This window comes from Helianthus annuus, chromosome 11, assembly GCF_002127325.2.
Source record: "Helianthus annuus cultivar XRQ/B chromosome 11, HanXRQr2.0-SUNRISE, whole genome shotgun sequence".
Taxonomy (NCBI): domain Eukaryota; kingdom Viridiplantae; phylum Streptophyta; class Magnoliopsida; order Asterales; family Asteraceae; genus Helianthus; species Helianthus annuus.
This window is the reverse complement of record NC_035443.2, coordinates 162924067-162996155: the sequence shown is the minus strand read 5'-3', so window position 1 is coordinate 162996155 and position 72089 is coordinate 162924067. Positions and strand designations below refer to the sequence as shown.

The following is a 72089-nucleotide window of genomic DNA, read 5'->3' as shown; positions in this document are numbered from 1 at the left end:
AGCACAATAGATATCATTTACAAACAGTGTTTCAATCAATTCGACCACGAGACTAGGTGCGCCTCGAACCGGTAGCTTACCCTCTGACTGGTTTATGCAATGAGGTCATCTTCCCGCTGGGTCAAATATCTTTTCCTGTCACGCTCACGAATGGGAAACATTTAAGGACAGAAGACGTTGCCTTCATGGTGGTTCCCACTAACTCACGCCATTATGTTCTATTGGGTTGTGAATCTCAAGGGGATTTTAGTATGATTACGTCCACTCCCCACTCGGTAATTGGTTTCCCAACCGAGACAGGGGTGGCGATAATGTACGCAAGGAAGGAGGTCATGATTGTCAAAGATGTATGACTAGCAAATGCAAAGAAGGTCACCCCAGAACTCAGCCATAGAACTGGGTTCTAAATTGCAAGTACCCAGAACAAACAATCACGTTGGGGCTGACCATGTCTGAAAATGTTCGCGCTTTCATGAAGCACCTACTGTTAAAAAACATGAACATTTTCACGTGGTTACCCGCAGACATGACAGGGGTTCCAAGTGACATCACAGAACACTGTTTGAATACCTTCACATTGGTTGAGCCAGTGGTGCAAAGAAAGCGTAGCCTCAGGTTAGAAAAAACAAAGGAAATGGATGAGCAGGTGACTGAACTGCTTAAAGCTGGTATGTTGCGTGAAGTGCGCTATCAGACATGTATAGCCAACCCAGTGATGGTTGGAAAGTCCAATAGAGGGTGGCACATGTGCGTCGACTATAAGGACCTCAACAAGGCTTGCCCGCTAGAATGTTATTCCCTGTCGGAGAAAGACAAAAAGATTGATTCCTTTGCACCATTCAGATGGAAATGCTTTTTAGATTGTTATAAAGTCTATCACCAAGTACAAAGGGCCATGAAGGATGAGGATAAGACGACGTTTAGAACATAGATGGGTATCTTCTGCTACACCAAGATGCCTTTTGTTTTGCGCAATGCTAGCGCAACCTATCAAAGGCCGATGGATAAAACGTTTGGGGATGACATCAGAAAGCATGTTGAGGTATACATAGATGACATGGTCATTATTAATAGAGAAGAGGATCTGATGCTAAAGGACATCGAGAAGACGTTCAATTCATCGTAGTATGAACATGAAGCCCAATCCAAGCAAATGTTCTTTCGGTATGGAGGAGGGTAAATTCCTTGGTTTCATCGTCACCAAGGGTAGTTTCAAGGTTAACACAGAAAAGGTTCAAGCAATCGAGAGTATGTCTTTGCCAACTACCACCAAAGAAATGCAACGATTAGCTGGCAGACTTGCTACGCTCAGTCGATTCTTGTCCAATCATGCTGCTAAGTCTTTTACTTTCATCAGTACGTTGCGCAAATTTGTGAAGAAGAACGAATTCTGTTGGACACCTGAAGCGGAAAGAACGTTCAACGAAATGAAAGAGTGTTTGATTCAACTCCCAACCTTCACTAGTCCACGTGAAAAAGAGCCACTGGTATGATACTTGTCAACTTCAGACAAAGTTGTAGGCGCAGTGCTCCTTGCTGATAGGGAGATGGTACAAACACCAATCTATTATGTTAGTCGAATGCTAACGGATCCTCAAACAAGGTATTTAATTGATATGCCAAAATGTAACAAATAAATTGTATTAAATACGGTATAAAAACAACCCTTTTCAGTACTAATATTGGAAAAAGTGTGTTTCTTTGTTTACTTTTGATTTTCAGGATAAAATAAGCTCAAATGAAAAAAAGGAACAAATTAACAACAAAAACCAACATAAATACGAAGAAAGGAAGTTGACACACTATATCGACCCTCCAAGCTTCACCCCAAGAATAAAAGCAATAAACCAGAAGCCCAACATGGGGTCGTGCCCAACAGGCATGGGTCATGCCCTCATTCAAGATTCCCAGAGAATAAAGATAAAAAAAACGACAAGGGACACGGGGCCGTTTCCCCTAAGCACGGGTCGTGGTCAACTCTGAGATTTGCAAATCTGGGTTCGTACAGCAAGTACAGAAGACACTGGGCCGTGCCGTTGACACACGGGACCGTGTGTGCAGAAGAGCTGACACCAGCATTAAACGAAGACAGAGAAGGGAAGGACATGGGGCCGTGTAAAGCTGTTGTTTTCAAGTATAAAAGGAGGTGCTTGGCTCATTTGCAAACCATCACTTGGCAAACCATTTCTCACTTCTCCCACCATAATACCACCATCTTCCACCACTTTATATAGCGTTAGAGTAGTCTCGGGATCCAAGATCGATAGTAAGAGCTTTTGTCAAACTATTGCCATGCTTGGCTAATCTCTTACATCACTTGGTGAAAACGAAATCTTTTGTGTATTACTTTTGATTTTCAACCTTTGGTCACTTTTTAAAGTCATTATTACATACCCAATTAAAAAGTGACCAAAGGTTGGAAATCAAAAGTAATACACAAAAGATTTCGTCTTCACCAAGTGATGTAAGAGATTAGACAAGCATGACCATAGTTTGACAAAAGCTCTTACTATCGATCTTGGATCCCAAGACTACTCTTTTGTGTATTACTAATGATTGAATAACATAAAATAAACTAAACAACCCACGACTCTCCTATTTACTCAGTCAAGCCACCATCACAAGATCACATGTTCACTTCCTTTAAATCATATACTAATTAATGTTCACATCCCATAAACGATCAACAGAAGACCATTTCCATACCCGTGACCCGTTCATTGTTCGGTGACCATTTACTTACTGGCCCGTACTCAACCCGAACCATCAAGGTTAACCCTAGAAAAATTCCATATGCATTCAGGGAAGCTTACCTACATAAAGTCTCGGTCTATCATGCCCACTGCATGCAGATTCATCATCTATATAAGTCGCGGTTTACTCCTTAATTTTCTCAGCACTTTTTTAAACAAAGAATCTTTCATCGTCCAGATTCCAAATTAAAATGGCTGAAGTCATTGTTAACATCTTAGTGGAAGTGCTGTCTCAGAATTGAGCCTTTGTTGACTTCTCGAATTTGGGTCGACCTAATGCAATCGATCCTTAGATGAAGAAATGGAAGACAGATTTGCAGGTGATCCAAGTCGTGCTTGATGATGCATGCCAGATGAAGAAATGGAAGACAGATTTACGGTACCAATACCATATACCAATGAGTGGTTCCCACACAAAAGTGCATCAACAAAGGTGCATAAACAAGATGTTGTCTAGCTTGCCTGCCAGGTTTGTTAAGTTGACAAATTTTGATATCAGTGGTACTCCACTATTGAACAAGACGCCACTAGGGATTGGCGGGTCGATAAGTCTACAAACTCTACCTAAGGTTTATATCGAAGGAGGTAATGGGTTTAAAGTATGCAAGCTTAAGTACCTATCAGATCTTCAGGGTCGACTTTACAATAAAGATCTGGACAAGGTGATGAATCCAACACAAGCAAAAGAGGGCGTTGATGATTTGGAGATAGAATGGAATGAAGATGTCTTGGATAATTCTCAAAATCCAGCGATTGAATATGAAGTTTTTGAAGGGCTAAGGCTTAACTGCAAGTTGAAAACACTTAAGATTTTGTTCTGGGGGAATCAAATTTCCAAGTTGGGTTGGTGATCCCTCATTCCACTTATCTGAGTTTACTCTAGAAGGTTGTGGAAGTTTTACACATCTTCCAACAGTTGGGCATCTACGTTCACTTAAGAAGTTAGCTATGAGAAGCCTGCATATGGTGAAGACTTTGAACTTTGAGGGCATTCTCTTGTTTCCATCACTTGAAGTTTTGGAAGTTTATGATATGCAAGGTTTGGAGATATGGTCAACGGGTGATGGTAACGAAGATAACGAAACTGGTAGATCATTTCCTTGTCTTCGTCAGATCTGTATAAAACAATGTCCGAAACGTGTTGTTGTGTCAATCAGTTTGATACCGTCGCTTGAGGTTTTACGTTTAGAAGAATGTTTAGAAGCAGTGTTAAGAGGTATTGTTGGGGCATCCACATCAATTCCTAGATTGACAATGTGGGATACTAGAGGACTTACTCAACTGCTTGGAGAAGGTTTAAAACATCTTCAGGCAGTTGAACACCTATGCATTAAAAGTCGCCCTGAATTGGAATACTTGCGGGGATCAGAATCGGAGGCATGCAAGTTACTTGTGAATTTAAATTTTGTAGAGTAATATGGTTGTAGAATGTTGGTGACATTGGGACAGAAAAAGTTCCCATCGAAAGCAAGAATATTAAGTCGTTTCCGCCTCGTGACCTTTTGGAAAGTCTAACATCTTTGGAACAGCTAGGGATATCTCATTGTCCAAGACTGGGCTATTCAATATCTTTCGGATTATGGCCTCCTCATTTAAGTAACCTTTAACCAATTCGTACGCGTCTGATAGCTACCATCTTCAACTTCTTTGCCGAGATCATTTTACAAACGCTTGGAATAATTCATGCGCTAGAGACAACTTCATCTTTGAGAGTGAGAGAAAAGACTTGTTTTCGGAGTTATTTACTTTGTGAACACCAAAGGAGAGGCATTTTAAAGGCTCCAGAGTTGTGATGAAGAGTGTATGCAATTAGTTATATTTATGGTTGTTAGAGCAAATATTAGTTGAGGGAAGCATAGCCCTTTTGTTATTGTTTTTTAAAATTCGCCTATGTATATGAGGTTTGTATTATTGTTTCAATTGAGCTAGTAAAATACATTTTTACTTTTACCTTTTGTTATAATGGTGATCTATGTTATTGTAATTTTCTTCCAAGTTGTACAATTTAGTTGATGCATGGCACATAAGAAAGATTGCAATAAAAACTAACTCTTTATATATAAATGATTAACATCATGCAGATAAAGATATATTTAAATATGATAAAATCATGAAAATAATCATTTTACATGATGTGTGTTATGTTGGGGAATTGGATCATTTGCAGCGGAAGATTTGGATATCTTCGAGTTAATAGACATGATTTCTAATGTGGGAATGTGCAGAAAATATTGAATGAAACAAAGTATGCAGAATGTGAACGGTTGAGTGGACAATTTCGGTTGAAAGAAAATGTCTTGATACCGGAACATGTTGCCGGTAAACAAACATATATTTGAATAATTCACCCATGATGTGCGTTAGGTGTAATAGTTTTTTAATGTATATTTTAAACTCTTTTACACTTTTTAGCCAAGTTTTAAATTTATAAAACACGATATTTACTAACACTAAACACACATATGGGCAAGTGCACCCATCGTGAGCGTAGTATAGTGTTGGTAAGATATCGAGGTCGTCCAAGGAAACAAGAGCTTTTAATAACGGTTTATCCTCAACGTCTAATCAAATCAAAAGTTAGAAAAAGGTTTTTAAACTAGAAAAATAAAACTAACTAAAATGTTGAAAAATAAAATAAAAGTAAAAACAGATAGACAACATGAATCACTTGGATCCGACTCGTGTGTAGTGTAACATTTGATTATTTCCGCACTTTTGCACTTTTTAAGAGATTATCTTAGTTATTGTAGTAGGCCCCTCTTTTGAAGGTGACGTTACCCTCAACCCAGTAGTTTGAGTCAGCAAGGATACAATCCTAAAGGGTCGGATTATTGAAAGATCATTAATTAAGTTATTAATGCATAATGTGGTAGGCCCCTCTTTTGAAGGTGACGTTACCCTCGGCTAAGTAGTCTGAGTCAGCAGGGATACAGTCCTAAGTAGCCGGGTTAAAGTTTTAATAGTAGCTTACATATGAGGGGATCAAAGAGTTTGGACCCCCGCCATCCAATACTAGTGGGTATTGAAGGAGGTCCTACTTAATTTGACCCAGGTCCTTGCAGGATCTATACACTGAACAAGGCAAGACTCTTACCAATCCGTTCCCTTAACCCCCGACTAGGTAGCCAACATATCTCCATATAGACCGTGGAGATATGAATGGTGAAAATCTTTTATTTTATATAGACAGTAAAATAATGCCAAGACACCACGGACAAACGATAAGGAAGAATCACCTTCAACATAAGAAACTAGTTATTAAAGTCATTAATACATAACCAAATAAAAAGTGCGAAAAGATTAAAAATAAAAAATATTACACTAGACACTTGTCTTCACCAAGTGATGTAAGAGACCTAGGCAAACATGGCCTTTGATTGTCAAGAACTCTTACGATCAATCTTGGATCCCGAGACGACTCACACACTCTATGATGGATGATGGATGATGGTGGTGGATGATGGTGTTGTGATGGTGGTGGGTGGTGGGTGAAGTGTGAGAGATGTGGTGTGCCAAGGGATGGTTTGCAAATGAGCCAAGCACCCCTATTTATAGCCTGAACAACAGCTCAGGCACGACCCCGTGTCCATCCTCCTTCTCTTTCTTCATTAATTGCAGTTTGTCTGCATTAGTTGACCACGCCCCCGTGTGCAGAAGTGTATCTGTACTATTAAGATTCTTCCAGATTTTGCGAATCTTAGAGTTGACCACGGTCCCGTGTCTGCTGGGCACGCCCCGTGGTGGGTGATAGAAACTTCTACAACTTTGTCTTTTCTGCTGACACTTGGGCACGCCCCCATGCTCATTGAGCACGGGGCGTGTTCAACCTTCTGTTCACTTGTTTTTGCTTGGGAAGATGCTGTTGGGGGGTCGGGCATACCACGTTTGTTCCTTTTTTTGTATTTATGCTAGATTTAGCTGCCTTTTTGCTTCTTTTGTTCATTTGAGCTCACTTAATCCTGAAAATACAAAAGGAAGACAAAAAACACACTTTTTCCAACATTAGTACTAAAAAGGGTTAGTTTTATGCCACATTTGATGTAATTTATATGTTGCATTTTGCACACATCAACCCGCTTATCAATCGAGTTACATAAGCTATCTACATAATTCAAGTACATATCATATAATACTAATACATAAAACATAATTAAGTTTAACATTGTTCTAACATAATCCCCCTTAAACTAGATTATGTTTTGTTGCATTCATCAGGACGCTGTAATTGGCTTCATCCACGGCTTTACGGGCTTCGTTGAAGTTGAAACGACGGCGTTTCTTGTGCAGGTTCCATGATCCTTCCCAACTGTTTCAAGCATAAAGAGCATAATGCTCTGTTGCAGCATCCTCCGGTACCGATTTTGCACTCTTTCTTCTTCCTTGTTCATCGCCGGCGATTGAGCTTTCACCTCCATTTATCCTTTCTTTATCATACACCTTTTCTTGGATAAATTTGAACCTGTAATAGTATATCAAGACATCCAAATACATGGCATAAACAATTCTTATAAAGTCTCCGTCTTGATATTCGAAACCTAAATCTTTTGCTATTGCCGGCCATAAGTTGTCGACTGTGACACTTCGGTAGCCTCCGTCTCTTTCCACCATTACATACAAGCCAAGCAGATCAATCTTCCTATCATCAGTCAGCAATGGGGGAATGGGTCTTCAAGATATTCCCATCTTCTCGTTTAAGAACCAACCCACCATTTCTTCGAATTTCTTTCAAGGTCATACTTATACTTGAACACGAAATCTCGGTCATCAATCATATCTAGTAATGCTTTGCAATCCGCAAAGTCATGAAATTCTAATGCCCTTATGATCATCCGACTCCAATCATTTTCATCATCATTTGAAACATTTAATGTTTCAAAATATGAATTCAAATAATTATCTTTGAATTCGTCATTCACCGAACACAGATCCATTAATCTCTGTTTCTAACTTAAACCCAATTCTTCTTCTTTAGTTAGCCCACTCACATCATTCACCGTGTTTACTACCGGAGATGAAAACACTGGGAAAATCTTACACGTGTCACCGGATTTCCTGACCGTAAAGCCTTGAAACGTTAATTGATCAAGGCTCAGAACATTCCGATCAAGTTCCGGTGAATAGAAAACGCTTTGTATTCTTAGTGTATCATTCCCTGTTTTCATTTCAACAGACCCTACCCCTCGTATGAACAGGAAATTGTTCATTCCTGATCTTGTTTCAACTCACATCATGTGTTTTACCCGTGTGAAAACATTAAGATTACCCACGAAATGATGATTGAATGTCAGATTTACGTACCAGATGTCTCTCCATTGTCCACCCTCAGTCCCGATGACAATCATTTCATTCTGGCAGTGAACATCATCTTCCTGTCTTCTGATACCGGCGTTGATTGCCTGCTTCACTACGTCAAAAACTAGATACAGCCACACTAAAAAACTGTGACCATAGCCTATGGCCACATATTTTTTTTCCAACTCAAGTGTGACCAAACGTCGAGTCATCATAGGTATCATACAGCCACATTCACATATGTGTGGTCGTAGCTCATAAACGTGTGGCTAAAGGGTCTCGCTAGGATCAAGCATTTTGTCCAATTTTATCCAATAGTTGTGGCTAAAGGGTTGTAACGGCCACATGAATTTACTATAAGTGTGGCCACTATATAGTCACTAAAAAGTTTGTTTTGGCCACATCAACTTAAAAAAAATGTGACAAAAAGTTTGTTGTAATCAAGCAAATGGTCTATTAAGTGTGGCTAAATGGTATTAACGGCCACACGAATTTACTGTAAGTGTGGCTGTTTCTATTATGTAGCCACATGAATTTACGGTAAATGTGTTTGTTTCTATTGTATAGTCACTAAAAAGATTGATTTAGCCACATTAATTTAAAAGAATTGTGGCAAAAAAAGGTTGTTGTAATCAAGCAAATGGTCTATTAAATGTGGCTAAATGGTTTCAATGGTCACATGCATTTACCGTAAGTGTAATCATTTTTGTTATGTAGTCACATAAATTTACTGTAAGTGTGTCTATTTATATTGTATAGTCACTAAAAAGTTTGTTTTAACCACAACAATTTAAAAAAATTGTGGCAAAAAGGTTACTATAATCAAGCAAATGGTTCACTAAGTGTGGCTAAATGGTATTTAACAGCCACATGAATTTAATTTACTGTAAGTGTTGTCGTTTCTATTATATAGTCATATGAATTTAATATAAATGTAACCATTTCTATTATATAGTCACATGGATTTATACTTTAAGAGTGGCTATTTTATAACATTTGGTCACACATTGATTTTGGTTCTATGGCAACTTTTACGCAATTAACCATTTTGATTTATTTTTTATTTTGTAAAATAAAAACAACATTAAATATCAGAAACCTAAAAACTATACGATATTAATAATAAAACCAAATCCATAAAATCATACGTAAGTTTTTAACAATAAGCCAAATTCATACATAAGTAACTTCTAATCCAAAGCTATCAACAAAAGTTGCAAAGGGATATAAAGTGATGAAATCATTGTGACATAATGAAGCTCCATCTGATGAGCAAGCAGCTGCAAGTAATGAAATCATTGTGACATAATGAAGCAAGTCCATTACTTTGGCTAATCTTTTCTTCTTCAACTTTATCTTGTGTTTTAGCCTCTGATGGTTTCTTCACGACGCTAAAACATGGTCGATTAAGACGTATATAATCTACTATTGTCCATTATGATCCAATAAGGCCCAATATGGTCTACTAAAACATATTTGCCATTGTGATCCATTTAGGCCCAATATGGTCAATTAAGACATATATGATCTACCATTGTTTATTGTGATCCATTAAGGCCCAATATGGTCCATTAAGATATGTATGATCTACCACTCTCTATTGTGATCCATTAAGGCCTAGTGTGGTCTATTAAGACATGTATGATCCACTGTTAGACATTGTGATCCATCTAGGCCCACTATGGCCTGTTAACACATATTATCTAATATCACCCATTATAACCGATTAAAGCCTAATATGGTCTATAAGACATAAGATCTCTTATTGTCCATCGTGACACATTAAGGCTCAATATGATTCATTAACACATTTATGGTCCACTATTTGTCATTGTGATCCATTAAGATCCAATATGTTCCATTAGCACACATATGATATACTCCCTCCGTCCCATTAAAAATGTCCTATTTTGAATTTTCAAAGTCTTTATTTATAAACTTTGACCTTAAATAATTTTGTTTGTGTTAGATAATACTTGATAAAAGTTATATGATTTGAGTGTGTTTTACAAGTGTTTTTATCGGGTTAATTTTCATCAAGTTTTATATAACACAAAAATATAAAATTAAAGTCAAAGTTTATAAATAAAGACTTTGAAAATTCAAAATAGGACATTTTTAATGGGACGGAGGGAGTACTATTGTTCATCTTGATCCATTAAGGCCCTATATGGTCAGTTAAGAAATGTATGATCTACTATTGTTCATTGTGGTCAATTAAAGCCCAATATGGTTCATTAAAACATATATGATTCACTATTGGCCACTGTGATCTATTAAGGCTCAATATGGTCCATTAAAACGTATATAATTATAGATCGAGATACGCTTGGTACCGAACATACCGACACCGAAAATCGCAAAATATTGGTACCGGTACCGAAAATGTTCGTTATAGTACTGCACAGTACTGGTATTTGAAAGTAAAATACTGTAAAATACCGGTACCGTACTGAACTGAAAGTACAAGTACCAAGAACTTTAAAAAGTTGGTACTGAATCGGTGCCGAAAACATTTCGATACGAGAAATTCGGTACTGGTACTAATATGCATACATTAACATATTTTAAAATGAAAACGAGTAGTAACAAATACGGTTTAGAATATATAATATTAATTAATAGTTTGAATTTTTAAATATGTAGTAAGATTTGTTTTTGTTTTTTTAATATTAATTAATGTAAATTTTTAAATGAAATTATTTTGGGGGAAATTTAAATTTAGGATGAAATATTTTTGGGAGGAATTTTAGGATGAAATATTTTCGAGAGAAGTTTAAATTTTAGGATGAAATGTTTTGGAGGGAACTTTTAAAGATGTAGTTAGTTTAACATTTGGTTACACATTTTTTGCATTACATTTGATATCATTTCGTCGCATAAAATAAACAAATGTTTGTAAAGTCACATGAAATTTTGTAATTTTAAATGTGATCATTGTCTAACTTTTGGTCATACAAAATAATATATGTGGCCACATCTATTAGCTTTTAGTCACATTATCAGACATATATTGTGGTCATAAATCCCATTTGGCTACACTATTCTAATGTGGCTGTTTTTTCTTAACGTGTGCCTAAAGGTTTCGAATGCATCTGGTTTTAGTCACGTGAAACTAATATTATGGCCATATATCACATTTGGCCGCATTTTTTAGCGTGGCTAATAAATATCACACTTTTTTTAAGTGTGGCTAAATGTTTTGAACACATGTGTTATTGGTCACATAAAAATAAATAATGTGGTCGTATATCATATTTAGCCACACTTTGAAAGTGTGGCTAATAAATGTCACATTTGTTTTCATAAAGTGTGGCTAAGGTGTCAACTGCTTGTGTTTTTGGTCACATAAAAAAAATATGTGGCCATAGATCACATTTGGCCACACATTTCGAGTTGTGGCTAATAAATGTCACATTATTTTCTAAAAGTGTGGCCAAAGGTTCTAAACTGGTATATAATTGTCACACTAATAATAAAATGTGTGGCTAAAAATGTTTTAAAATGTTATGAGTGACCTTTAGCCACACATTTTTTCAAATGTGTGGCTTGGGTGTTTTGCCAAAAGTGTGGTCGTAGCCCATTTTTCACGTAGTGCTTGATCAGTTGTGTCGCTTCGTCGTTTTCTTTGACCTTGCACATGTAGATTTGATGGCCCGGTAGATAGCAGTAGTAGCAAAGTCTCACACGAGGGATCCGTCTTTCTTTCTCGTTCTTGTTGTCAGCACATTGTTGACATGGCATGGTGGTTGAATTCGATTTAATCTATGCACGCTTCCCTGTAGTGCCTCTGATACCACTATGTTGGGAAACCGGATCATTTGCAGCGGAAGGTTTGGATAGATTCGAGTTAATAGACATGATTTCTAATGTGGGAATGTGCATAAAATATTGAATGAAACAAAGTATGCAGAATGTGAATGTGAACGGTTGAGTGGACAATTTCGGTTGAAAGAAAATGTCTTGATACCGAAACATGTTGCCGGTAAACAAACATATATACTTCAGGTTTTTGGCGGTTGATTTGGCGAGAAACTTCTCCGGCAGTTATTTGAATAATTCACCCGCTTATCAATCGAGTTACATAAGCTATCTACATAATTCGAGTACATATCATATAATACTAATACATAAAACATAATTAAGTTTAACATTGTTCTAACATGTTATACATGTATAGTCTTGTCAAGAACAATATGAAAGTAGTCATTTTCTATGTTGTTTGTTATACATGTATAGTCATAGAAAAATCATGCCAATAAACATGAGATCCGCAGGTACATTTTTACATTTACCTTGTGTTTTGTTATACCGATGATCTATGTTATTGTAATTTTCTTTCAAGCTGTACAATTTAGTTGATGGCACATTAAAACATATAAAATTAAGCTAGATTAGATTTATTATTTGTACCTAATTCTATTTGTATAAATTTACCATCCACGATATTATACCAAGAATCTGGTATTAGGGCCATCGGATTTCTAGGTTTAATCCATTCAAACTGTTGGTGCATTTGTGTCTGTACTTTGTCTGTATTCGGTCTGTATGTAACGATGTCCTGATTTGTGTTGTAAGTTGACCAAGTCAACCATCCTCCGGTTTGACTTGGACAACAGTTTGTATATTGAAAGATGTTCTGATCGAAGGATAGCTTCTCGAAGGATTCTGTTGATCCTTCGAGGTGCACGAAAGATATAGTTCGACTGTTAGACCTCGAAGGATGATCCTTCGAGGTCAATGCTGATGATTCGAACAACTTATCCTCGATAGATGATCCTTCGGACCATCTATCGGATCCTTCGATCTGGCATCATGGGATGGGTATATATATACCCATGCAGTGTATGTGTGAAAAAGTTCTGCCATTTGCACATCCGAGAGATAGAAAACTTTGAGAGCATTCTGTCCGGAACTCACACACACACCTTGAGAGTTTATAGAACATTTCTGTAAACATTGAGCTTGTAACCGAACCCTCATTGCATTAATACAACTAGTGTTAATCGGTGAAACCCGTGTGTGTTTGTGTTTATACTTGCTTAATCCCGGTTTGCTCGCTAGCTTGGATTCCGCACTCGCTAGTGGGTTAGTATAACAAGGTTTGAGGTTCGTCATCCACCGGAAAGGGACCTACAAGTGGTATCAGAGCTTGGCTCTTTACCTTGTTTAAAACCGGGTTTTTACAAGTTTTGGTGTGTTGAAACACTTGGTTTTTACACCTGTTTTTACTTAGTTTCTTGCACTTTCTTTGAGTAAAAACGTGTCTAAACTAACCGGGAATGTTTAAAGTGGGGTTGGGTAACTTAAAAACTTGTTTTTAAGTGATTTTAAATTTTCCGGCCATATTCCGGTTAAACTTCCGGTGACTGGCTTGGGGATAAGGTTGATCATTTTTGGCAAAATTTTCAAAGTTGGTGGTGAAAGGACAGCCTGCACATACCATCTTGCCGAAAGTTGACTTACCAACCTGTCACCTTTTCACCTACCTTTCACATCAGATCAGTTTGTGTCAGAACCTCTCGAAAGATATCTTTCGACATCGAAAGACTATCCTTCGACATCTGTCGATCAAGGAAGGCTCGAAAGATTGTTATCCTTCGACCCATCCTTCGAAGTCTGAATCATATCCTTCGAGAAAGGAATCTAATCGAAAGACAAGTGTCCGAAAGATAAGGATTTAGCTCGAAAGATAAGGATCTTTCAAAGGAGAATCCTTCGAGCTCTTGAATCTTTCGAAATCATTGTTCGAGACTCAACAGTAATCTTTCGAGTACTGTTGATCCTTCGAACAATAATTGATCTTTCGATTGTGGTCATTTTATTGTTAACAAGTTTCTGTGATTTCAGATCCTTCGACCAGGATCCTTCGACTGTGTGTGATCTTTCGGGTGCTCATCATCTTTTGTGACTTGGACATAGAATTTATTTTTCTTGTCAAAGATGAATCCGAGTTGGTGGGGAAATCCGGCTCCAGACAGTGGAAAATACATGAATACCAGTCAATCTCCATCATGGGCCGAATCTCCGGTATCTACATCCTCACAAACAAATGCCACTCCAGCTGGTCAATGGGCGTTTGTTTCAAATCAAACTCCGAGTATTCAAAGTCTTCTACTAAGCGAAAGTGAAACCGGAAGTTTGAACAGGCCTCCAAAGCTGATGCATCTTAATGAATATCCGGGATGGGTTGATCGTTTCCATACATACATTCTTGGTCAAAATACAGAGTTGTGGTTGCGGTTCACTACGGAATTCGATCAATCTATCGAGGTTGCTGCTTCTTCGACAGCTACATTTGCCGATCTTCCTGATGATCAAAAGAAGACGTATGACTTAGAAAAGAAAGCATACGCTATTCTCACTCAAGCACTGAGCAAGGATATTTATCATCAGTTCGTCAGTTTCAAGACTACGAAGAAGCTGTGGGATGCATTGAAGACAAGAGGAGTAGGTAATGAAGCCACACGTCAACTACGACGAGATCTACTGAAGAAAGAATTCGATGGCTTCACATGTATGGATAAGGAGTCCTTGGGGGATATGACAAGCCGTTTCTATCACCTACTTACTGAGCTGACCAACTTTGAAGTCACAACGACTCCAACAGAGGTGGTAAAGAAGTTTGCCGATGCATTGCCTCCTCAATGGAATAACTTCCTGGAAATCTTGAAGTACAACGGAACGTTGAAAACTACAAATATCAACGATTTCGTGCAGCTTCTGGAGAACAAGGATCAGGAAGAAACGTTGAAGGCAAAGAGAGTTGCAGTGCCACAGAATCCAGAGATGTATTATGGCACCTCCATTTCTTCATCTGCAAAAGCCGGTTCACATGCTCCACTTCAAACGGCGTTTGTCACAAGCACGGATATGTATGGCAATCCAGTGCAAGTTCCTGTAAAGCCGCCTCCAACCACAGATCTGTATGGAAATCCAATATAACCACCTCCTCCTCCTCCTGCTCAACAACCACAATATGCGTGTTATGGAGGAACATCATCTGCAGGTCAACAATCAAAGTCTAGTACCGTTCAGCTCGACACGTCAAGCTTCTCTAAAATCAGTGTAGAAGTAGCTAAGGAACACATGGAGCTACTTAACACTGTAGTGAGCGCGTACTGTGGGTTAATAGAAGGTCAGATTGGCAACATTAATCTGACACAAGAAGACTACAGGCAGATTGATAAAGAGGAGATGGACTTGATGGACATCAAGTGGGCCTTTGCGAGTGCAGTGAGAAGAGCAAAGGATTGGATGGAAAGTACTGGCAGAACCAGCTTGGAAAGCAAGCGAGACACCAAGTATGGGTTCGATAAGCAAGCTGTAAAATGCTTCAACTGTGGTGAACGGGGTCACTTCAAAAGGGAGTGCACAAAGCCAGCCCAGCACGGGAATCAAAACCCCTTCAGAAACCAAAGCAACCAGCAGAACAGAAACAATGATCGTACATTGGTGCCTGTCAACAACCAAACCAACCGAGCACTTGCAGTTCAGGTGGATGAAGGTTGTGACTGGTCAATCCAGTTGGGTGGTGATGCTCCTGATGGAACAGCATGTTTTGCTCAGGTTGTGAAGAAGTTAGTTCACACCAGTGGTAGAGAATCTTCTGCCAGTGGTGGTGAATCGTCTGACGATGAAGACTCTTCTGGTTATAGCAGGAGTGTTGATGAAGAATCATCCAACTCTGATGATGATCATGTGGGTGAGACATCTAATGCTTCGGATGATATTGACATTGATGAACTTTTGGGGGAAGCTGTAGCAGAAACTCAAAGAAGATCTATTCTGGTGGATCAGGCTGCTTACTCTTCGTCTTCTCTCCATTCAGCCTTTATGGCTAATGTCGACGGTTCATCAAGTCAGGTATGTGTCGATGAACCCACTGCTATTAACTGTGATGAATGTGATAGATTGCATGCTAGGTGTGCTGATTTGGAAGGAAACATGTCTGAGTTGCAAGCCAAACATGATGCTTTACAAGCTAGTCTGTTTGACTTGCAAGACAAACATAGTTCCTTGAGTGCTGATTGGTGTGACTTGCAAAGCAAGCATGAGGCTTTGCAAGAGAAATATGATGTGACATTCATCCACAATCAGAAGTTGACTGTGGACCTCTCTAAATGCACAGAAGCCAACATGTTTTATGAAAACCATGAAAAAGAATTTAAGTCAGTAATTGAAACATTAAAGAAGGATAAAACTGAACTGACTAAAATGGTTTCAAGAAAACAAACTGATATTAATTTGTATATATCTCGCCTTGAGAGTATGCAAAAAGAGATGGCTTGTGTGAAAACCGAAAGTGATGCGATCCAACTCAAGCTAGACAGTTATTTGAGCTCTAGCTATGTGTTAGATCACATCATTGATGTTCAGAAGGAAAAGAGAGATGTCACATGCATAGGCTACAAGAAGTGTCCACCACCAGTGAGACATAATTATGACGCCATGCCTGATGAAGAGGACAGGGTATTCTTTGAACCTTCTGTGCCTCTAGATGTTAAGGAGTTTGCTGCAGGACTCGGATACCAAAAGGAAGTATCCTCAGATTCAGATGTGTCAGCAGATACATTTGTGAGTGCTGAACAGAATCAAGATCCTCCAGTTGTGATTGAGGATGCTGATTCGTCTGATGATGAATCTGATGATACTGTCCCAGCAAAGTCTGATGCGGTAGTCAAAAATGAGGACATACCTCTTGAGAATCACATTCTATGTGATCCCCCTGTACAACCCGCTAAGACTATTGCAACTGAGTCCTCATCTGCAGAAGAGCCGGAGAGTGTGAATTTGCTGTACACTCTAGTTGGTGATGATAAAATTTACTCAGACAAAGATTTTCCCATTAAGAATGTTAATCAATCCTTAATCTGCAAAGTCTTTGAGAATTCGACGAGTAAGTTCTTGGGAAAGGCAGGACCTAAAGTTACAGTTACACAATGTCCTCCTATTCCAAAGGCTGAAATTCGAAAACAATTTGGTAACAAGAAATTACCAACAGTGCCAACACAGCAAAATCACACCAAACCCAAAGGTAAAACACCGGCTCAAGCTAACAAGAAGCCGAACCAAAAGAAGAAGAAGAATGTTAACTTTGTGAAATCGACGGGAACAGACAAAATTGAAAAGTTTGAAAACCAATCTAACTTAGATTTTGTCAAGAAAACTATTGTCGAGAAAAGAAATGAACCAAGCAGTTCAAAACCTAGTACCTCGGGTTCACAAAGTTCAACATCATCGGCTAGACGATCACATGATTCTTCGGGGTTTGTAGAACGAAGATCATGTTTTGAGTGTGGAACCATTGGGCACATTATTAGAAACTGCCCATATCTTCATAAGCAGAAAGGAAAGGTTGATGATCCCCGTGGCAAAACTGACCGTAAGCCAACTGTTTCCACAAAACAAGATCCCCGCCTTGTAAAAGAAAGGGAAAAGAAACAGAAACGCCAACGGGTCAAAAAGATAGAAAAAGCAATTAAAACCGATGCGGTTCAAAAACAATCTGTTGTTGTAAAACCAGACAATTCTAAAACTTCAAATCATCAAGAAGTTAAACTTTTAAAGAAAAACACTGGTGAAACCAAACAGACTTGGAAACCAAAAACGGTTACTGAATCAGGGGGACCATCACAATTCACCAACCATCAAAGACAAGAAGTTATTGTCATTGATGAAAATGGAAGACCCAAGACCACAATGGCTTGGGTCCCCATCTCCAACTAATTCATTTGAGTTCATGTGCAGGGTGCTTCAGGAGGAACTATCAGTAGTCATTGGATTGTTGATAGTGGGGCATCCAGGCACATGACAGGCGACATGAAGCTTCTCTACGACGTTAAATCTATTAGAGGAGGTTATGTTGCTTTTGCTGGAGATAAAGGTGGATATATTACGGGAGAAGGAATGATATCTAACGGGATTGTCAGCTTTGACAAGATCAATTTTGTGCAACAACTTGATCACAATCTTCTTAGTGTTTCTCAAATCTGTGACAAGAAATTTTCAGTACACTTTGATGCTAATGGATGTTATGTGCTGAAGCCCGGCTTCAAAATTCCAAAAGAATGGATTCTCTTGTCGGCTCCAAGGATAAATGATTTGTATGTCCTTGACATGAGCCAAGCTATTACTACGTCTGCACAAGCAACTTGTTTCGTTTCAAAAGCCACAGAAAAAGACACTATCTCTTGGCACAGACGCATGGGTCACATTCACTTACGCAAAATGAATCATTTGGTATCAAATGAATTGGTGAATGGTGTTCCTCTCAAAAATTTCCATCTTCAAGACGTCTGTGTTTCGTGCCAGAAAGGAAAGCAAACAAAGAAGAAGCACCCTACAAAGAAGATCAACACGGTGGCAGTTCCTCTTGAACGCTTGCACATGGATTTGTTCGGTCCTGTCAAGCATAAGAGTATTCGGGGTGATCAATACTGCCTCGTGGTTACTGATGATTATTCAAGATTTTCTTGGGTTGCGTTCATGGCACACAAGAGTGAAACCTTTGGCATTATCAAAAACTTGATCATTCAAATTGAGAATTTGTATAAGTTGAAGGTTAGGCGGATACGTAGCGACAATGGTACTGAATTTAAGAATCATTCCATGGCGGAGTTCTGCACTTCAAAGGGTATTCTTCATGAGTTTAGTGCAGCTTATACTCCTCAACAGAATGGTGTCGCTGAACGTAAGAACCGCACATTGATCGAGACTGCTAGGACAATGTTGGTAGAGTCACAGTTGCCCATTCCATTCTGGACTGAAGCTGTGGCCTCTGCATGTTACACATTGAACAGAGTCCTTACAGTCAAAAGACACAACAAGACCTGCTTTGAGCTTCTTCAAAAACGGAAACCAGATTTGTCTTATCTAGAACCGTTTGGAGCTCCATGCACAATCATCGATCCTAATGGAAAGTTTGGGGCAAGAGCAATTGATGGATACTTTCTTGGGTATGCCACCCCTAACTTACGAGTCTGGAATCTAGAGACTAAAAGGGTCGAGGAATGGTCTGAGGTCAGAGTACAGAGGCACACCTTGCCAGTCAAAAATCCGGGTCAACCTTGGATGTTTGAGTACGATGACTTTTTCAATTCGATCAATGTTGAAGCCGTTGAAGAAAATGCTGCGGCTAGGATGTTTTTCGAGAGTGACAATGCAACAGTTTCACCGGTGGTTCGTCCAATTCTTGTTAATCAAGAACCATCTTCTTCGGTGAACAATAATACTCTCAACAATGAGGATTTTCATGATGCAAACGAATTGAACGAATCTTCAGAGGATGATGAATTTCTAGATGCAGATCAGGAAGCTCCTACAACAGCAGTTCATGGTACTTCAGAGGGTACTCCTCCAGTAGATGCCCATAGAACAGCTGAGACTACTGCATCATCCTCTTCGTCAATTCCGGGTCTTGATTTGGTTGTTGATCTTAATCTTAACAACCTGGGTATAAATGTTCCAGTTCCAGATAATCCAGAAACAAGGATTCATAATACCCATCCTCAACAAAACATCATTGGAAATGTGCAGAGTGGCGTTCAAACAAGAAACATGTTGCGAAACAACAACAATGCAGGCTTGTATGCAGCTATTCGAGAATCCGGGCAACAAAACGATTGGTCTTTCGCGTGTTATGTCTCACAAGAAGAACCAAGAACGTGGAAAGAAGCCTTGAAAGATAACGCTTGGGTTGAAGCAATGCAGGAAGAACTGCAACAATTCCAGAAGCTGGGTGTCTGGAAACTCGTAGAGAAACCTGCTGGATACAAGAAGATTGGTACCCGTTGGGTTTTCAAATGCAAAAAGGATGACCGCGGAGTTGTTATCCGAAACAAAGCACGTTTAGTCGTTCAGGGTTTTCGTCAGATTGAAGGGATCGACTACAACGAAGTCTATGCACCTGTTGCACGTCTCGAAGCAATTCGAATCTTTCTAGCCTATGCGTCCTTCAAAGGATTCAAGGTTTATCAGATGGACGTGAAAAGTGCATTTTTACATGGTGTGGTTGAAGAAGAGGTGTACGTCGAACAGCCTCCGGGTTTTGAAGATCCTATCCATCCCGATCGGGTTTGGTTGCTAAACAAAGCTCTTTATGGTCTTCATCAAGCACCGCGAGCTTGGTATGCAACCTTATCTCACTATCTGCTGGAGAACGGTTTTCGTAGAGGTCTTATCGACTGTACTCTTTTCATCAAGGAACAAGATGGAGATCTTCTTCTGGTACAGGTATACGTTGATGACATTATTTTTGGTTCTACTAATGATGTCTTGTGTAGGGAATTCGAGCGCATTATGCAGGATAAATTCGAGATGAGTGCTATGGGGGAAATGACTTTCTTCTTGGGCCTACAAGTACAACAAACGGAGTCTGGGATATTCATCCATCAGACTAAATATGTTGGTGACATCTTGAGCCGGTTCCAGATGTCTGATGCAACGCCCATTGGTACCCCATTGCCAACTAATCACGGAATTACTCCAGATTTGAAGGGAGAAGCTGTTCGTCCCTCAAACTATCGCGCTATGATCGGATCTCTTATGTACCTCACAGCATCAAGGCCAGACATAATGTACCCAACATGCCTGCTTGCCAGATATCAAGTTAACCCGAAGGCCTCACATCTTGCTGCTGTTAAAAGGATTTTTCGTTATTTGAAGGCGTACCCTGACACCGGTCTGTGGTACCCTAGGGATAATAACTTTGAATTGGTAGCTTTCAGTGATTCTGATTTTGGCGGATGCAAAATCGACGGTAAATCCACAACGGCTGGATGTCAGTTCTTAGGAAATCGCCTAGTCACATGGCAGTGCAAGAAGCAGACGTGTGTAGCTACATCAACATGCGAAGCTGAATACATTGCTGCCTCAAGTTGTTGCTCCCAAGTTCTTTGGATTCAACAACAAATGCGGGACTACGGTTTTGAATTCCTAACTACTCCTATTTACGTTGATAATTCTGCTGCTTTAGATATCACTAAAAATCCTGTGCAGCATTCAAAGACCAAACACATCGAAATCAAATATCACTTCATACGTGATTGCTTTGAGAAAAGGCTAATCGATGTTGTTAAGGTCCACACCGATGACCAACGTGCCGACTTATTTACCAAAGCTTTTGACAAATCTAGATTTGATTTCTTATTATTGGTAAACGGCATTAAGGTCAAGCAAGAGTAAAACCAACATCGGAAAATCATTTTTGTAAATACCTTTGTGTTTTAAATTTGTCTTAGTTTATTGATTTTAGGGGGAGTAAGTAAGTCCAAAAATCGGAAAATCCAAAAACATCGTAAAATTTCAAAAACACAAAAACAATAGAAAATCAAAAATGAGTTTCCTGGCGAGCAAAAGAGAAAATGATAGTACATCAGTGGTCTATCCTAACCTCTTTAAACCTTAAATGCAAAACGATAAGCAGCTCTATATAAGATGTATCGGTAGGCTCACAATCATTTTAAAGTGTGCAGGGTGATATAAATCTTAATCGACTGAAGATCAGGTGGGAACCATTCATTGGCATATGGTCTTAGTACCGAAATTTCGTTTGATAGATTGCCGAGGTTCTGAGATATTCGGTCTTTATGCTGCTTATCATCTGGGTATCATGGTTGTATCTTTTACCGAAAAATAACGGGGACTCAAGTCTAGATCTTCCATGATACTATACATACGTGTACATATTACATACTGCATTCGACCTCAATAAGTGATAAACAATCACATGTCCAAATCAAATAAGTGATAAAATATCACATTTATCCGGGTGTCAAGTTCGTCTCTCTGCTGTACGGAAGTACTGACCTGTTCACGGACTTGCACCTGTGCCCTCATGCATACGAAAATCAAGTTCCTCATCAATAAGTGATTATATCACATAGGGCTTGTTTTCAATTCAAAATAAGTGAGTATCTCACAATTTATATGGTCAAACAGATGATAATCGGTATACTCACCGGTAAGATGAACTCTCGTGCATACCTTGATACGGGAATGTGTCGTGATGTGGATGAACACCGGTCGGTAAGTATAAATCATACCTTAACGTATCCCCTCGCCATGATTACATCTGATAAGTTGAGCTTAAGTGGACAACAATACCGATAATTGTTATAGGATGCTTATCTTAATGTTAACTAACTGAACAACAAGAGTGTTTTGGCATGACCGTACACTGATATGATTCTCTTACCCTCGAAACTCGCAAAAAGAATGTTTGTATATATTTATTTTTTTACTGCTTAACTTTTATTGTCTTTCTTTTAAACAGTTTCGTCGTTTGGTGCATATCAGCACGACATTAGCGGTGATGTCGTTTGATAACACTCAAAGGATTTTGAATTGTTGTCTTTCTTAATATTAAAACACACCTAAAATCTGTTTTAATATAAATTTTATAAAAGCCAAAAAGATTTTATTTCTGCTTTATTTTCGATCGTACGATGTTGGAGCTCAAGTCTTCGTTACCTGAAACCTGACTGAAAACCGAACTGACTAAATCTTCATAAACGGTCAAAATTTGCATGTTTTGAAAGTTAAAATCTGAAATTGATAAATTTGAAAAACTTTCAGACTGTCGGACGGTGTTTGATTATGACATGGTCATTCGTGTGTCGTTTGTTTATACTATATTCCAAGCAGTTGTTCTCATTACGCGTTTAGATTTCTTGCATGTGCAGATTCTAAAGGCTAGGAGAACATGGTCGATGACAAGCTTTGGAATGAAGACACGACGAGAAGGCGCTCAAAAATGAAGATGATCGAGTTGCCGCTGGCCATCATCAACACCACAAGGATCTCACTTCATAAAGATAAAGTCCATTCACGAGCATAACTCAAGGGGGAGCTTATGTTAAGGGGGAGTTTGTCAACACACTTCCTACATGATACGGGTAGTTTGTTGATACACTCTCTGCTTTCAAGACGTGAAGACTTTGAAGATCCTCCGACAATGAGGACGTGAAAGGACATCAGAGTTTTTTGAAGACTCGAAGACCAAAGACCGTCGAAGTCCAAGACGAGTCTACAACTATAGACGATAAAGACAAAGCTACAGCCAAGGGGGAGTTTGTTGGTGCATTTGTGTCTGTACTTTGTCTGTATTCGGTCTGTATGTAACGATGTCCTGATTTGTGTTGTAAGTTGACCAAGTCAACCATCCTCCGGTTTGACTTGGACAACAGTTTGTATATTGAAAGATGTTCTGATCGAAGGATAGCTTCTCGAAGGATTCTGTTGATCCTTCGAGGTGCACGAAAGATATAGTTCGACTGTTAGACCTCGAAGGATGATCCTTCGAGGTCAATGCTGATGATTCGAACAACTTATCCTCGATAGATGATCCTTCGGACCATCTATCGGATCCTTCGATCTGGCATCATGGGATGGGTATATATATACCCATGCAGTGTATGTGTGAAAAAGTTCTGCCATTTGCACATCCGAGAGATAGAAAACTTTGAGAGCATTCTGTCCGGAACTCACACACACACCTTGAGAGTTTATAGAACATTTCTGTAAACATTGAGCTTGTAACCGAACCCTCATTGCATTAATACAACTAGTGTTAATCGGTGAAACCCGTGTGTGTTTGTGTTTATACTTGCTTAATCCCGGTTTGCTCGCTAGCTTGGATTCCGCACTCGCTAGTGGGTTAGTATAACAAGGTTTGAGGTTCGTCATCCACCGGAAAGGGACCTACACAAACAGCTTTGTTCATAATCACTAAACAAAACATTCAACGTCAAACTCATCTGACGATTGAATTGTCATTATGCAAGGCAAGGATTGCAAACCCAAATTCCTAAACTTCATGGACAGAACTACTATCATTGGCATATACAAATGCAAGTCCTACTTGAATCTCCGGATAATCATTGAAACAGGATGCACAGATCTACCCGACAATCCTTCTGACCAGATTGTGACCGAACACAGAGAAAATAAAAAAGAGGATAAGGGGGTTTGCATATTTTATTTCAAGCATCAAGCGAAGCGATGTTTGAACGAATAGCCAGAGCGTCATCTTCCAAAGACACATAGGAGATCTTACACAAAGCCTATAGAGGAGAACAACATGTACAAAGATTGAAACTCCAAACGTTGCAATGTGAATTTTGAAGGATTACTTTAATTTGATTACATCCATTGTAAATCAATTACGCATGAATGAAGAAAAGATAGAGGAACAATAGGTTATTGAAAAGATACTTATAACTTTAATTCGAAAATTCAAATCAGTTGTTGTGGCGGTAGAAGAATCAAAGGACGCTACAACGCTACCGAAGAACTAATGGGAATTCTACAATTTATTCCAATGTAATATTTAGAATTAGTATTTGTTTCACTACTGTGTCATAAATTTGACTAAAAATATGTTTTTTCGTGTGAAATACGTCGCAAATGTGTCAGAATTTGCGACACATTTTTTGGGTAGGAAATTTCTATAGAAAAATGACCACTTTTCTAGTTTTCTAGTAAATAAAATATCACTTGTTAGTTTCTCAGTCTTAATCTCATTCAATTCTTTAAATAGTTACTGATTTTATTATTTCATAATACAGCAAATTTATAATTGTTAATTGCATGTAATGATTGAATTATTATATTAAAATAAACCAATACCCAAGTTTATAATTCTTAATTGCAACTAATGAAATAAACCAAACAACCCGCGTACGTAACCCTCCTATTTGTCACGCCACGTTCACATTATCACATATTCACTTCTAGAAATCAAATCTCTAAGAGGGGTAGGGGCGCCCATCACTCACCACTCACTCATCACTCACAACATCCAATCAATTTCCGTCATGTCATCGAGCTTTATTCCATCACTAGCGATGGTTTTCAATGAAAATGTCCATCACTCACCAAACACTATCAAAATAACTAAAAAAGAAACTAAACTAAATTGCATCTTCTTCACGCGTGAAAATCTCATGGTGTTCCCTTGCATTCCACGAGTGATGGAGGTGCCATCACGGGGTGCCCCGTCCCCCCTAACTAACATTCACATCCCATAACATAAAGCTCGGTCAACCAAAGACCAATTCCATACCCATGACCCGTTCGTTCTTCGGAGACGCATTTATAACTCACTGACCCGTACTCAAGCTGAACCATCAAGGTCAACCCTACAAAATTTCTATGTGCATGCAGGGAAGCTTACCTGCATAAAGTCTCGGTCTACCATGTCCACTGCAAGTGGCTTCATCATCTATATAAGTCACGGTTTACTCCTTACTTTTCATCAGCAACTTTTTTAAACAAATAATTTTTCACCCTCCAGATTCCAAACTAGAATGGCTGAAGTCATTGTTAACATCTTAGTGGAAGTGTTGTCTGAGAAGTTGGCCTCTGTTGACTTCTCAAATTTGGGTCGACCTGAAGCAATCGAACCTCAGCTGAAGAAATGGGAGACAGATTTGCGGGTGATCAAAGCTGTGCTTGATGATGCAGGCCAGAAGCAGATTTCACAAAAAGCTGTTGAATTGTGGCTACATGAGCTCCAGGATTTGGCTTACGACATAGACGATTTTGTTGATGATTTGACCACTGAAGGTATGATACGCAAATTTCATCAACAATCTCATGCTAGAACCAACACTAGTAAGTCCTGGAAGAACATGATCCCAAGTTGTTTGGGATCATGTACTAATTTCACTCCTAGTAAGTTTACTTATGATCTTGGGTTGGGTTCTAAGGGAGCAAAGATTACCGAAAAATTGAATGATCTTGTTGATAAGAAAAATAAACTGGGTTTGGATGTGGATGTGAAAGTTGAGAGATCAAATAAACCACTGGAGCAGACTTCACTGGTCGATGAGTCCAAAGTTATGGGCCGAGAAGTGGATAAAGTGGCTTTGCTAAGGAAATTGTTGGGGAATGAAGCTTGCAATCAAAATGTGAGTGTCGTGTCGATAGTTGGTCTGGGCGGAATTGGCAAAACAACTCTTGCTAAAGTTTTGTACAACGACAAGAATGTGAAGAGTCACTTCACGCTCAGGGCATGGGTTAGTGTTTCAAATGAGTTTGACGTAGCCGGTATTAGTAAGGCCATTTTTCAAGCTGTGGGTGGAGGGGAGGAGCAGTTTGATAGTTTGAATCTTCTTCATGAGGCCCTTAAAGAAAAACTAGAAAGTAAAAAATTCCTCGTTGTTCTAGACGATGTCTGGAACGAGAATCATGAAAAGTGGGAGAGACTCCGAAGCCCTTTTCTTGTAGGGGCACCTGGAAGTAAAATCATCATCACCACCCGGAAGACCGAGGTTGCAACGGTGATGAACTCAGTTCAACCTTACAATCTGGAGGTTTTATCAGAGGAGATAGCTCTATCTTTATTTGCTAAATACGTGCTTGATGAAGAAAACTTTGACAACCATCCATCACTTGGAACAATTGCTCTAAGTATAGTTAAGAAATGTAAAGGCTTGCCTCTGGCTTTGATTACACTCGCGAGAGTATTGAAGACAAAAGAAAGAAGTGAAGTTGAGTGGAAGATGATAATGGATTCTGAGATATGGAATCTACAAGATGAAAATGGCATTCTCCCAGCTCTAAAGTTAAGCTACTATGATCTTCCTTCGTATTTGAAGCCACTCTTTGCATATTGCTCCTTATTTCCGAAGAACTATGAGTTTGATAAGAAGGAACTAGTCCTACTATGGATGGCAGAAGGGTTTTTGTCCCGATTAGGGGGCAACCGGTCAATGGAAAATGCAGGTCGCCAATGCTTCGAAGAGCTACAGTCAAGGTCCTTTTTTCAGCATTCAACGGCTCAAAAATCACGATACACAATGCATGACTGGATGAATGCATTGGCCAAGAGTGTCGCGGGAGAGTTCTTTTTGTTAGACGATGAGATGGATGTTAATGGTAGAAACGAAGCTTCTGAGAAGCTTCGTCACTTTTCATTCATTGGTCAACGACGATGTGTGATATATGAAAAGTTCAAGGGCATAGATAGAGCTAGCCGCTTGCGAACCTTCCTACCCGTGTCGATTAGTTGGCAACCATTCAACCCATTGGATAGTGATCTTGTTCAGTTACTTCCCGGATTAAAGTTCTAAAGGGTGCTAAGCTTGACTAATTATTCAATCACAGAGGTACCACAATCCATCGACAGTCTGAAGCACTTGCGCTACCTCAACTTATCTAGAACAATCATCGAAGGATTACCCGAACAAGTCAGCAACCTATATAATCTACAAAGCTTGTTGGTTCGTGATTGTGAGATGTTGTCTAGCTTGCCTGTCAGTTTTGCTAAGTTGAGAAACCTTCGGCATTTTGACATCAGTGGTACTCCACTGTTGAACAAGACACCACTAGGAATTGGGGGGTCAATAAGTCTACAAACTCTACCTAAGGTTTATATCGAAGGAGGTAATGGGTTTAAAGTATCCGAGCTTAAGGACCTATTGGGTCTTCAGGGTCGACTTTCCATTAAAGGGCTGGACAAGGTGATGAATCCAATACAAGCAAAGGATGCCAACTTACATCAAAAAGAGGGCCTTGATGATTTGGAGATGGAATGGAATGAAGATGTCTTGGATAATTCTCGGAATTCGACGATTGAATATGAAGTTTTTGAAGGGCTAAGGCCTCACTGCAAGTTGAAAACACTCAAGATTTTGTTCTATGGGGGAATCAAATTTCCAAGTTGGGTTGGTGATCCTTCATTCCACTTAACTGAGCTTACTTTAGAAGGTTGTAGATGGTGTACACATCTACCAACAGTTGGACATCTAGGTTCACTCAAGAAGTTTGTTATGAGAAGCCTGCATATGGTGAAGACTTTGAGCTTTCAAGGTATTCTCTTATTTCCATCACTTGAAATTTTGGAAGTTTATGATATGCAAGGTTTGGAGATATGGTCAACAAGTGATGGTAACGAAGATGACGAAACTGCTAGATCGTTTCCTTGTCTTCGTCAGATCTATATAAAACAATGTCCGAAACTGGCTGTTGTATCAATCAGTTTGATACCGTCGCTTGAGGTTTTACGTTTAGAAGAATGTTCGGAAGCAGTGTTAAGAGGTATTGTTGGTGCATCCACATCAATCCTTAGATTGACAATGTGGGATATTAGAGGACTTAGTCAACTACACGGAGAAGTTTTAAAACATCTTCGGGCGGTTGAACACCTATGCATTAAAAACTGCTCTGAATTGGAATACTTGTGGGAATCAGAATTGGAGGCATGTGAGTCACTTGTGAATTTAAAAGTTTTAGAGTTATATGGTTGTAGAATGTTGGTGGCAGAAAGCAATATAAAGTCGATTCCACCCCGTGACCTTTTGGAAAGTCTAACGTCTTTGGAACAGCTAGGGATATCTGATTGTCCAAGACTGGGCTATTCAATACCTTTCGGATTATGGCCTCGACATTTAAGGAATCTTTAAACAATATGTGCGTGTCAGATAGCTACCATCTTGAACTTCTTTGTCTGTTAGGCAGTATATTTTAGATAGTATTTTTATTTTTCTATTCTTAATGGTATCTAAGTGTAATATCTATTCCTATATATAGGAATCCTTGTAATTGGTTTTATTCAATCATAACAAATCATTGTTCTGTGTTAATATGGTATCACAACTAGGTTAACATTCCTACTGCCTCACAAACTTTTTCCAGCCCCCTTATTTGGTGCCAAAACAATTGCCGCTCCTAGTGTATTCAGCAACAACATTGATCAATCTTCTGTCTTCAGCAACAACATCGATCAAATCCCAAACAACAGCAACAGTTTCTTTCTTTCTTTTTTTTTTTTTTTTTTTTTTGTCTTCTTATCTACCAGAATAGCAGTAATCAACAACAACAGCCATCACTAATGAACAACAACGGTGATCAACAGCAAACTATTAGACAGATTTATATTAATTGTAGTTGAGGGTGTTATGTGTAACTTTGTTCTCTGTATAATCTCTTGTAATTCTCCTTAATCAATACAACACATTATCACCAAGATTATCTTGGTATCAGATCTAGCTCCTAGCTCCTGGCCTTTCCTTTCCCATTCTTGCAGTTTCTTTCTTGGAGACTGATCACTTTCTTTTCTAGCCAAACAATGACTCTCATCGCTGCCTTCTCTGCAGCAGACAAAACTGCTCACAACTCACACAAATTTGGATTTACCCTCTCTCCTACAAATTATGGGTATTGGAAAGCAATGATCCAACACTTTCTTGTTACCAACAACTTAATTGGTTATGTTGACGGAACAATACATTGCCCACTGGAGTTCATAACACCAGCAGCTTCATCAGACAAGGATGCCACCAAATCATCTCCACAAGCCAATCCTAATCACCCAATTTGGATCGCAAATGATGCCCATGTTCGGATGTTATTGTTGTCCACTATCTCAAAAGCCTTCTTCCAACATGTTCAAGGTACTTCTTCTCGTGATCTTTGGATTTCTCTTGCGGATGCTTATGCACCACACACCTCCTCAAGAGAATACATTCTTAAAACACAATTGCTGAAAATTCAAATGAAGGGAGATGAAACATCATCCGCGTACCTTACACGAGCCCACGAATATGCGAGTGCCCTTGCAAACATCGGTGAACCAATGAAGGAAAAGGACATCGTCATGCTCGTGATATCGGGCCTCAGAGATGATTACAATGGCCTGAAAAGCAACCTCCTTGGTAGGCAATACCCAACCGCATTTTCTGAACTCCCTGGTTTGTTAGCCAATCACGATTACATGATCCAGAAGTTTGTCCCTATTGTTCCACCTCTTCAGGCCTTTACCACAGCCACCAATTCAGTCCCTACCGCCACAACCACATATTTGTCTCAAATCCTTCAGCAATTGATTGCCCAACTTAATCTTCAGCCTCAGCCTGCTGCTCCACAGGCCTTTTATACCAACCGCGGTCGTAGTCGTGGCCAAGGGAATCGTCATGGTCGTGGAAATTTTAATCGTCCACGAGGGAGCAAAAACCGAAGCCAGTTCGGTGAGGCTTCCAATCAAAACACTGTTTATGGTTCATGTAACAGATGTGGCATAGGTCATATCCCATCACAATGCCTTAACTGTGACCATGCCACTTTAAGGGGAAGAAACCCTCTGCTAATTTTTCTAATAGCAGGTCACAGGCACCATCTTCATGGCTTCCTGACACGAGCTCTACTGATCATGTTGCACCAGACCTTTCTAGCTTTGACGGTTCTGAACCTAACTACGGCGAGGACAATCTTCGTGTTGGCAATGGTAAGGGTTTACCCATACTCCACATTGGCTCTTCACAATTTTATTCACCCACTAAAACCTTTTTACTTACAAATATACTTCATGTCCCTGAAATCAAACAAAAACTTCTTTCAGTTCAAAAATTTTGCCATGATAATAATGTATTTTTTGAATTTCACTCAACTTTCTTTGCTGTGAAGGACAAGCTTACTCGCCTTACCCTCCTCACGGGTCCAAGTAAATATGGGCTCTACTATTTTTGTCTGCCTCGGACTCAACCGGTTCCAAAAGTTTCCTTCTCCATCGCTCGTGCTTCATCTACTATCTGGCATCAACGCCTTGGTCATCCACATCCATAACTTTTGCAATCAATGTTAAATAAATTTTCTTTACCTCTTTCTAATAATCGTGCATGTTCCTTTTGTGACTCTTGTGCTATTGAAAAATCCACAAAATTGCACTTACTATCTTCTACATGTAAAAGCTCTAATATTTTAGATTTGGTTTTTTGTGATGTGTAGGGACCCTCCCTAGTCTTTTAACAGTCATCATTATTTCCTACTTTGTGTTGATCACTTCACTAAATTCATGTGGATCTTCCCTTTAAAACAAAAATCTGATTTTTATGACACCTTTAAGAGATTTCTAGCCATGGTCGAACGACAGTTTAAGACGAAATTAAAATCAGTCTAAATTGATTAGGGAGGGGAGTTCCGGAATCTATCTCAATTTTTCTCCCCTCTTGGCATTATTCATAGGCTATCATGCCAACATACGAGTGAACAAAACGGCATTGTCGAACGACAACATCAACATGTTAACAAAACATGTCTTACTCTATTGGATCATTCCAATGTACCCAAACGCTTCTAGCATTTCGCATTTGACACAGCAATTTATTTAATTAATCGAATGCCATCTCGTGCCAATTCGAGCACTTCTCCTTTTGAACAAGTATTCTGTCACAAACCCAATTACTCATTCCTTCGGGTCTTTGGGTGTGAGTGTTTTCCCCATCTCCGTGCCTACAACAAGCACAAGATGGACGTTCGATCAACACCATGTACTTTTCTTGGTTATAGCACTTCTCATCACGATTATTGGTGTCTTGACACTACCACTGATCGTCTTTATATTTCCCGTCACGGTCGTTTCAACGAACAATCCTTTCCCTTACGGGTGTCCTCCAACTCTCCTCCTCCCTCTTCTCCCGATCTTTATGTTTCTTCTTACCCCACTCATCCTCCATTTCCATGTACAACACCTATTGGCCAAACTCCATCTGCACCACACACTCCATCTTCTACCCCACCCCACACTCCATCTTCTACAACCAGCCCACACCCTCTCTCTCCTACCCACACAACAACAGCCCAAACCGAGTTCTGCCAACAGGCCCATCAAACACCCATCAGCCAATCATCCACATCTAATCAAACTCCCATCAGCCTATCACCTCCACCTCCACCTCCACCACCATGCAAATGCCCAACCAACCTTCGCCCCAACCCCAAGAAAACATCAAAATATACCCTAGCCTCGTTTCACACAAACACCACCTCTAACTTAACAAAACCTGCCACTTTTACCATTGCTAACAAAGACCCTCATGGCATAAGGATATGACCGAGGAGTATTCTGCCTTTTTGAAGAATGGGACTTGGTCCTTGGTCCCACGACCCTCTCATGCTAATGTTGTTGCTTGTAAATGGGTATATAAACTCAAACGGGATCAAACTGGTGCTGTTAAATGCTACAAGGCGCGATTGGCGGCCAAAGGTTTTCATCAACAACTAGGAATTGATTATTATGAGACGTTTAGCCTGGTTGTTAAACCAACTACCATACGGGTTGTTTTATCCCTTGCGGTCACCAACTAGTGGCCTATAAGACAGTTAGATGTGCAAATGCCTTTTTGCACGGTGACCTTAAAGAGACAGTTTATCTACAACAACCTCCAGGTTTTGTTGACCCACAAAAATCGGATCATGTTTGCCTGCTTCAGAAGTCCCTCTACGGTCTCAAGCAAGCCCCTAGAGCATGGTTTTAACGGCTGTCAACTACCGTCCTAGCTCTCAAAACTATTTTTATGGTTTATATTAGTTATTAGCTCATTGACATTATGTTTAGACCTTTATTTAGCCCAATACCCAAATTCATTAAAGCCTAAGAGCACGTTTTTTCAAGCTCGAACATGGTACACTAATTCTCAGGGTCGGCCCTGTAAATTGCGATATGTGTATTTCATAATACAACAAATGTATCATATAGGATTAGGATCAAATACAAAGGAAACATAAATAAGAAGGGTAAGAATGATTGTAGTCCATTGATCTTAGTTTGGAGGGTTAAGATTAATTTCAAAGAAAATAAAATAATGGAAGGGCATAAAAGGAATTTCATATTTATTGACTTTCTCTCTCACATGCAAGGCACATACCAATTTCCCCTATCAATTTAAAACGTCCATAATTTTTTCATACGATATTTGTTTATAAAAAAATCACCATAATAGCGAGCCTTTTTTTATCTTTAATATGAGTATGATATTGTTATATAAAAATAAAATAAAAAATTTCATTTTTACTGTTTTTTTTTATATTGTGTTAAGGTTATGGTCATTGTGTCTTTCAACTGGGTTTTGGTCCTTACGTTTTTTTACTAAGGTTTCAATACACTGTGTTATTATCAAAACTTATAACACAGTGTTAATTTGGGTTATGTCCATTGCTTTTTTTTTCAGAACCTATAACACAATGAAGATAGTGTTCTATATGGGTTTTCTATACATTGTGTTATAGGTTCTAGTCATTCTGTTTATTACGCTATCGATTGTGTTTTAATCTTTTGTCCATTGTGTTTTTTTTTGTTGCGCATTGTGTTTTGATCTGTTGTCCATTGTGTTTTAGTTTGATGTCCATTGTGTTATACTCTGCTGTCCATTATGTATTTTAGCTGCTGTCATCAATTGTGTTTTTAGTTTGATACTCATTGTGTTTAGTCTGTTGTTCCATTGTGTCTTTTAGCTGTTGTCATCGATTGTGTTTTTAGTCTACTTTCAATTGTGTTTTTAGTTTATTACTCATTGTGTTTTACATTATGTCAATTGCGTAATACGCAACTTGGTTTTTTTTGGGTACTCTATACATTGTGTTATAGGTTCTGGTCATTGTGTTTATTCTTCTATCCATTGTGTTTTAATCTGTTGTTCATTGTGTATTAGTCTATTGTCCATTGTGTCTTTTATTTGCTCTCACTAATTGTGTCTTTTATTTGTCGTCATCAATTGCGTTTTTAGTCTACTTTCCATTGTGTTTTTAGTGTGATACTCATTGTGTTTTATGTTATGTTCATTCTGTCTTTTATCTATTGTCATCGATTGTGTTTTTAGTCTACTTTCCATTATGTTTTTAGTTTGATACTCATTGTGTTTTACGTTAATTCTATTGTGTCTTTTATCTGTTGTCATCAATTGTGTTTTGGTCTACTTTCTATTGTGTTCTTAGTTTGAGACTCAGGATGTTTTATGTTATGTCCATTGTGTAATACATAACAGGGTTTTCTCATTGTGTTTTACGTTATGTCCATTGTGTAATACGCAATTGAGTTTTCGAATTTTTTTTCTAAATATAACGATATGGTACTCATATTAAAGATAAAAAGACGTTTGATTTTATGGTATAAGTTTTTTTTAAAAACAAATGACGTATAAAAAAGTTATGGACCTTTAAAAAGTAGGGGGGAAATAGCATGTGACTTGTATGTGTATAATCTTTTTATTCTCTTTAACAAAATTACCCTTCCCACTTGATTTATTTTGAAACGCTTATCGCTCTATAAAAACTTTTTACACTTCTTGTTTTTATACCACTTTGTAGAATAAACTCAACCCGTGATACCTCTGAAATAAAGTAAAACATAAATCAACATACGATAGAATAAATAACTTTAATAAAAAATTAGAAAAAACCTGTCATCATTAATTTAACAGTTAGATAAAAACAAATTTGAAAAAAGAAAAGAACCTATTTTATTACAACAAATTTCCAAAACAACCAATAAACACGAAAAATTAACCATCACATAAAAAACAAAACAAAAACACAACCACGACTTGATATACAAACAACACGAATATCTCAAACATAAAGGATGCCATCTTTTGTCGAAATAAAGTATTGACAAAATAAAACCGGATTTTAATTTTTTTTTAAAAGTAAATAAACATGTTCTACTTGTTCACAAAATTGACTCTCATGTCACTGTTGGGTTTCATACACGGTTTTTAAAAACTTTGAAATGGATTTATCCTTTTTATACCATATCTTTAAAATGGATTTATTATAGATATGCCTTATATATTAAGTAGATTTTTTATTTGGTTATTGTCTACTCATTTACAGCCTCTATGCATTCATTTGAAAGATCAAATTTACTATATCTTATACTAATGTTTTCAGCTAATGTTTTTCTGAAATCATTAATAAATATTATTATGAATACCCTCTTTTTTTAGATCTATCAGCAACATCTGTCTGCTCAAGAGTGTCTCTTGATCCTATAAACCCATGAGTGGAAACAGTTTTAGCTTCTCTCTAATTACCATGACAATTATACAGAAAAAAATAGATAAATTTCATAGAAGGACTAGTAAACGACCAAAAATTTATCAACAGCACCCTGTGACCGGCATCCGCGGTTAAGTCTAAACCACAAAATGGGTAAGGGATGACTTGACGATATGTCACATGTGGTCCCGAATGAATGAAACAAACAAGCTCACCATAGCCATACAACTAGACCGCATTGAGATCAATAGACTTTTCTCAAAATTTAACAAGTTTTGCTGTATTTTTGTTTCTTGATCTTGACATGCATAATTAATAAGAAATTTTCATGTAAATGCAGGGAAGATTACCCACATGAAGTCTCAGTCTACCGTGCCCACTGCACACGGATTCATCATCTACATAAGACGCGGTTTACTCCTTAATTACTTCTCATCTACAAATTTTTTAAACAAACTTCCATATTCCAAATTATAATGGCTGAAGTCATTGTTAACATCTTAGTGGGAGTGTTGTCTGAGAAGTTAGCCAAAATTGAATTCTCGAAGTTGGGTCGACCTAAAGCAATCAAACCTCAGCTGACAAAATGGAAGAATGATATGCTGATGATCCACGCTGTGCTTGATGACGCAGGCCAGAAGCAGATTTTTCAAAAAGCTGTTGAACTGTGGCTACACGAGCTCCAGGATTTGGCTTACGACATAGACGATATTGTTGATGATTTGACCACCGAAGGTATGATACGCAAATTTCATCAACAATCTCATGCCGGTACCAGCACTAGTAAGTTCTGGAAGATCATGATCCCAAGTTGTTGTACTAATTCCACTCTTAGAAATCTTTTTCGTGATCTTGGGTTGGGTTCTAAGGGAGAAAAGATTACGAAAAAATTGAATGATCTTGTTGATCAGAAAACTAAGTTGGGTTTGGAAGTGAATGTGAGAGTTGAGAGATCAAATATACCATTGGAGCAGACTTCACTGGTTGATGAGTCCAAAGTAATGGGTCGGGAAGCGGATAAAGTGGCTTTGCTGAGGAAATTGTTGGGGAAAGAAGCATGTAATCAAAATGTGAGTGTTGTGTCGATAGTTGGTCTGGGCGGAATTGGCAAAACAACTCTTGCGAAAGTTTTGTACAACGACAAGAATGTTGTAGGTCCCTTTTCTCGGAGGATCGAGAACAACCTAAACCTTGTTATACTAACCCACTAGCGAGTGCGGAATCCAAGCTAGTAGGCAAACCGGGATGAAGCAAGAACAAACGCAAGAACACACAAAGTTCACCGATTAACACCACTGTATTAATACGTATGAAGGTTTACGGTTACAAGCACAAGGTTTACAATCTGTTTGCAAACTCTCTAAAGTGTGTGTGTGTGTGTTTTTCAGCAGAGTTTCTCTAACTCTCTATGTGTGCATCTTTTTCACACTTACACACTGCATGGGTATTTATACCCAAACATAGCAGGTCTGGTCGAAGGACTCGATAGATGGTCCGAAGGATCATCTATCGATGACAGGGAGCTCGAACGATCAGCATGGACATCGAAGGATCATCCTTCGATGTCTAATGGTTGAACCATGGTCGAACCATATCTTTCGAGCACCTCGAAGGATCAGTTGTATCCTTCGAGGCTATCCTTCGATCCAGACAACATCATGTTGTCCAAGTCAAACTAGGAGGATAGTTGACTTGGTCAACTTACAGACTGACTTAGGACATCGTTTTCATACAGACCGAACACAGACAAAGTACAGACACAAGTGCACCAACAAACTCCCCCTTGGCTGTAGCTTTGTCTTTATCTTGTCTTAATCTTCTATAGATGTAGACTCGTCTCGAACTTCGACAGTCTTTGGTCTTCGAGTTTCCAAAACTCTGATGTCCTTTCAAGTCTTCATGGTCGGAGGATCTTCAAAGTCTTCACGTCTTGAAAGCAGAGAGTGTATCAACAAACTACCCGTATCGTGTAGGAAGTGTGTTGACAAACTCCCCCTTAACATAAGCTCCCCTTTGAGTTATGCTCGTGACTGGACTTTATCTTTATGAAGTGAGATCCTTGTGGTGTTGATGATGGTCAGCGGCTACTCGATCATCTTCATCTTTTGAGCGCCTTCTCGTCGTGTCTTCATTCCAAAGCTTGTCATCGACCATGTTCTCCTAGCCTTTAGAATCTGCACATGCAAGAAATCTAAACGCGTAATGAGAACAACTGCTTGGAATAGTTAGTATAACCAAGAGACACGCGAATGACCATGTCATAATCAAACACCGTCCGACAGTTTGAAAGTTTAATAAATTTGTCAATTTAAGTCTTTAACTTTCAAAACCATGCAAAATTTCGACCGTTTATGAAGATTTAGTCAGTTCGGTTTTCAATCAGGTTTCAGGTAACGAAGACTCGAGCTCCAACATCGTACGATCGAAAATAAAGCAGAAATAAAATCTTTTTGGCTTTTATAAAGTTTATATTAAAACACACCTAAAATCTTTTTGGTATTTTTGAAAGTAAAAGACAACAATTTAAAATCCTTTGAGTGTTATCAAACGACATCACCGCTAATGTCGTGCTGATATGCACCAAACGACGAAACTGTTTAAAAGAAATAATAAAAGAGTTAAGCAGTAAATAAATAAATATATACAAACATTCTTTTTGCGAGTTTCGAGGGTAAGAGAATCATATCAGTGTACGGTCATGCCAAAACACTCTTGTTGTTCAGTTAGTTAATATTAAGATAAGCATCCTATAACAATTATCGGTATTGTTGTCCACTTAAGCTCAACTTATCAGATGTAATCATGTTTAGAGGATACGTTAATGTATGATTTATACTTACCGACCGGTGTTCATCCACATCACGACACATTCCCGTATCAAGGTATGCACGAGAGTTCATCTTACCGGTGAGTATACCGATTATCATCTGTTTGACCGTATAAATTGTGAGATACTCACTTATTTTGATTTGAAAAACAAGCCCTTTGTGATATAATCACTTATTGATGAGGAACTTGATTTTCGTATGCATGAGGGCACAGGAGCAAGTCCGTGAACAGGTCAGTACTTCCGTACAGCAGAGAGACGAACTTGACTCCCGGAAAATGTGATATTTTTATCACTTATTTGATATGGACATGTGATTGTTTATCACTTATTGAGGTCGAATGCAGTATGTAATATGTACACGTATGTATAGTATCATGGAAGATCTAGACTTGCGTCCCCGTTACTTTTCGGTAAAAGATACAACCATGATACCCAGATGATAAGCAGCATAAAGACCGAATATCTCAGAACCTCGGAAATCTATCAAACGAAATTTCGGTACTAAGACCATATGCCAATGAATGGTTCCCACCTGGTCTTCAGTCGATTAAGATTTATATCACCCTGCACACTTTAAAATGATTGTGAGCCTACCGATACATCTTATATAGAGCTGCTTATCGTTTTGCATTTAAGGTTTAAAGAGGTTTGGATAGACCACTGATGTACTATCATTTTCTCTTTTGCTCGCCAGGAAACTCATTTTTGTTTTTCTATTGTTTTTGTGTTTTTGAAATTTTTCGGTGTTTTTGTATTTTCCGATTTTTGAATTTACTCCCCCTAAAATCAACAAACTAAGATAAATTTAAAAACACACAAAGATATTTACAAAAATGATTTTCCGATGTTGGTTTTACTCTTGCTTGACCTTAATGCCATTTACCAAAAATTAAGTTTTATCTGAAAAGATTTAACAAATTTTGGAAAAATGAGTTGGCATGTCGGTAAGCAGTGCGGACCATGACAACATTGATGAGTTTCACATTAAAACAATCACGTGTGAGGTGATATCCGAGATCAACGTGTCAGGTCAAAGAGTGCTGTTCGAGATAATAATAATTCACAAAGTAGCTTAAATATCGACAAGTATAGGAAAGATTAAGAATTTAAAGACGTATCCTGCAACTGTTCCGTGCATTGCAAGGAATCTAAACACTCTCCCAACTGGATATCCACCCGGTGTGGACTTCAAAGACGAATTTGCAACTACTGAAAAATCTCTTGACAGCAACAAGATCATAAACCTCCGGGTCCGGCTGGTCTTCCACATTGCACCAGCGAAGGTCTGTGACTTTCTCTTTCAGAAATGGTGTGCGGATGTTCAATGCACTCCAAGGCATCGACACACATTTCACTTCATTCGTTCCTGTGGACCCGATCAAAAACCAGAATGACTAAATTTTCGGCACGTTCTTCATTTGGTCGAATTTTGCACCATCATTCAATCACATTTTCTTCTTCTTTTCTTTCTCTCCATCAAAAGGCAACAATTTCTTCTGTCGCCTATCTTGTGCAAGGACATTCCACTATCAATAATCCTATGACTATCGATAGTTCCTCCTGGAACTTCCTGCACACTCACTCAGAGATTAGTTGGAGAGGGGGACCCAAGCCTTCATAGACTTGGGTTGCCCCTGAGAATCAAGAAATGTAATTTCAACTTCCTGATAATTTTCAAGCACAACACCTCCTCTTGAACCTTTACCTGTTTTAGGTTTCCAAGTTTGTTTTTGTTTACCAGAGTGTGTATTATGTACAGTTTCTGGTTTTAATGATTGAGACAAACTAGGTTTCCTTTTAACAGTTTCCGGTTTTAAAGCCTTTTCGATCACCTTTACATTTTTACGTCGTTGTTTTGTTTCTTGTTCTTTAATAGTGCGTTTATCATGTTTTGGAGAAACAGTACGACGTTGTGAGTGACCTTGTTCAGAGGGGGTTCTTTCAACAAAATTTGGTTTGGGCGAGTTTGTGCAATCTTTAATGATGTGCCCAGACTTCCCACATTTGAAACAAGTTCTCCTTTCACCAAACTTAGGAGAATTTGTTCGACTGGCAGATGTTGAACCTGTAGATCCTGAGGTACTTGCTCGTTCATCACACCCGTTTGTGTGTTGGGTGTAATTGTTATCGCTGTTACGCTTCAAAATCTTGACTTTTTGTACAAAATCGGTGTTTGATTTGTTTTCAAAAGTCTCAATTTTATCGGTACCCTTTGATGCTACAAATTTAACATCTTTGCTCTTCTTTTGATAACGAGCTCCTTTTGTTTCAACCTTAGCCTTTGGCTTTGGAGCTCGTTGATGTTGTTTACCCTTAAAAGCAATTGGTTGTTGCTTTGTCGGTGATTTCTGTTTTCCAAATTGTTTTCTGATTTCAGCTTTTGAAATTGAATTACATTGATTTACAGTAACTCTCGGAATTTTCTTTCCCAAAAACTGGTTTGTAGAATCTTCAAACACTTTGTCAATCAAAGATTGATTGACATTTTTGATTGGAAAGTCTTTGTCAGAATAAATTTTACTATCACCGATTAAAGTATACAACAAGTCATTTCTTTTAACAGCAGACATACTTTTCTTATCATTCTTGACATCTTTGACAGGATCTATCACTTGCTTGACAGCAGGTTGCACGACAGGAGTAGGAGGATCACAAAGAATATGATTCTCAATTGGAATTTCTACTCCCTTCGTCTCATCAAGTGATTTATCCTGTTCATTCACATCTGATTCATCATCTGAAGAATCACAGTCCTCAATGGTTGGAGGACTTTGATTTGAAGCACATGATGATTTTCCTTTGTTATCAGATGAGCCCTCCGATGAATTGTCCGGTTTGAACCCTAGCCCAGTGGCAAATTCCTCAACATCAAGAGGTACACTGGGTTCATACCGAGGCATTTCCTCTTCATCGGGCATCTTGGTATAGTTGTCCATCAAAGGGGGTGGACACGCCTTATACCCTACACCTTTCACGTTACCTTTCAGTTGTTGAACGTCTATGATGTGATCAAGCACAAATCGGGAGTTAGAATAACTCTCCAATTTTTGCTTGATAGCATCATGCTCGCATTTGGCAATGGCTAACTCCTTCTTGGTCTCCTCAACAAGATTAATATAATCGTTAATACTAACTTGTTTATGATAAACAACTTTGTTCAATTCGGAAACACTTTTCTTTAGGGTTTCAATTACAGATTTAAAATCTTTTTCGTTTTGAGTTAACGCCATGTTTGCCTCTTTGCATTTGGACAGTTCAATAACCAAACTTTGATTGTGACTATGAATCGTTTCAGATTCACGTCTCAATTCATCACATTCATGCTTCATCTTAGCACATTCACTACATATGCTAGGAGTTTCAACCTTTACCTGACTTGAAGAAGCTGTGACGTTAGTCATAGAGACAGTTTGAGAAGAGAAAGATCCCTCTTCAGTGAGAATCTTCTCCATTTCTTTCGATGTAGCATCAGCTTTCTCGATCAAGTCAGATTTCTTGTCAACCTCATTCGACAACTCATCAGCTTCAGAATCAATTCTTTCATTTAGATTAGATTCTTCATCTGAACTGCCACTATATCCTGAACTGTTATCATCTTCCGAAGATTGACCATCATTGACATTCTTGACAATCTCAGCGTAAAATGCAGTTCTTGTTTGATCATCGTTTCCCAACTGTATGTCCGTACCACAATCGATGCTTTGCTCAAATTGAGGTTTTGTTGTGGAAACTTGAGGTTGTGGTTGTGGCTGTGTTGGGACAGGAATGTACGACCTCGGATCGAATTGAGGTTGTGGAGCAGCTATTGACTGAGGAAATGAAAAGGAACTCGTATTGGACACAAAAGCAGTTTGAAGCTTCGGTTGCTGAACAGAACTAGAACTAGCTGACGGACCAAAACCAGGCAAATACATTTCTGTGTTTTGAGGAACAAGAGCTCGCTTAGCTTTCCAGATTTCTTGGTCATTCTTGTGTTCCAGCTTCTCAATGAATTCATAGATGTTGACTGTATTCAGAGTACCCGTATGCTTCAGCTGCTCAATGAATGAACCCCACTTTGGTGGTAAAGCATCAGCAAACCGTGCCACCATTTCCTGTTGAGATGTAGGAACACCAAAAGCACGCATTTCACACATTAAATGATAATAACGATTCGTTATATCATTTAGTGTTTCTTTCTCTAAGAAACGAAATGATTCGAATTTCTTCTTCAACTGATCCTGGCGTATCTTAGTAGTAGCTGCATATCCTTCTCCTCTTTCCGCCACAAAATTCTGCATGTCTTGATCTTGCTTTGACACCAAAGCCCATTGACTTGCACTGATTGATGGCTGTGGAATCATACTCTTTGCCCAATCTGCAGCAGTGACTAACTCTTGATTGGTTCGTGAGTCCAAACTCCAATCCCATGGACTTGTACAGCTCATTTTGATCAAATAATAATTAAGAATCTACACAAGCACAAACTGTTAAGTGCAAACAGTTAAGAATTGAAAGATGTAATCTGTTCGAAAGATCAATACTTGTTCGAATGATCAACAGGGTTCGAAAGATCCTTGTTGAGTTTCGAACAAAAACTTCGAAGGATGACTTCGAAAGATTGACTTATGCGAAGGATCCTTATCTTTCGAAAGATGATTTCGAGAGATTCTCCTTATGTTTCGAACACAGGTCTCGAAAGAATGACAACTGTTCGAAGAATCAACAGTGTTCGAAGGATCACTGTTGATGGCTCGAACAATAATCTCGAGAGATAACCTTGAAAGATTCACCTAACACGAAGGATCCTTATCTTTCGTAATAAACAGTGACTCGAAGGATGTATCTATCGAAAAGATTCCTTGACTCGAAGGATAACACACTGACTTCGAAGGATGTTCGAAGGATGGTTATCTTTCGAATCTCCTTGATCGAAGGATGATCCTTCGAGCTCGAAAGTTATCTTTCGACGTCTGACACACTGCCGAAAGTACTGATGGGTTGGTGAGAAAAGTGACAGGTTGGTGTACCAACTTTCGGCAGAAAGGATGTTCTGCCACCAACTTTTCCACCAACTTTTTGACTTTCAAAAAGTTTACCCAAAATGGCAACCTTATCCTAAACCAGTTCGCCGGAATAATGACCGGAATTATGGTCGGAATTTACCAAGGCACTTAAAAACAAGTTTTCAAGTTACCCAAACCAACCTTGAACACTCCCGAAGGTTTAGAACGCGTTTTTATGCAGAAAACTACCAAAAACGGGTGCTAAACCTAATGTCCAAACACACCAAAGAACTTGAACAAACCGGTTTTAAACAAGGTAAAGAGCCAAGCTCTGATACCACTTGTAGGTCCCTTTTCTCGGAGGATCGAGAACAACCTAAACCTTGTTATACTAACCCACTAGCGAGTGCGGAATCCAAGCTAGTAGGCAAACCGGGATGAAGCAAGAACAAACGCAAGAACACACAAAGTTCACCGATTAACACCACTGTATTAATACGTATGAAGGTTTACGGTTACAAGCACAAGGTTTACAATCTGTTTGCAAACTCTCTAAAGTGTGTGTGTGTGTGTTTTTCAGCAGAGTTTCTCTAACTCTCTATGTGTGCATCTTTTTCACACTTACACACTGCATGGGTATTTATACCCAAACATAGCAGGTCTGGTCGAAGGACTCGATAGATGGTCCGAAGGATCATCTATCGATGACAGGGAGCTCGAACGATCAGCATGGACATCGAAGGATCATCCTTCGATGTCTAATGGTTGAACCATGGTCGAACCATATCTTTCGAGCACCTCGAAGGATCAGTTGTATCCTTCGAGGCTATCCTTCGATCCAGACAACATCATGTTGTCCAAGTCAAACTAGGAGGATAGTTGACTTGGTCAACTTACAGACTGACTTAGGACATCGTTTTCATACAGACCGAACACAGACAAAGTACAGACACAAGTGCACCAACAAATGTGAAGAAACACTTCACGCTCAGGGCATGGGTTTGTGTTTCAAATGAGTTTGATGTATACAATATTAGCAAGGCCATTTTTCAAGCTGTAGGTGGAGGGGAGGAGCAGTTTAATAGTTTGAATCTTCTTCATGAGGCCCTTAAAGAAAAACTAGAAAGTAAAAGATTCCTCGTTGTTCTAGACGATGTCTGGAACGAGAGTCATGACAAGTGGGAGAGACTCCGAAGCCCTTTTGCTGTAGGGGCACCCGGAAGTAAAATCATCATCACCACCCGGAAGACCAAGGTTGCAACAGTGATGAACTCAGTTCAAGCTTACAATCTGGAGGGTTTATCAAATGAGATAGCTCTGTCTTTATTAGCTAAATACACGCTTGATGAAGAAAACTTTGACAACCATCCATCACTTCACTTGGAATGATTGCTCTAAGTATCGTTGAGAAATGTAAAGGTTTGCCTCTGGGATTGATTACGCTAGCGAGAGCCTTGAAGACAAAAGAAAAAAGTGATGTTGAGTGGAAGATGATAATGGATTCTGAGATATGGAATTTACAAGATGAAAATGGCATTCTCCCAGCTCTAAAGTTAAGCTACTATGATCTTCCTTCGTATTTGAAGCCACTCTTTGCATACTGCTCCTTATTTCCGAAGAACTACGAGTTCGACAAGAACGAACTAGTCCTACTATGGATGGCAGAAGGGTTTCTGTCTCGATTAGAGGGCAACCGTTCAATGGAAAATGCGGGTCACCAATGCTTCGAAGAGCTACTGTCAAGGTCCTTTTTTCAGCATTCAACAGCTCACAAAGCACGATACACAATGCATGACTGGATGAATGCTCTGGCCAAGAGTGTTGCAGGAGAGTTCTTTTTGTTGGATGGTGAGATGGATGTTAATGGTAGAAACGAAGCTTGAGCTTCGTCACTTTTCATTCATTGGTCAACAACGATGTGCGGTGTATGAAATGTTCAATGGCACGGATAGAGCTAGCCGCTTGCGCACCTTTCTGCACGTGTCAAATAGTTGGCAAGAATTCAACCTATTGGATAGTGATCTTGCTCAATTACTTCCCCGATCAAAGTTCTTAAGGGTGCTAAGCTTAACTAATTATTCAATCACAGAGGTACCACAATCCATCGACAGTCTCAAGCACTTGCGCTACCTCAACTTCTCTAGAACAATCATCAAAGGATTACCTGAACAAGTCAGCAACCTATATAATCTACAAAGCTTGTTGGTCCGCGATTGTGAGATGTTGTCTAGCTCACCTGCCAGTTTTGTTAAGTTGACAAACCTTCGGCATTTTGACATCAGTGGTACTCCGTTGTTGAACAAGACACCACTAGGGATTAGCGGATTGATAAGTCTACAAACTCTACCTAAGGTTTATATCAAAGGAGGTAATGGGTTTAAAGTATCCGAGCTTAAGGACCTATCGGATCTTCAGGGTCGACTTTCCATTAAAGGGCTGGACAAGGTGATGAATCCAATACAAGCAAAGGATGCCAACTTACATCAAAAAGAGGGCCTTGATGATCTGGAGATGGAATGGAATGAAGATGTCTTGGATAATTCTCGGAATTCGACGATTGAATATGAAGTTTTTGAAGGGCTAAGGCCTCACAACAAGTTGAAAACACTCAAGATTTTGTTCTATGGGGGAACCAAATTTCCAAGTTGGGTTGGTGATCCTTCATTCCACTTAACTGAGCTTACTTTAGAAGGTTGTAGATGTTGTACACATCTACCAACAGTTGGACATCTAGGTTCACTCAAGAAGTTTGTTATGAGAAGCTTGCATATGGTGAAGACTTTGAGCTTTCAAGGTATTCTTTTATTTCCATCACTTGAAATTTTGGAAGTTTATGATATGCAAGGTTTGGAGATATGGTCAACAAGTGATGGTAACGAAGATGACGAAATTGCTATATCGTTTCCTTGTCTTCGTCAGATCTATATAAAACAATGTCCGAAACTGGCTGTTGTATCAATCAGTTTGATACCGTTGCTTGAGGTTTTACGTTTAGAAGAATGTTCGGAAGCAGTGTTAAGAGGTATTGTTGGTGCATCCGTATCAATCCTTAGATTGACAATGTGGGATATTAGAGGACTTAGTCAACTACAAGGAGAAGTTTTAAAACATCTTCGGGCGGTTGAACACCTATGCATTAAAAACTGCTCTGAATGGGAATACTTGTGGGAATCAGAATTGGAGGCTTGTGAGTCACTTGTGAATTTTAAAAGTTTTAGAGTTATATGGCTGTAGAATGTTGGTGGCAGAAAGCAATATAAAGTCGATTCCGCCTCATGACCTTTTGGAAAGTCTAACGTCTTTGGAACAGCTAGGGATATCTGATTGTCCAAGACTGGGCTATTCAATACCTTTCGGATTATGGCCTCAAGATTTAAGGGATCTTTAAACAATATGTACGTGTCTGATAGCTACCATCTTGAACTTCTTTGTCTGTTAGACAGTGTATTTCAGATAGTATTTTTATTTTTTCTATTCTTAATGGTATCTAAGTATAATATCTATTACTATATATAGGAATCCTTGTAATTGGTTTTATTCAATCATAACAAATCATTGTTCTGTGTTAATATGGTATCACAACTAGGTTAAAATCCCTACTGCCGCACAAACTTTTTCCGGCCCCCTTATTTGGTGCCAAAACAATTGCCGCTCCTGGTGTCTTCAAGAACAACATTGATCAACCTTCTGTCTTCAGCAACAACATCTATCAAATCCCCAACAACAGCAACAGTTTATTTATTTTTTTTTTTGTCTTCTTTTTTTTTTGAATGGCAAATTTGGATCACTGACGGACCACTGGAGTATCATCGTGCCACTAGCGGAACCACCCGATCATATGCATATCCACTAGGCATAATGCCTATACACCAATTATCAGCAACAACAACATCACTAATCAACAACAACAGTGATCAACTGCAAACAATCGCCAAATCAACCCAATCCATGTTGAACATCGAATCGGTTTGCAGCGGAAGCATCATGAATTATCGGTTTCATGATTGAATCTTGGTTTGATCAATATGTGTAGTATTGAAGAATGGACAATTTGGCAGTTGTAAGTTGTCTTGGTACCGGTTACATTGCCGGCAAGACATATATATATGTGAACATAAATGACAGTTGAGAGCGGTTGAATTTAGAGGGAAAACCACCCTTTGAACCGGTGCCTTCTAACCAACATAACCACTCGAATGTATCGATTATAATATACATACAAATATAAGTTAAATAGGCTAAGTTATATACATAACTATTCCAATATATATAACTATAATTATGTTTATATGATCTAATACACTCCCCTAAACATAATTATGCTTGTGAGAGTGCATTAACACGCTTTTGTTGGCATCATCCATGGCTACTCTTGCTCGATTGAAGTCGAACCTCCTCCTAGTGTGCAGCCTTTTGATTCCTTGCCAATCGTTGCCGGCGAAAAACGCATAGTGCTCAGCATCCTTCCCAGTAGTGTCTTCATTCCTTGAGTTGCATTCCGATTGATCTGCATCATTTCCTAACATCCTATCTCCTTCACTCCTGCTTCGTCTTGGATCAACCACCGTCTTGACTTCCTCTTTCTCGTGCACCTTTTCCTGAGTTGACTTGTATTTATAATAGTAGATTAACACGTCTAAGTACATAGCATATATCAGCCTCATATATTCTCCTTCATCATAATCAAAACCTATATCCTTGGAAATCATTTCCCACACATTATTTTCAGTGATCCTTCGGTGTCCACCTTCTCTTTTGACGGCCATGTATAGATCCAGCAAACATACCTTTCGGTTGTCTGATGCATACGCAGGTAGTGGTCTTGTGGTTATTTCTAATTTCTCCTTGAGAAACCAATCGACCATATCATTAAACTTGTTTTCTAGATGATACTTGTACTTCATAACATACTCTTCATCGTCCAACATATCAAGGAGTGCTTTACAGTCTTGAAACTCCTTGAATGTCATTGCTTGAAGTATTAAAACATTCCAGTCTGGTTCGTTTTTCGATATGTTCAGACTTTCAAAATATTCATTCAAAAATTCAGTTTTAAACTTCTCATGTTCTGATTCTTTACTGATCATATATTGATTCTCCAACCTACCGATCTCTTCTTCCCTAGTCATTCCAGTTTGATCACTTTTCTTGTTAATCAAAGGAATACTAAACATGGGAAATAACTTGCACTTATCTCCGATGAATTTCACCGTGAAACCTTGAGTGATTAACTGATCTAGACTTAGCACATTTCTGTCTATATCCGGAGTGTAGAATACACTCTGAATACGAACCTTTTCCGACCCAGACATGACTTCGATGACCCCTATATCCCTTATGAAGAAAAATTGATTTTCTCCAGTTTTTGTTTCAACACTAGACATGTTTTTTTATTCGTTTAAACATATATAAATTGCCAGAATAATGATGTTTGAGGGTTTTACTTACGTACCACATCTCTGACCAGAATCCTCCATCAGTACCGACCACAATATACTCCATTCTTTGATCGTTTTGATGATCAGAATCTGCGTTTTGTTGTTGCTGCGTTCCGTTGTCGATTACCAGATGAAGCAGTTGGGTTTCCTCATCATTTTCTTTCATCTTACATGTAGAGATTTGGTGACCGGGTTTGTTGCAGTAATAACACCGCCTCTGCAACCATCTTCGTTCTCTCTTCTCTTCGGAACAGTGTTTACACGATAATGTGGATGAAGTTGGCCTGAGATCTGCATCGCTTTCGTTAGTGGCTCTGATACCACTTTGTTGAATATCGAATCGGTTTGCAACAGAAGCAACATGAATTATCGGTTTCATGATTGAATCTTGGTTTGATCAATATGTGCAGTATTGAAGAATGGACAATTTGGCAATTGTAAATTGTCTTGGTACCGGTTACATTGCCGGCAAGACATATATATATGTGAACATAAATGACAGTTGAGAGCGGTTGAATTTGGAGGGAAAACCACCCTTTGAACCGGTGCCTTCTAACCAACATAACCACTCGAATGTATCAGTTATAATATACATACAAATATAAGTTAAATAGGCTAAGTTATATACATAACTATTCGAATATATATAACTATAATTATGTTTATATGATCTAATAATCCTAAACCCTACCTGGTTGTTGTAACCTCTCTGCACTATCCCATACTTGCCTAACCTCTCTGCCAATGCAGCCTGTCTGCGCTAAATCATGACGATGATCTTTGCTTTCACAACCACTGAGAAGACCGCCCACAATTCCCTTAAGTTTTCTTTCAAACTCTCACCTACTAATTATGGATTTTGGAAAATATGATTCATCCATTATTAGTCACCAACCATCTATTGGATTATATAGATGCAACAATTCCCTTCCTGCCAAACTGCTGCCATTAGTGACACCACATCTATGGACAACCCTAGTTATTCCAATTGGGTTGCCAATGATTCCCATGTTAGAATGCTTCTCATCTCCACTATATCTGAAGCATCCTTCCAACATGTTATAGTCCTTACCTCACAGGATTGTTGGCTCTCTCTTGAACGAGCGTATGCACCACACAACTCTTCTAGAGAATACACACTAAAACCCAACTTTTTAAGCTTGAGATGATAGGTGAGGGAAGTTCTTGTGTTTACCTTAGTCATGCACAGGAATACGCCACCGCTCTAGCCAACATTGGTGAACCCTTCAAAGACAAAGATTTAGCCAAGCTTGTTGTTGCATGTCTACGTGAAGAGTATACAGGTTTAAAACAAAATTTTCTAGCTCGCTCCCCACCCATGACATTGAACGAGTTATATGGTTTGCTCAGTGACCATGACTACATGATCACACATCACACAATTGCTGCTCCTCAAGCATTCACGGCTGACCTAACTGGTCCTGCACCTACTCCCTCGGGTACTCAAACTCACAATTCGTTGTTGTCCAACAAAATAGCAGCCTAGTTAGGGTATCAACTAAACCCTCTAATACAACAGACCAGCCAATCTCAGGCCTTTATTGCAAATCGTTCCTCAAATAATTCTCGTGGAAATCAGCATGGCAGTTCACGTGGTAACTACCATGGAAATTATAACAGAAACGAGACGCCTCTCATGGAACCGGTGGCCAATATTGTCAACCATCCTTCGCGTGGGCATCTTATTACACCCAGTTTATAATATCAGATTTAACAACATGTAAGACTTACAATTTATGCCAAAAGTAGACTTTACAAAAACTTTCAAGATTTGAGAACCAACTAGTTACAACATTCACATGTTTAACCTACTAAACGATGTTCAAGGTAAAACTACGAGTGTTTACATAGTTACAAAACAAAATATCAAGTGCGGAAGCGTTATAATATGTGTGTTCGGTTCGACTCGATTGCTTGATCATCATCCTTTTTCTTGGGTACCTGAAACTAAATGTTTTAAACAAGCATTAGCATTATGGTTCTAAAATTTCACGTATTCAACCAAATTCGAACACGTTATTCGAGAGGTTAAAATAAAAATCACATCAAGCTGGGCTCCACCGTAATTTACGGTGTCACCGTGACACCGTAAATTACGGTGGCTTCTGGACAATTTGGAACCTACCGTAAATCAGTAGGTTCCCACCGTAACAGTATACTGGCCACCGTAAATTACGGTACCACCGTAATTTACGGTGTGCCCTGCACAAAAACCCCCTTGTTTCAAATACAGTGTTGCTAGTTATTTTCGAGCGTCAAACAGCTTAATCTCACATTAATTGTTAAGCGACTGGGCTAATTTCTCCATACTTGTATTTTACTTATGATAATACTCAACTATTCTCATGAGGGCATGTCTACGGATTAGCTTACAAACTAAATTACAAGGCATTTAGTTAGTCGTTTGTGCTATTATCATGCATCAAATATCTAAACTTTAACTCCTATCTTAAGAGCAAAGTTTCTTAATTTGCTTATGGTGTTAGCTACACGGCTTCCACGTCATGTAAATCATGCATTATGCAATTGTGTCTTGTTTCGTGCTTATTACCAAAACTTGTTTGACCCGTTTGGGTGCTAAATTTACACACCATTAAGGATATGCAAGATTTCATGCTTTTCACTTATTTTGACCCGTTTACTTGTTTAAGAAGCACAATCACTTTCGTGACACAATGTTCTATCCTATTTACCATGCTTTTCACTATAACATAAGAACAATAGTTAACCTTGATGTGACGAAGCAATAGTTTCGTACCTTTAGAGCACACCCTTTCCCCGTGGATTCCTTTCGGCTTGTCCGCTTGACGATCCGGACTCTTTGCCTAAAAATTTCAGTTTACAACATGTTTAGAACTCTTTTTATGACCACAATCACATCATTATGGACCATTATCAAATCTGCGTTTTTATCCAAATTTTTACATTTAAATCCTCACTTAGGCATTTCAACAAACACCTAACGGGTCAGATTTTCCTACAAGCATTACCAAGTTCATATCTTGTAATTTTCATCGAATTTCACTTTAATTAAACAACTTTGCACATATCTTATCATTCTAACATTTCAGAAATCACTTCCAAATTTCTGATTGTGCTAGAACAAGAGTTTTAAATTCTGCATTTATCAAGTTTCTTGAAGTTCACTACTCACCTACAATGGTGATTATGTAACCCTACAAGTATCATACAAGGTTGTGTCAAGAAATCATCTAGGGTTTGATCCTAAACCTCATAACCCTTCTAATTGCAGCCATGCATCAACAATCAAGTTGAATTTCTTGCTTTTCACACTTAACCTAGAATTCAAGATGGACAAAATATCAAGATTTTACATACCTTTAATCCCTACAGCGAGGTGATGATTAATTTGTGTTTAGAACTTGATTTGAGACAGATTTGGGGCTTCAATTTAAAGGATTTTGGTATGAAGCTAGGGTTTGAAGAACCCCCTTGTCGCCCCTCTTCTCTTGATCGACCAGACACACCAATTTTGGTGTGTTTGGTTTGGTTTTGTTACTATTAGTAACCAACTTTTCTAATTTGTCAAGTTTAGTCCCCCAACTTTGCTTTGTTCTTAAGTTAATGTGTTTTAGGCATATCATGCATTATTTCAAGACTTGAACTTAACTAGGTTATGTTCCTAGTTAGTAATTTCTTGTTTATTAATTCTTTAAAATTTCAAGGTAAGGGTTTTTATTATCGGGGTGTTACAAGTTCACCCCCCTTAAAAAGGGTTTCGTCCCCGAAACCGAATTACGTACCGAATAAAAAAGGGTATAGCCGTTGCATCTCCTCTTCGGATTCCCATGTGGTATCCGCCCCTTTCTTGTGTTCCCATTTGACCCTCACTTGGTTGATCTATTTGTTCCTTAGGATTTTCACCTTACGATCTAAAATCTCAATAGGTCTTACCGCATAGTTGAGGCTGTTATCCACTTCGATATCATCGTAGTGGATATGAGCGGTCTCATCGGCCAAACATTTTCGAAGATGTGACACGTGGAATGTGTTATGTATCCCACTCAACTCTTCCGGTAATTCAAGACGATATGCTACTTTACCAACCCGTTCAGTGACTCTAAATGGCCCAATAAATCTTGGGCTTAATTTTCCCCTTTTTCTGAATCTAATAATACCCTTCCATGGGGAAACTTTTAGCATAACCATATCGCCAACCTGAAATTCAATTGGCCTATTTCTTTTATCTGCATATGCCTTTTGCCGGTCTTGAGCCGCTTTCAAGTGTGCCCGAACTATGTCGATTTTCGCATTTGTAGTTCGGATTACATCGGCAGGTGCTAGCCCCCGCGGACCCACTTCTCCCCAACATACCGGGGTCCGACATTTTCTGCCATATAATAGCTCATACGGGGCCATTTTAATACTCGCGTGATAGCTATTGTTATATGCAAATTCGACCAAGGGTATATGGACATCCCAACTACCTCCAAAGTCAATAATGCAAGCCCGCAGCATATCTCCCAACGTTTGTATTGTTCTTTCGCTCTGCCCATCCGTTTGTGGATGGTAAGCAGTGCTAAGGAACAATTTAGTTCCCACTTGTTCTTGGAATTCACGCCAGAATTTCGAAGTAAACCGAGTATCTCTGTCTGACACAATGGATATCGGTACCCCATGCCTTGCTATGATTTCATTGGTGTATACTTCCGACATTTTCTCAGACGTATAAGTCTCACGAATCGGAATGAAGTGAGCACTTTTAGTTAACCTATCCACGACTACCCATATAGCATCAAAACCACGGCTTGTTTTAGGCAGTTTGGTCAATAGGTCCATCGTAATTTGTTCCCATTTCCAAACCGGGATTTCTAACGGTTGAAGTTTACCATATGGCTTTTGGTGTTCCGCCTTAACTTGTAGGCAAGGCAAACACTTTTCCACATATTTCACGGTGTCCCGCTTCATTCCGGGCCACCAATAGTTTTGCTTCAAGTCATTATACATCTTGGTCGCTCCCGGATGAATGGAATAACGGGATTTATGAGCTTCATCAAGTAGAAGCTTCTTAACCTCACATGTGTTAGGGACCCAGATTCTATTAAAACGAGTCTTTAGGCCGTGACTGCCTATCTCAAGGTCTTTAACTTGGCCGATAATTCTTTCCTTTTTCCAGTTTTCCGCCTTTACAGCTTCCTCCTGTGCTTCTCGAATTCGCTCTAGTAAGCTTGAAGTCACAACAAGTTGCATTGATCGTACCCGTATCAGGGTATAATCTGCTCTGCGACTCAGCGCATCGGCCACTACATTGGCCTTCCCAGGGTGGTAATGTATTTCACAATCGAAATCTTTGACTGTTTCCAACCACCGCCTTTGTCTCATGTTTAATTCCTTCTGATCGAAGAAATATTTCAAGCTTTTATGGTCGGTGAAAATTGTAAATTTTACCCCGTACAAATAATGCCTCCATATCTTTAAGGCAAACACCACCGCCACCAATTCCAAGTCGTGAACCGGGTATTTCTTTTCGTGAACCTTCAATTGCCTCGAGGCGTAGGCAATGACCTTACCTCATTGCATCAAAACACACCCGATCCCTAAATAGGAAGCATCCGAGTAAACTTCCATGTCGTCAGTCCCTTCCGATAATGTCAATACCGGAGCGTGGGTCAACCTTTCTTTGAGCGTTTGGAAAGCTTCCTCTTGCTTAACGCCCCATACAAACTTTTCCTCCTTGCGAGTCAATTTGGTCAATGGCAAGGCAATTTTGGAGAAATCCTGTATGAATTTCCGATAATACCCCGCAAGCCCTAAAAAGCTTCGGATTTCTGAGGGGTTTCTTGGAGGGTTCCATTTTGACACCGCTTCCACCTTGGACGGATCCACTAGTACTCCATCGGTACTAATGATATGTCCAAGAAATTGCACCTCTCTTAGCCAGAAAGCGCACTTAGAAAATTTTGCATATAGCTTTTCTCATCTGAGGGTGTCTAATACTTCCCGCAAATGACACACATGCTCAGCTTCATTCTTCGAATATACCAAAATGTCATCGATAAATACGATTACCGACTTATCTAGCATGGGTTTGCAAACCCGGTTCATGAGGTCCATGAAAGCCGCGGGTGCATTTGTCAATCCAAAGGGCATTACAAGGAACTCATAATGCTCGTACCGTGTACGAAAGGCCGTCTTCGGTACGTCTTCCTCCTTGACTTTCAATTGGTGATAACCAGATCGGAGATCAATTTTGGAGAACCAACTTGCTCCTTGTAATTGGTCAAATAAATCATCAATTCTTGGAAGTGGGTATCGATTCTTCACCGTGAGTTTGTTTAACTCTCGGTAATCGATACACATGCGCATACTGCCATCCTTCTTTTTCACGAATAAGACTGGTGCGCCCCACGGAGACACACTCGGTCGGATAAACCCCTTGTCAAGAAATTCCTGAATTTGAGACATCAATTCTTGTAACTCCGACGGTCCAAGTTGGTATGGCGCCTTGGCCACGGGTTTCGCGCCCGGAATCAACTCGATTCCGAACTCTACCTCCCGTTCTGGTGGTATCCCCGGTAGCTCTTCCGGGAACACGTCTTCATAATCTCGCACGACCGGTACATTCTCAATTTTGAGGGGTTCTTTTTCCGTTTCGCTTGCATATACCGAATAGGCCTTGCATCCATGTTTCATGAGTTTATGAGCTTCTAGCATTGTGCATATCACCGGGTTACCTCCCTTTTCTCCATATATCGTAACTTGTTTTCTGCTAGGTGACGTTAGTTTTATTTCCTTTCGGAAACAAACCACTTTCGCGTGGTAACGGGATAGCCAATCCATTCCCACTACCACTTGAAATTCTCCCATCGACATCGGAATCAAGTCTATTGCGTATTCCTCATCATCAATGTTCATCGTACAGTTTTCACATACATCGCAAACAATAAAGCTTTTGTTATTACCTATCTCTACTTCTAAGGGCATAGGTAATTTTGTTAGAACAAATGAAGGGTGCCGAATAAACCCATATGAAACAAAGGATTTATTCGCACCAGTATCAAATAACACACGTGCGGGAATTGAGTTTACAATAAATATACCTGAGACCACGTCAGGTTCGACCTTTGCTTCAGCAGCGGTCAGTTGGAAAGATCTTGCTTTGGCTTTTGAGGCTTCACCTTTCGAATCTTGCCCTTCTTTCTTTCCCACCAGTTCCGGGCACTCCGATCTTTTGTGACCCGTTCGGTAACAGTTGTAACAAACGGTCACTTTCTCCGGGCATGATATAGCCACATGTCCCGTTTTTCGACATATGGGACAGGGCTTATCTTTGAAGCGACATTCACCCTTATGATTCTTGCCACAGATTTTGCAACTTGGTGTACCACCCTTTGTATCTGATTTCTTCACTGTTTCATTCGTTCTTGCTTTCTTGGTAGGGCTTGGATTTACGTCTTGTGCCCTTCGTTCACCCCGTTCTATACTCTTTTTCAGCTCGATCTCCCTTTCCCGAGCGGCATTGACAATCTCGGTAAGGGTCTCGTACTTTGAAGGGGTTATGAACTCCCTATACTCTGCGCTTAGCATGTTATGGTAGTAATAAACCTTTTGCTCTTCATTCGTTATCAGATCGTCACAAAACTTCATCTTGTCCATAAACATCCCTGTGATCTTGTCTATGGATTCACCTTTGTGTCTGAGTTGCATGAACTCTTCCTTGATCTTGTTTATAACCGCTTTGGGACTATCGTGTTTAAGAAACGGCGTCTTAAACTCCTCCCATGTCATGGCCTTAGCCGCTTCGCTTCCAATCTCCTTCTTTTTATTATCCCACCAGTTTTTCGCTTGACCTCTTAATTGACCCGTACCATAAGCTACGTAGTCATTCTCATCGCAATGAGTTCTCTCGAATACTCCCTCGATATCGCCTATCCATCGTTGACACACGATTGGATCAACCTCCCCATTATATATAGGTGGTTTACAAGCTATGAATTCCTTGTATGAACAAGGCTTTCGTTCCCCAGATTTTTCCTTTGCTAGATTCGAATTATCTTCTAGCTTCTTGATTCTCTCTTCTATTACTGATAAAACCGTGTTTTGAATTTTATCAATGAAGTTTGACAAACTGTTTTCGATCGCCTTTCCAACCTCTTCGGCAATCACTATCCTCATTTGTTCGGTGACTCTTGGCACCGCATCATCATCACCTCCATCCGCCATCTTTAATACTGAAATGTTTACATACATTGTTAAACATTTCATTTGTAACACATGTTTTACTTGTTTTGATTTAATCAAGTTCGTGACTTGACTCAATCATTCTTGTTTCATGCCTTTCTTGTGTTTGAGTGTGTTTACACACTCTTGATTCTATCGTTCTTGTTTCATGCTTTTCTTGTGTTTGAGTGTGTTTACACACTCTTTTCCATGCATATTTGTTCGTGAATTATTTCTATACTCTTTAAATTTTACTTAGGCAATTACTCTTACCGGATGTTGATCAAGCTTGAACCGAACACTTATTGGCAACCTTAAGCTCTGATTACCAACTTGTTACACCCAGTTTATAATATCAGATTTAACAACATGTAAGACTTACAATTTATGCCAAAAGTAGACTTTACAAAAACTTTCAAGATTTGAGAACCAACTAGTTACAACATTCACATGTTTAACCTACTAAACGATGTTCAAGGTAAAACTACGAGTGTTTACATAGTTACAAAACAAAATATCAAGTGCGGAAGCGTTATAATATGTGTGTTCGGTTCGACTCGATTGCTTGATCATCATCCTTTTTCTTGGGTACCTGAAACTAAATGTTTTAAACAAGCATTAGCATTATGGTTTTAAAATTTCACGTATTCAACCAAATTCGAACACGTTATTCGAGAGGTTAAAATAGAAATCACATCAAGCTGGGCTCCACCGTAATTTACGGTGTCACCGTAAATTACGGTGGCTTCTGGACAATTTGGAACCTACCGTAAATCAGTAGGTTCCCACCGTAACAGTATACTGGCCACCGTAAATTACGGTACCACCGTAATTTACGGTGTGCCCTGCACAAAAACCCCCTTGTTTCAAATACAGTGTTGCTGGTTATTTTCGAGCGTCAAACAGCTTAATCTCACATTAATTGTTAAGCGACTGGGCTAATTTCTCCATACTTGTATTTTACTTATGATAATACTCAACTATTCTCATGAGGGCATGTCTACGGATTAGCTTACAAACTAAATTACAAGGCATTTAGTTAGTCGTTTGTGCTATTATCATGCATCAAATATCTAAACTTTAACTCATATCTTAAGAGCAAAGTTTCTTAATTTGCTTATGGTGTTAGCTACACGGCTTCCACGTCATGTAAATCATGCATTATGTAATTGTGTCTTGTTTCGTGCTTATTACCAAAACTTGTTTGACCCATTTGGGTGCTAAATTTACACACCATTAAGGATATGCAAGATTTCATGCTTTTCACTTGTTGACCCGTTTACTTGTTTAAGAAGCACAATCACTTTCGTGACACAATGTTCTATCCTATTTACCATGCTTTTCACTATAACATAAGAACGATAGTTAACCTTGATGTGACGAAGCAATAGTTTCGTACCTTTAGAGCACACCCTTTCCCCGTGGATTCCTTTCGGCTTGTCCGCTTGACGATCCGGACTCTTTACCTAAAAATTTCAGTTTACAACATGTTTAGAACTCTTTTTATGACCACAATCACATCATTATGGACCATTATCAAATATGCGTTTTTATCCAAATTTTTACATTTAAATCCTCACTTAGGCATTTCAACAAACACCTAACGGGTCAGATTTTCCTACAAGCATTACCAAGTTCATATCTTGTAATTTTCATCGAATTTCACTTTAATTAAACAACTTTGCACATATCTTATCATTCTAACATTTCAGAAATCACTTCCAAATTTCTGATTGTGCTAGAACAAGAGTTTTAAATTCTGCATTTATCAAGTTTCTTGAAGTTCACTACTCACCTACAATGGTGATTATGTAACCCTACAAGTATCATACAAGGTTGTGTCAAGAAATCATCTAGGGTTTGATCCTAAACCTCATAACCCTTCTAATTGCAGCCATGCATCAACAATCAAGTTGAATTTCTTGCTTTTCACACTTAACCTAGAATTCAAGATGGACAAAATATCAAGATTTTACATACCTTTAATCCCTACAGCGAGGTGATGATTAATTTGTGTTTAGAACTTGATTTGAGACAGATTTGGGGCTTCAATTTAAAGGATTTTGGTATGAAGCTAGGGTTTGAAGAACCCCCTTGTCGCCCCTCTTCTCTTGATCGACCAGACACACCAATTTTGGTGTGTTTGGTTTGGTTTTGTTACTATTAGTAACCAACTTTTCTAATTTGTCAAGTTTAGTCCCCCAACTTTGTTTTGTTCTTAAGTTAATGTGTTTTAGGCATATCATGCATTATTTCAAGACTTGAACTTAACTAGGTTATGTTCCTAGTTAGTAATTTCTTGTTTATTAATTCTTTAAAATTTCAAGGTAAGGGTTTTTATTTTCGGGGTGTTACACATCTACGCAAAACACAGTTTATGGTCCTTGTAACAGGTGAGGTATAGGCCACATTCCAGCTCAGTGTCCCAACAAATCCAATTCCAACTTCACACAGGATTTGTTACAACCAAATTATGCAGCAGATTATGTAGCTTTCTTCGGTATTGGCTCAGGCTTCGGTTCAACATGGAACCCTGATACTGGGGCCAATGGTCATGCTACTCCAGACTTAACAAATTTGGATCAGTCTAAAGCGTTTAATGGTAATCACTCACTTCATGTTGGCAACACTAATCCTCTTCCAATCTTTCATATTGGTTCCTCAAAAATCTATTCCTCTAACAAAACTTTTAAATTCTCTAATGTTCTTCATGTAACCGCACTTAAAAAGAACTTGCTATCTGTACAACAATTTTGTTTGGACAATGATGTTTCTTTGAGTTTCACTCGACTTTTTTTTGTTATGAAGGACAAGTCTACATGTACCATCCTACTCACAGCTCCTAGTGATCAAGGTCTTTACACGCTTCACTTACCTCAGTTGAAGTCTCTTCCATATGTTTCTTTCACAACCACCAAACCATCCTCAACAATTTGGCACCATCGTCTAGGCCATTTTTCATGCTCGTGTTTTTAGTTCTATTGTTTCTAGTAATTTGTTACATGTTTCATCTTTTTTATGTCATGACTTATGTTCTTCTTGTCAAATGGGGAAGTCTTCCAAATTGTCTTTGAACCTTTCAAATAATGGTGATAATATGTTGGATTTGGTTTATTGTGATGTTTGGGGTCCTGCTCCATCACGTTCCTTTAATAGACATCGGTTTTTTATGCTATGTGTTAATCATTACTCATGATATATGTGGTTTTACCCCTTGACTCAAAAATCGAATGTTTACTTAACCTTTAAATCATTTGTTCTTATGGTGGAAAGACATTTTAACACTAAGCTTTAAAATGTGCAAACTGATTGGTTGGGGGGGGGGGGGGGATTTCGCAATCTTGCACCACTTTTCACTTCACTTGGTATGTTACATCAACGTTCGTGCCCGCACACAAGTGAACAAAATGGAAATGTCGAGCGCAGAAACCGTCACGTTATTGAAACGGGTCTTGCCCTTTTGCCTCATTCCAACACTCCACGTATTTTGTAGTTTTGCTTTCGAGATGACTGTTTTCTTAATAAATCGTTTTCCCTCTCGAATTAACTCAAACAAATCACCCTTTGAACATGTTTTCAAACGGTCACCTGATTACTCTTTTCTAAGGATCTTCGGATGTCAATGCTTTCCCTACCTATGACCATACAATCAACACAAAATGGACTTTTCGACCCACCCCATGTGTTTTTCTCGGCTATAGCCCAATACATCATGGGTATCGGTATTTGGATCTTGATATCGAGTGTGTGTACATCGCGTAACAGGTTCGTTTAAATGAACTCAATTTTCCCTTTACACCTAAACTCACCCACCCTACCACCGAGCCTACATGTCCCTACTACTCCTCCTACCCTAACCCTCCTGAATTTCCTAACATACTTTCACCACCCACCATGGCCACCCCAGCCCCCACGGCTGCAACAACCCCCACGACCACCTCAAAGCCCACGGCTACAACAACCCCCACAGTCACCCCAGCCCCCACCTCCACTTCCGCACCCGTGTCTTAACCCACTCCATTACCTCCTCAACCACGCCCTCGTCCATCCAACCTTCGCTAAAATCCAAAACCTTCAACCCACTATGATCCATCTGCCGACCACACTTCTACTCACCCTTCCAAACATTTTGAACCTTCCTCTTTTACCGTTGCCAACAAATTCCTGGAGTGGCGTGATGCCATGGCTGAAGAGTTTGATGCTCCTGTTAAAAATGGAACATGGTCTCTTGTACCCCTACTTACCAATACTAATATCACTGACTCAAAGTGGATTTACAGGATTGAAAACGATGCCAATGGGCAGGTTACGAGGTACAGAGCACGTCTTGTTGCAAAGGGATTCAATCAATAACCAGATATCGATAATCAAGAAACATTATCCCGGTTGTAAAGGCTACTACTATTCAGGTACTTTGTCTCTCACAATTACAACCCAATGGCCACTTAGACAATTGGATGTACAAAATGCATTTCTTCTTGGTGATTAAAAAGAAACTGTCTATCTTCGCCAACCACAAGGTTTTGTCAATGAATCCAGACCTGATCATGTTTTTTTATTACATAAGTCAATAAATGGTTTTAAACAGGCACCACAAGCATGGTTTGAACGATTCTATTCCACATTACATCATCTCGGTTTTATTGGTTCTAAAACTGACCCATCTGTATTTATTCTCGAAAAATAGTGTACCTTGGTGTATGTTCTTGTTTATGTGGCTGATATTATAGTTATAGTGAATAATCTGCCAACATTACTGACATCATCAAAAAGTTGGGAATTGCGTTTGCATTCAAGGACCTTGGCACTTTGCATTATTTTTTTGGGAATTGAAATTATACCTTCTGGCAAGAATCTCATTCTATCTCAGCGAAAGTATATTTGTGATTTAATCAACACAGCGGTTTAGCCGAATGCAAACCTATTCCATCTCCTATGAGTAGCTCGCAATCCTTAACTCTTGCTGACAGTCATCTACTTGTTGATCCTACCAAATATCGCCATACGGTCGGTGCTCTTCAATATGCCACTCTTTCCCGACCCGACATGACCTTTGTGGTTAACAAAGTATGTCAGCTCATGCATTCTCTGACGGTAAATCATCGGTTAGCTATGAAACGTATCTTACGATATCTTCAAGGTACCTCTCACTACCTTCTTTATTATTCGCCAGAACTCTGGCTCTACTCTTAAGGATTAGGATTTTACTGATGTAAACTGGCACACAACCTTGCAAGCTTACTCTGATGCTGACTGGGTCGGCTATCCAGATGACCATCGGTCTAGGGGGGATTTGCCATCTACTTAGGTTCCAATCTTGTCTCGTGGAATGCTCGAAAAACAATGAACGGTCTCACGATCTTCAACTGGATCTGAGTATAAAGCGCTTGTTGATACTGTTACAGAAATAACTTAGCTTCAAGCTCTCCTAAATGAACTTGGTGTTATCTCCAAAGTCTCACCCACACTTTGGTGTGACAATCTAGACGCAACATATCTCTTTGCCAATCTTGTCTTTCATGCCCACACTAAACATGTTGAAGTACATTATCATTTTGTTTGTGAACAAGTTGCTCAAAGGAAATTGGTTGTTTAGTTTATCTCTACACATGATCAGATTACAGATGTTTTTACCAAACGTCTACCATCGCAAAGGATTTTGTTATTAAGGTGTCACACCCCCAAAATCCACCATGCGGAGTATCACCGCTTGGAGGGGTGACATGACCAGGATCGAGCCACCAATCATATTGAACAACATAATTAAGTAAATAAAACCAAACACAATACGATTGGTGACCAAAAGGAAGTAAACCGATTTTAGGTTCACAGCGGAAGCATAAAACATAAGTTCAAAACATAAGTCCATAGTTCATAAGTTTAAAGTCCAAAACGTAGGTTTAATAAGTTCATAAAGTTTATTTATTAAATACGAGAGATATCAGTTCACATCCCACAACGACCACCTCCATATGCAAGCTCCATAGCATTTAATGACCTGCAAAGCATGTAATAACGAGTCAACAACAAAGTTGAGTGAGTTCACGGTTGTCCATTTTAGAGTTATTTCCAAAAACATAGTTTAATCTCATTCGGCTATCCAGCCGTGGGGGTTACCCCATAGTTCGAAAACGTTTATTAGTTAACCATCCCATGTCCACCTTCCCTGGCTATCCAGCCTGGCACTTTGGCCGTGGGGAGCTACCCCAGTATTTTAAATTACCAGACTCGTTTATCATATCGACTACTAACAAAAATCAATTGTGCCCTAGCGTCGGTGTTCTATCACCACCGACGTGCCATAGTCCATTAGTACACGCCCGTCCGACTGGCACGGTGTGAGGTTTGTTAAACCTAATAGCGCTATTAACTAATGACCCGCTCGCCATAGCCTCGGCGATTAAGTCGATACAAAAAGGGAGGGACTTCGCTGATAGAGTTCTAGTCCAGTAAGTCTAACACGTCCCAACAGGACGAGGAATTTACATTCCTGAACACGTCTTAAAGGACGAGGAATCCCTATTCCTGTACCCATTCCCATTCCCACCGGGAATTTACCATGCTTTGTAGAAAAGTGTGAACTCACCTTGGTTTGCTCGGTTAGATTCTCAAATATCGCTAACAGTCAAGGTCGGTCAATCACGTCCTAGTATCATTTACAGTTAGTCATTTAGTGTCTTACAAATAGCGCACAAAGTTCCTACACGTATCTATCACATAGCAAGCATTACTTTAACCGTTTATGCCCGTATATATACTTCCCATCCATTCCCTACTCATAAGCAAACATACGATAGTGCACGTAACGCATATAACATGTTGGATCATTCACAGATAGCATACTCGACATTTAGACACGCAAGTCACAACTTATATCAATTCAGCATTAATATTCAAAACCGGCTGTTTTCGGACATTTGAATAAAATAGTTAAATTATTCCAAAAATTCCCAAATTTTTACAGAATGTCTTAAACGTTCCAAATTTAATTGTGTAAAAATATCGGGGTCCGGTTCACTACCAATATTTTATAAAAATTCATATTCCGGACTGAACTCAGATTTATGTATTTCTGACCACAGTCCACGGAACAATTTATTAAAAATTCATCGAGTGTCCGATTTACGAAATTCCAGTGGGGTAATTACAAATACATCGGTGGTCAACTATGGTATAAATTTCGTGATCAGACTCCACACAGATTACAAGTTATAACAGAAAACAAGACGCACTTTTTCAGCAGAAAAAATTGCAGCTCTAGCTGCTGTTACGAAAAGACGCTTTTAAAATAGTAAACGGAGTCCAAAAATTACGATTCCGGTTCCATTAGAACCGTATTTCATAATAACACATTTTGGAGTCAAAATATCAGTTTTTCGTAGTGTTTACAACCTGTTTACAGCCAACTGAAGTTGGCTGTAAAACTTGGACAGATTCTGATTTTCGGTGTTTAACCTTCTAAATCGTGTTCGATCGATTCCGTTAACAAGTTTAGTGATCACAAAAACATCAAACATCAATATTAACCAGTAAATTATCAAGAAATCAGCAAGAATCATATCCACATAAGATCTACATGATTTACACCACTAGTTACTCTTTAACCAACATGTTCAAGACTTTAGTGCAAGTTCTTTAGTGTTTCATAACTTTAATCATCAAATCCCCTATTAACCACTTAATTAACATGAAGAATGAACGGATCTAAGTTCTTACCACTAGCACAAGGCTAGGAGAGTTCGAGTGTAGAAAAGTGGTGGTTAAAAGCGAATAGAGAAGGTCCTTCCACTTCCGAGAGCACCAAGCTTCGTTATACGAACTCTAGCACCCTTGTATGTGTGTGATTTAGCAAGAACCAAACTTGAAGGTGTGGTGGCTATGGTGGTGGCTCTTGGCCGGTTATGAGCAAGAGAGAAGAGGGAGAGAGAGGTGAAAATTTTGCTAAGTGTTGGTGATTTAAAGATGTCTTGCCTAATGGGGTTATTTATAATCCACCAAGTGTGTTTAACCAATAGATCATGTGTTACCTAGATATTCAACAAAGAGATTAAAATATTATAAATGGTGAAAGTATGTTCCCCCCATGTGGGGAATTCGGTCAAGGGGGGGGGGGTAATTGGGTTGGAATTTAACTAGTTAGTTAGAGTTTAGTTGATTTAGTTAGGAGTTTAATCTAACTACTAGTGTGTTGTGATTTATAACGGGTGTTAGGGTATTCGGGGACCCTAACTGGCTCAGAAAGAGAAAAACAATGTCATTGACAATATTTTTGGGTTCCGGGTAAAGTCCGGTTATTCGGTTGAATACTGATTCGTTAAAGTGCTAAATAAGCATTTAAAGTGTCTTTTATGTATATTTTCGTAACACTTTTAATTTCTAACACTTAGGAAATTATAACGGACTATTTAGTGACCTTTCTGCATACTACTAGTATGTTGACAAGCACATGTAAGCACATCACAGATATCAGAAAGTAGTTAAGTAATTCCACACAGTCGTCAAACACTTTAATTATCAATAATAAATTGTACGGAATACATAGGATTTTGAGGGTTGTCACATTCTCCCCCTGTTAAGAGAATTTCGTCCCGAAATTTAGCGCGTGGTTACTGAGGAAGCTAGTTAAGTTGCGTTGTTTTCCTGATTTTCCTGGGGTGTCACATCATACCCCCGTTGATTTGGAATTTCGTCCTGAAATTCTGCGGTAGCTTCAGCCTCAGTAGTGGTTGCATTTTTCTTAAACAGCTGGGGATACTTGAGTTTCATTTGGTCTTCTCGTTCCCAGGTATACTCTGGGCCACGACGTGAATTCCAACGAACTCGAACGAGAGGTATTCTGGTGTGCTTGAGAATCTTAACGTCTTGTCCTGTAATCTCTACTGGTTCTTCAACGAATCGCAGCTTGTCGTCCATTGTGAGCTCTTTGAGAGGAACTATGAGGGTCTTATCTGACAAACACTTCTTCAGATTCGACACATGGAATACGTTGTGAACTCCACTGAGTTCTTCAGGTAGGTTCAGCCTGTAAGCGACTTTGCCAATTCTCTCAATGATCTCGAACGGTCCGACATAACGCGGGTTAAGCTTGCCTCGTTTGCCAAATCGGACTACACCTTTCCAAGGTGAGACTTTGAGCAGCACTCGATCCCCAACCTGGAACTCGAGTGGCTTTCTTCGCTTATCAGCATAGCTTTTCTGACGGTCACGAGCTGCCGCCATTTGTTGTCGTATCTGAGCAATCTTCTCGGTTGTATCTACCACAAGTTCTGGACCAGTGATTTGACTGTCACCAACTTCTCCCCAACAGAGAGGTGATCGGCATTTACGTCCATATAATGCCTCGAATGGAGCGGCTTGGATGCTGGTGTGGTAACTGTTGTTATATGAAAACTCCACTAACGGGAGATGCTTTTCCCAGCCGTTACCAAAATCGATTACACATGCCCTAAGCATGTCTTCAAGAGTTTGGATGGTGCGTTCTGATTGCCCATCCGTCTGTGGATGATAAGCGGTGCTCATATCTAATCGTGAGCCAAAAGACTTGTGCATAGCTTGCCATAGTTCAGAGGTGAAACGCGCATCACGATCAGAAATGATGGAGGTTGGCACTCCGTGCCTTGATACCACTTCTTTTAAGTAGATGTCTGCTAGAGTAGAAAACTTATCCGTTTCTTTGATGGGCAAAAAATGTGCAGACTTGGTTAGTCGATCCACGATCACCCAAATGGTATCATTTCTGCGTTGAGATCTGGGCAGACCAGTAACGAAATCCATGGAAATTTGCTCCCATTTCCATTTAGGTATATCTGGTTGTTGGAGTGGGCCTGATGGTTTCTGGTATTCGACCTTAACCCTGGCACAAGTCAAGCATTTACTGACGTAGGTTGCTATGCTGGCTTTCATACCAGGCCACCAATATGTAGTCTTTAAGTCATGGTACATCTTATCCGAACCAGGATGTACTGAATAACGGGACTTATGCGCTTCATCCATCACAAGCTCGCGTAAGTCTCCATACAGTGGAACCCAGATGCGTCCGTTAACATAGTAGGCGCCGTTTTCCTTTTGTTCTAGCCGTTGCCTCGATCCTCTTAGGGACTCAGCTCTGATGTTCTCTGCCTTCAATGCTTCAACCTGAGCATCGCGAATCTGAGCGGGAAGGTTAGATTGGATGGTAAGATGTAACGCACGTACCCGCCTAGGTATAGTATCCTTTCGACTGAGGGCGTCGGCCACAACATTGGCTTTGCCCGGATGATACTTGATTGCGCATTCATAATCGTTCAAGAGCTCAACCCATCGGCGTTGACGCATGTTTAACTCCTTTTGCTTGAAGATATGCTCGAGACTCCTGTGATCGGTGTAAATGGTGCACTTGGTACCGTACAGGTAATGTCTCCATATCTTAAGCGCGAAAACAACTGCTCCTAGCTCCAGATCGTGAGTAGTGTAATTTCTTTCGTGAACCTTGAGTTGGCGTGATGCGTAGGCAATGACCTTGTCACGTTGCATCAACACGCAACCAAGTCCTTGGATGGAAGCATCGCAGTAAACCACAAAATCGTCTGTGCCTTCGGGCAATGAGAGGATAGGCGCGCTACAAAGTCTATCCTTCAAGTGGTGAAATGCGGACTCCTGTGCATCACCCCAACGATAGGTGACACCCTTCTGAGTCAGTGAAGTGAGAGGTTGCGCAATCTTGGAGAAATCTTTGATAAACCTTCTGTAATATCCTGCCAAACCCAAGAATTGGCGGATCTCTGTTGGTGTGCGGGGTGCAGGCCAATTCTTGATCGATTCAACCTTAGATGGATCCACATGAATTCCATCCTTGTTTACCACATGGCCTAGAAAGTGGACTTCGCGAAGCCAGAAGTCACATTTCAAAAACTTGGCATACAACTGCTCTTTTCGAAGAAGTTCCAGCATAAGTCATAGATGTTGCTCGTGTTCCTCCTGACTCTTAGAATAGATCAGGATATCGTCGATGAACACAATAACGAACTTATCCAGGTAAGGCTTGCACACTCGGTTCATGAGATCCATGAAGACCATTGGTGCGTTCGTCAACCCGAATGGCATAACCAGAAACTCGTAATGGCCGTAACGAGTTCTGAATGATGTTTTGGAGACGTCCTCATCTCGGACCCTCAGCTGATGGTATCCCGATCTCAAGTCAATCTTGGAGTAATAGCTCGACCCTTGCAACTGGTCGAACAAGTCGTCAATACGTGGAAGAGGATAACGATTCTTCACAGTCACCTTGTTAAGCTCGCGATAGTCAATACACATTCTGAAAGTACCATCTTTCTTCTTTACGAACAAGACTGGAGCTCCCCATGGCGAAGAGCTAGGACGTGTAAAACTCTTTTCCAAGAGTTCTTGTAGTTGTGTGGACAGTTCTTCAAGTTCTGATGGAGCTAGACGATATGGTGCTCGAGCTACTGGCGCTGCTCCAGGAGCTAGCTCGATTTGAAACTCAACTTGGCGATGAGGCGGAAGACCAGGTAATTCCTCAGGAAATACCTCGGGAAAATCGCGCACAATAGGGATGTCTTCAATTCTCTTCTCTTCCGTTGATGTGTCAGTAACGAGTGCTAAAATGGCAGTGTGGCCCTTTCGCAAACACTTCTGGGCCTTAAGGAAAGAGATGATGCCTTCGACAGCACCACTCTTGTCGCCACGAATCATGAGAGGTTCTTCACCAGAACGAGGAATGCGGACGATTTTATCCTTACAAACAATCTCCGCTTGATGATGAGATAGCCAATCCATCCCAATAACGACGTCGAAACTACCGAGTGTGATAGGAATAAGATTGATAGAGAAAGTCTGACCAGCTAAGACGAGGTTACAACCTTTAACTACGTGTGTGGCTTCAAGACTTTTACCGTTAGCTAGTTCTACCGTGTGTTTGGTGTTCAGAAGTGTTGGATTGCGCTTAAGCATTTGGCTAACTTTTACGGACACATAACTAGTATCGGCACCCGAATCGAACAAAACATTAACAAAGAAGTCGTCCAGAAGAAACTTACCCATCACAACGTTGGGATCGTTCCTTGCTTCTCCCTGACCAATCACGAACACACGACCTTGGGCGCCATTTCCATTATTGTTACCTCCATTGTTGCCTCCGTTGTTGTTTCCATTGTGGTTCCCGTTTCTTTGGTTATTGTTCTGGTATTGGTTCAGCTGGGGGCAGTTCCTCTTAAAGTGGCCTTCAGCGCCACATTGAAAGCATCCTTTGTTGTTACCCTGTTGTTGCCGCTGCTGGCGTTGATTGGGTGGGTCTTGTTGTTGCTGCTGGTTCTGATTCGCTGGATGCTGACTCCTGCAGTCCCTTGCCATGTGACCAGGCTTGTTGCATCGATGACAGTTGCCCTTACCACATGGCCCACTGTGGTGCAAGTTACAGCGATTACATTTGGGGTGATTTCCCTTGTATCCACCCTGACCTTGATTCCCAGAAGACTGCTGACTGGGGCTCCTGTACTCATCTGTCTTCCGCTGCTGAGATTGAGCTGAAGCGGAACCCTTGCCCAGATTTCCATCCCACTTGCGCTTATTGTCGTTGGGAGCATCAGAAGTAGTGGCGCTAATACGCTTGGGCAGCCTGTTCTGCTCAACTGCCTGATCAGTGAGGCGATGAGCCAACTTGACGACTTGCTGAATGGTGCCAAGATTAGCCGAGGTTACATGGCTTTGAATCTCTGGTACCAGGCCCTTAAGGTACAGCTCAATGCGTTTGATGGGAGGGTCCACCATAGTGGGACACAGGATGGCTAGCTCATTTGACCTCTTTGTGTATGCCTCGATCTCAGACCCCGTCATCTTCAAATTGAAAAACTCCACCTCCAGCTTGTGGATGTCGTCACGACTGCAGTACTCTTCTCTAATCAGTTCTTTGAAACCGTTCCACGGGATGGCATTAGCAACCGCCAACCCAAGCAGTTGAACCTGTGCTTTCCACCAGGTTAACGCAGCACCCTCGAGTGTTCCAGTAGCATACTTCACCCTGCGATCTTCAGGGCATTCACACATCTCGAAAACAGACTCGAGCTTCTCAAACCAGTGAAGAAGGCCTACAACTCCTTCTGTGCCGCTGAAAGTGCTAGGTCGGCAATCCATGAAGGTTTTGAATGTGCACACAGGAGGCTGAGCATGTTGACCTGTGGTGCAAGAATAAAAGACAAGGTTAAGCACGAGGGTTGATTCGCGAAGGTGGGATCTAAACGTCCTAAGATGGGTTGAAGTAGCAGGTTATACCTCCTGCAGGAACAGCTGCGAGTGCCTGAGCAACTCGTTCGTTGATCAAAGCCGTCAACTGGTCTTGAGTGAGGTTGATACGTCCTCCACGTCCGCTCATGATCTTCATAATGAAGCAACGTAAGTGAGGAAGTGTCGCGAAAGTGCATAAGTGTGGGACGACAGTAGAGAGTAAGCACACAAGGTTCAAATAGCAATTATCACATTATCCAATGCACAGTGTGAACCATCTAACCGACAGTATAACATATATCATACCACCTATTGTGTCGAGTCTTGCACGTGGAGCGAAGCGTCGTTGTGGATCGTTGAGCACTGTACAGGTTATAGTCTGGTTTTATCAAAAATCTTTTCCCTTTTTAAAACCAAGTTCACTATAACCAATGGCTCTGATACCAATCTGTCACACCCCCAAAATCCACCATGCGGAGTATCACCGCTTGGAGGGGTGACATGACCAGGATCGAGCCACCAATCATATTGAACAACATAATTAAGTAAATAAAACCAAACACAATACGATTGGTGACCAAAAGGAAGTAAACCGATTTTAGGTTCACAGCGGAAGCATAAAACATAAGTTCAAAACATAAGTCCATTGTTCATAAGTTTAAAGTCCAAAACGTAGGTTTAATAAGTTCATAAAGTTTATTTATTAAATACGAGACATATCAGTTCACATCCCACAACGACCACCTCCATATGCAAGCTCCATAGCATTTAATGACCTGCAAAGCATGTAATAACGAGTCAACAACAAAGTTAAGTGAGTTCACGGTTGGTTGTCCATTTTAGAGTTATTTCCAAAAACATAGTTTAATCTCATTCGGCTATCCAGCCATGGGGGTTACCCCATAGTTCGAAAACGTTTCTTAGTTAACCATCCCATGTCCACCTTCCCTGGCTATCCAGCCCGGCACTTTGGCCGTGGGGAGCTACCCCAGTATTTTAAACTACCAGACTCGTTTATCATATCGACTACTAACAAAAATCAATTGTGCCCTAGCATCGGTGTTCTATCACCACCGATGTGCCATAGTCCATTAGTACACGCCCGTCCGACTGGCACGGTGTGAGGTTTGTTAAACCTAATAGCGCTATTAACTAATGACCCGCTCGCCATAGCCTCGGCGATTAAGTCGATACAAAAAGGGAGGGACTTCGCTGATAGAGTTCTAGTCCAGTAAGTCTAACACGTCCCAACAGGACGAGGTATTTACATTCCTGAACACGTCTCAAAGGACGAGGAATCCCTATTCCTGTACCCATTCCCATTCCCACCGGAATTTACCATGCTTTGTAGAAAAGTGTGAACTCACCTCGGTTTGCTCGATTAGATTCTCAAATATCGGTAACAGTCAAGGTCGGTCAATCACGTCCTAGTATCATTTACAGTTAGTCATTTAGTGTCTTACAAATAGCGCACAAAGTTCCTACATGTATCTATCACATAGCAAGCATTACTTTAACCGTTTATGCCCGTATATATACTTCCCATCCATTCCCTACTCATAAGCAAACATACGATAGTGCACGTATCGCATATAACATGTTGGATCATTCACAGATAGCATACTCGACATTTAGACACGCAAGTCACAATTTATATCAATTCAGCATTAATATTCAAAACCGGCTGTTTTCGGACATTTGAATAAAATAGTTAAATTATTCCAAAAATTCCCAAATTTTTACAGAATGTCTTAAACGTTCCAAATTTACTTGTGTAAAAATATCGGGGTCCGGTTCACTACCAATATTTTATAAAAATTCATATTCCGGACTAAACTCAGATTTATGTATTTCTGACCACAGTCCACGGAACAATTTATTAAAAATTCATCGAGTGTCCGATTTACGAAATTCCAGTGAGGTAATTACATATACATCGGTGGTCAACTATGGTATAAATTTCGTGATCAGACTCCACACAGATTACAAGTTATAACAGAAAACAAGACGCACTTTTTCAGCAGAAAAAATTGCAGCTCTAGCTGCTGTTACGAAAAGACGCTTTTAAAATAGTAAACGGAGTCCAAAAATTACGATTCCGGTTCCATTAGAACCGTATTTCATAATAACACGTTTTGGAGTCAAAATATCAGTTTTTCGTAGTGTTTACAACCTGTTTACAGCCAACTGAAGTTGGCTGTAAAACTTGGACAGATTCTGATTTTCGGTGTTTAACCTTCTAAATCGTGTTCGATCGATTCCGTTAACAAGTTTAGTGATCACAACAACATCAAACATCAATATTAACCAGTAAATTATCAAGAAATCAGCTAGAATCATATCCACACAAGATCTACATGATTTACACCACTAGTTACTCTTTAACCAACATGTTCAAGACTTTAGTGCAAGTTCTTTAGTGTTTCATAACTTTAATCATCAAATCACCTATTAACCACTTAAATAACATGAAGAATGAACGGATCTAAGTTCTTACCACTAGCACAAGGCTAGGAGAGTTCGAGTGTAGAAAAGTGGTGGTTAAAAGCGAATAGAGAAGGTCCTTCCACTTCCGAGAGCACCAAGCTTCGTTATA

At 39.6% G+C, this 72089-nt stretch overlaps 4 protein-coding genes and 2 long non-coding RNA genes across 6 annotated transcripts; 4 read left to right on the top strand and 2 right to left on the bottom strand.

Annotated features, from left to right (window-relative positions):
• The first annotated feature begins 25315 nt into the window (after positions 1 to 25315).
• Positions 25316 to 28633, top strand: LOC110888674 (putative disease resistance RPP13-like protein 1). The gene has a single exon (XM_022136188.2). It carries the CDS (start codon positions 25355 to 25357, stop codon positions 27119 to 27121), a length of 1767 nt encoding a protein of 588 aa, XP_021991880.1. The 5' UTR covers positions 25316 to 25354; the 3' UTR covers positions 27122 to 28633.
• LOC118484176 (putative disease resistance protein RGA4) lies at positions 27287 to 28453 on the top strand. The gene has a single exon (XM_035980147.1). The coding sequence runs from the start codon at positions 27287 to 27289 to the stop codon at positions 28451 to 28453; it is 1167 nt and encodes a 388-aa protein (XP_035836040.1).
• A 6663-nt stretch (positions 28634 to 35296) lies between the features above and the next one.
• Positions 35297 to 44024, top strand: LOC110888673 (putative disease resistance RPP13-like protein 1). Its single transcript, XM_022136187.1, has 2 exons — positions 35297 to 35971; positions 43563 to 44024. Exons 1-2 carry the CDS (start codon positions 35297 to 35299, stop codon positions 44022 to 44024), a joined length of 1137 nt encoding a protein of 378 aa, XP_021991879.1.
• Positions 44025 to 44567: 543 nt separating this feature from the next.
• Positions 44568 to 45869, top strand: LOC110888672 (putative disease resistance protein At3g14460). The gene has a single exon (XM_022136186.1). It carries the CDS (start codon positions 44568 to 44570, stop codon positions 45867 to 45869), a length of 1302 nt encoding a protein of 433 aa, XP_021991878.1.
• Positions 45870 to 49803: 3934 nt separating this feature from the next.
• LOC118484114 lies at positions 49804 to 50925 on the bottom strand. The gene is made up of 2 exons (XR_004872751.1): positions 50853 to 50925; positions 49804 to 50041 (listed from the first exon to the last, which is right to left on the bottom strand). It is a non-coding gene; the product is annotated as an uncharacterized LOC118484114 (long non-coding RNA).
• A 5710-nt stretch (positions 50926 to 56635) lies between these two features.
• LOC110887256 lies at positions 56636 to 57824 on the bottom strand. The gene is made up of 2 exons (XR_002563184.2): positions 57675 to 57824; positions 56636 to 56873 (listed from the first exon to the last, which is right to left on the bottom strand). It is a non-coding gene; the product is annotated as an uncharacterized LOC110887256 (long non-coding RNA).
• Between the last annotated feature and the right edge of the window lie 14265 nt (positions 57825 to 72089).

Bases quoted from the DNA above. Each gene is read 5' to 3' on its own strand.
- LOC110888674 (XM_022136188.2), top strand. From the start codon at position 25,355: ATGGCTGAAGTCATTGTTAACATCTTAGTGGAAGTGTTGTCTGAGAAG.
- LOC118484176 (XM_035980147.1), top strand. From the start codon at position 27,287: ATGTTGTCTAGCTTGCCTGTCAGTTTTGCTAAGTTGAGAAACCTTCGG.
- LOC110888673 (XM_022136187.1), top strand. From the start codon at position 35,297: ATGGCTGAAGTCATTGTTAACATCTTAGTGGGAGTGTTGTCTGAGAAG. The intron at 35,972-43,562 runs GTAGGTCCCTTT...GTTTTCATACAG, and splicing joins TGTACAACGACAAGAATGTT to ACCGAACACAGACAAAGTAC.
- LOC110888672 (XM_022136186.1), top strand. From the start codon at position 44,568: ATGTTCAATGGCACGGATAGAGCTAGCCGCTTGCGCACCTTTCTGCAC.